General features: G+C 47.2%; 1 protein-coding gene across 1 annotated transcript; it reads right to left on the reverse strand.

The window, feature by feature from the left end:
- Positions 1 to 9359: 9359 nt before the first annotated feature.
- On the reverse strand, positions 9360 to 45135 carry RGMA (repulsive guidance molecule BMP co-receptor a). Its single transcript, XM_048867340.2, has 4 exons — positions 44872 to 45135; positions 35573 to 35688; positions 17865 to 18376; positions 9360 to 13581 (listed from the first exon to the last, which is right to left on the reverse strand). Exons 1-4 carry the CDS (start codon positions 44883 to 44885, stop codon positions 12871 to 12873), a joined length of 1353 nt encoding a protein of 450 aa, XP_048723297.1. The 5' UTR covers positions 44886 to 45135; the 3' UTR covers positions 9360 to 12870.
- Between the last annotated feature and the right edge of the window lie 26954 nt (positions 45136 to 72089).

A 72089-nucleotide genomic window follows, 5' to 3' on the forward strand; every position in this document is an offset into this window, starting at 1 on the left:
GAGCTGGCAAGCATGGCGCTGACTTTTATTTACTTTGAGCGTATTCTGTGACCGGGATTTTTCCTTTTATTGGCGGATAAGGTAGCAAAAGCTCCATTTGCTCAGTAACGTGTTGGGCTCCAGGGTGCCGCAGTGTCGGCCGTGAGCTCCCACCAAAGCAGTTGCTGTCTCTCCTCTTGGAGCCCCCTCGTCCACTAATCAAGACATCAACAATTGGTAGGAAAGGGCTCAAGAGCTCCCCCTGCTGTGCCTGCAGCTGTATATCCACGCCGTTCATGATCGTGGCTGGTGCTGTGATACACAAGCGTCAAACCAAAGCTTCCATTGTAACAAAAAGTAACTGGAGTTCCAGTGATGGGGGAGGGAGGGGACAGAAAATGGGCAGGGGTGTGTGTGTGAGAGAGAGATTTCTTGTACTGCAGTGGGAGAGATAGTAAATTTAAAAGAAAATTTAATGTCACAGAAGATTCTCAACAGTATGTTAACTATCGCACGTCTATTTTAAATGAGGGCATAAAGAAGGGTGATTTTAAATAAGCTGCTCTAGGCTTCAACTTTCCGTCTTGGGTTAAATGAGCAGATTTTCACAGGCTTACAGCAAGAGGAATTATTATTTATGATTTGCTTTGTGGTAAACCCTGGGAGCCCTAATCATGGACCAGGACCCCATTATGCTAAGAGCTGTAAGAACACAGAACAAAGAGGCAGGCCCTGCCCCAAGGACTTTAAGCAAAGATGTTGCTTACACCCAAAGCAAATCTAAGGTGACCCAAAAATACATTGCAGTGTTGCTATCTTATTGCGTGTCTCACTGTATTTGGTTGGGTTTTTTTGTTCAAGCCCCAGCTCCTGGATTCATGTAATTGTGGGAATCTTGACTCGGATTTAAAAAAAAAAAAGGTTTCTTGCCCTCATGGTTGTGGAAAAGAACTTAAAATTTGACCCCAATTCAACTGGACGGCTCAAAAACCAAAAGACAAACCCACAACGTATCAATTTTTAAAATCAAGACTTTCAAGCCAACCTCTGATTTGAGGCCTATCTTATGATTTTGATTATTTTCTTATTACTTTTCATAAAGAAACAATAAAAAAAGAAATGAGTTACAGCTTGTATATGTCACTAAATACTGCACAATTCACAGGCTAGCCAATCAAATTGTGCAATTACCAACTTTACCACTTGTCAAAGCTGTAAGACCAGACCACACGAAATCAGACACTATTACGCAGACAGAACATGTTAGGGTGGGGGTAATAATAAAAAAAAACATACACAAATAGGCAGAAAAGGGAAGGAGGGGACTGGAGGGGAGATGGAAAAAGAGTGGTCAAGAGCCATGGAAGTCTGACATTTGTGTTATCAAGAAATGGGGTCCAAATTTCTTCAAATATATATATTTGCTCGCTGTGGGTAAGCTGCTATTTCTTTGCTGCTACCTGAGACTGGTGTGAATGCTGCTGCTCTGTTCTGGGTTTAATCCTAGTCCCTTTTTGTAAAATCATGCACTTTGTGACCATCAGGAACCAAAGTCGGTGGCGTAGTTAAACCCAGCCTAGTAGGTACATAACTTAGGCTATAATTTTCAGATGAGGCTTGATTATTGAAGCCAAGCCCTATTTGCACTCTTGTATCCACCTGCCTAATACATGGACAGTCCCATAACCTATGGATCAGGGTTCCTTTTTTCTTTATTACAATCCCAACAAATACCAGCGCACAAAGCCCCCGTCTTGCACAATCTCAGTGGCATCCAATACATTTTGAATAGAACCTTCTGCTGTATCAGGGATAACGTGAGAGCCACAGAAGCATCTTTAACATTCCATAATATTGAATCGGTCTTTGGGGCTCTTGTAAGAGCTGGGATAACTCCCCTCCCCGCGCTTTCACAAACTCCAGACCAGCAGAGTTCCTCTTCATTAGTGAAGCATACAGAGTGGACATTTTATCCTCACTAGTTTGTTAAAGTTTCCGTGTACTTTTATACATAGGAATTTACCACGTTTGTTACGGATAAAGCCTGACTCATCATTTTTTATGGTTCAGGGTTGGCCACACTGGTAATGCACGGCTTTCCAGGCTTTCTTTGCCCCGAATGTAGCTTGGGTGGGGGCAGGGCGTGACGAAACCTGGGATGTGGGCCTACTGAAGACCCTACGTGGGGGTTTACCAAACATGTTCACAGTGTGGGTCACATCTTGGATGGTCTCTAGGGAAGACTTTTCTCCCATTGTGACCACACTGACCATCAAAACACTCCCCCCCCCCCCCTTCTTCCCCCCAAATCCCTGTGCAAGTAAAGCCATTGCCCAGAGAGAAAGGTAACACTAGGAAAGCATGTGTTCCAGCTTCTTTCTATGCAGTGTATTGCCCCTTTCCGTAAAGGGTAGTCCTTAAAGGTTGGTCTTCATTTTATCATCGCCCCCTTCCGGTGTCTTGTTCCTCTTTCTTCCTCCCCTTGCTCTTGTCTGCCATCTGATTCCCCCTTGCAATGCTCCTCTGTTAGCTGGTCCTCCCTCCCTGCACACATTTTCCTCCAACCTGTTGCTCCTGTCCTTCCTGGGACAAGCGGACCAGACACTTGGTGGTCTTCCCCCTCTGCTTCCCTGGACATACCACTCAACTGCCTTATTTCTCTTCTGTCTGTGGCTGGCTGCTGCGTTCCTGCTGATGGCGCTTCTCCCGGACAGCTATTCCTGTTTCCTCTCTACCGTATATAGTAGAAGCTCCTTGCTTTTCCAGACATCCATGCTGTCTGCAGTGAACAGCCTGGGCACCTGGCCACAACAGCCAGCATCAAGCAAGACCAGCGAGAGATCTGAGGAGCAGCTTGAGAACCAATGCCCTCGCGAACTGGGTTACATCTGTTTGTGCACGCTTTGAAACTGTGGAGAGCTAAGTACAATTCAGTCCTTTGTGCAGAAGCAAAAGTGGTGACAGGCTGGGGAAAGAGATCAAAGAAGGGGGCAGCCGGCCAGCATCTAAGCAGCAGAGGCTGAACAATATTAAGCTTTGCAGCTGTCTATAGAGACATGTGACAACCTGGTGGTCATCATACAGCAGGTGGGAGAAAAAGCAGACCCTGATCTTATTGTCTGGGAGTGGCAATGAGGGTCCCATTGAGCTGGAGAGAACTTGCAGTGTTCCCAGCACCTGAAGGGAGTTCTCCACGCTATCTGTAAGCTCATGGTCTCCTTCCTTCAGTGCGACTTGGGACATGGGCCCCTCCCTCCCCCATCCAATTAAAATGGGCTCAAGATAATTAACATGCACCTTGAGAACCCATCATCCCCACTGTAATGCACCCCCACAAGCACAGCTGCGTCTAATCCCACAGGATTTTGCACCCTTGCTACAAGAGAACAGGAAGTGATTATGTGCTAGAGCCCCAGTAGAGCAGCCCATGAGCTGCTCCAACTTGGTTCATTTTCAGTAGCTTTTCCCTCCTCCTAGGTCATTTGAGGCACTTGGAGTCCATGCCATAACTCTGGGCCCAGCTAAAATCTAGTGCAGGGGACAAAGCTATTTCTGAGTTGTAAGAGCTCATTATAAAAAGGGCTCTTACTTTTCACACCTGTAGCCACTGGCTTCAGGCTTTTCCACTCGCCGTGCCTCTGAGCTGAGCCAAGTTTCAGCCAGGAGTGAAATTTCACAGCTGAGTTTTATGCCCCTAAAAAATGGATTTTATAATGGAAACACTGACACAGCTGTTAACTGTAGCAATTTGGCAGTGGGGCCAGTCTCAGTTCCAGAGAGGCCCAAAGATGGAGGAGCAGGGGAGTGGGCTGCGCTCAGGCCTGAGGTGTCTTGGCAGAGCTGTGTGTGGAGGGGGGAAAGGAGAGCTTGCACAAAACTGGCTTAGGGCTCTTAATTCCTTACTTTCATGAGTGCTAATTTCACCTCCTTGGGCTCTCCTACACCCTCCTGCCATCTCCATGGGTACGTCTTCCTTGCAAACCTGGGTGATCAGCAGGCTTCTGAGTCAGCCTAGTCCCGCTGTGAGCAGCCCCACTGCACAGTGCTACCTGAATCCTCGGGGCGGTGCTCCCCTGGGTGCGGCTCTTGGAGCTTTGTGCTGCAGCTGTGATTCTTCCCCAGGGAACTGTGGGAAAATGTCTCTTTTGGGGCACACATCAGGAATTGTGGGAAGACTCTGGAGGCTTATCAGCACTTAAGTTATTTAGCTGGTGCCCTCCCTGCAAAATGGGCAAGTTCCCCGCTGGAGTCAAAGCCGCACTCAAGACCAAACACACCCCCTGAGGTGGGCCAGGTAGCCCAGGTTGAAGGCATCATATCACTTGAGTGAGAGGTTTTGTGTGTGGATGGGAGGGGGTTGGGGCAACACCCAGCCCAAGTAAGAGCCTGGGCTAACTGTGCAGTGAAGACAGACTGTCTCTCTTTATATGGCCCTCACCACCCCAGTATCTGAGCAGCTTCCATCTCTTCCCATCTCCCCTCTGTACATCGGTTCCGCCTGTCCCCCTTGCCTAGAAGAGCCTCGCAAGTGCTGGTCCTGACGAGCGCTCTCGCCTCGTTCGGTGAAGCCCCGCCTCACAGAAGAGGGTTCTTGCTTTTGATCCATTGTCCCATCCCCTCTATTTGTATTTGAAAGAGGCTGGACGCTCCCCAGGAAGGAGCCTGAGCCCTGATTCTGCTGTGCTGTGAGGCACAAGGGCTCTCCCCGGGGTGCTCATTCTTAACTGAAAATGAAAATACTGAATATACGTGAGCAATGTGAAGGGCGCCCCCTATGCTGAGTGCACTGAGTCAGCGCTTACTCTGCCCTTCCCTTGCTCCCGGGGAGAACGCGAGGGTGGGTGCTTTGCCTCTGTGCAGAGTGTCTCAGCCAGGGACAGCAGCCACAGTGGGATGGAGTCGGCTAGTGGTTGGAGCACAGGACCGAGAGTCAGGACTTCTGGCTTGGGCCCAGTCACTTCCCTTGTGTCTCAATGTCCCCATCGGTAAAGTGGGGATAATCTTCCCTACTTTGTGGGCTGCTTACCTAGTGCTTTGGGCGGAAGGTGCTGGAGCAGCTAAGAAGAAGAATATATCAACGGTGGGCAGCTACAGGCACTTATTCTTAAAATAAAAGCCCTCCAGGCTGGGCAGGGACACAAGTGCTGTAATCAATGAGTGCTGATTTACAATAGTAATAAGCTCTCCAAGCTGGCTGCAGTGACACCCCTGCCTCTTACTGGAAAGGGAACTGCTTGGTTTGCCAGGCCAAGGTCCCATCATGCCTGGCACCAAACACAGGCCCATCAATTATGGGCAACAGAAGGGCCATTTCTTTGCATTTACATGGAAACTGCACATTTGACTGATCCCAATCTGGAATTCTAACCACTGAGTCCCAAAGGGACATAGCCAAGGTGTTCACCTGGCTCGCTTAGGTGCATGATTCCAGCCGGAACAATGGTGCTCTGTTCCTTTCCATAGCTCTGCTGCACGGGCACCATCTGGTAGCCAGGTGGGCAGCAGCTGATGCCAAGTAAACGCAGGGGTTTGAATACCAAGGGCTGGGTTACTAAACCCACCAGCACGGAGTGAATGCATAGTGCAACTGCTGTGCAATGGGGGTGTGTGATCTGCTCTCCAGATCTGTCCCGCCCCATCACAGGGACCTTGCCCAGCTGCCGTACTGGAAGAGCTGCTGACTCTGTGTTGCCATCAGCGAGGTTATGAAGATAAAAATCTGTGACTTTACAACAAATCCAAGGAGGAAAGGTTCTTTCCTGTGACAACTTTCAGCTCCTAATAGTTCAGCAGATCTGGCCCTTCCTGGTGTGCAGTCAGACACCCAGGGTAAACCACAGGAATTCGATTGTCTCTAAAGCAAGGAGATGAGACATGCAGTGCAGCTCAGCATGCCTCGAGCCTCCTGTTGGAGTTGAAGCAGGTGCTACCATAAAATTAAAGTGGGACCCAAGCCTCTAAGTACCAGAAGAGAGCATGCAATGCCCTACCGCTCTTCCATAAGAATAATCCTTGGTGCTTTCCATCCATCAGTCCCAAGGTGTAATTACCTCCATTTTACACATGGGGAAACTGAGGCACAGGCTCTTTTTAAGTGTCTGGCCTAAGGGCATTCAGTGCCTCAACCTGCACTAGAACCCAGTCTCCCAGCCTCAAAACTGTCTTTGTTATCGGGCTATGCTGCTCCCGATAGAATTCGTTTCTAAATTAAGGGATTGTCCCCTGAGCCTGGGAGGCTCTCGCACATCAGCGGCAGGGCCCCGCCCCAGCGCTGCCTGTTACGCATGGCCCGAATCACAAAGCCATTTACTGATCGGGAACACAGAGCCCCAGGGATTAGCGGCCATGGTAGTTGTGCCATAGCTGGCGCCTCCTTTGAGGGCACTTTCCATAAAGCCGATAAGTGCAAAGAGCCAGTTAGCCGGAGTTTTTGCTCCCTGCAGCAGCAGGAGGGACACCAAGCCCACATGCTGTTCTAGAGACAGCCCTCTAGAGGGCAGCAGATTCTCAAAGAAAAGCCATTTGCAGATGATGCATCTGCTCCAGTTCCAAAGCAGACAGGAGATTGCACATCCAAGAGGCATCTGCATCGTGCACGTCTGCATTCCAGCCAGGCTCTGCATCGACCCCCTGCCGGACAGGTGCAGCTCCCAGTGAAGCCAATGGGTGCTACGTGTGCACAGCCCAGAGTGGAGTTTAACCCATAATGCATGGCTAGGCTCTCCCGTAGCTTCTAATTTAGGCCTTCGAGTGAAAGCTCCTGCCAAGGAGACTGTTCCGGAAGGGGAGCAGGTCACCAGAGCAACTGAGTGGCTTTGGCGTGACCCGTTCCTGGCTGGGACATTGAGAGACCACAATAAAACGGTGCAGAAAGCACATGCTGGCAGGTGCAGAATTCCAGGCTCACGCCTCTGCAAGGCAGAAGCGCCGTATAGTCCTGCGTGCTGCATTGCCCCAGCCAGCTGCAGGGGTGCTGCCATAACCTGGGGAGCAAAGGCTTAATGAGGGCCATGTGGTCACTGATTGGGCAGGGGCCTGGGGTGGGTGCTGATGCTGACAGCCCCCCTAGGAACATCAATCTGTGAATGCAACTAGTGGCAAACAGCTGCCGGCAGTTGTTGCTGCAGGTTTAGGGACCTTGCGGCACCTGTAAACCCCCCCGGCCCCGGTACTTCAGCTTCCTCGTGTGTGTAAAATGAGGCTTAGCAGGTTTACCTGCTCTCAGAGATGTGGCAAGACTCAGCTGAGAGCAGTGACTGGAAGGTGAATGGAAATGCAAAGAACCAGTGCTGCTAGCATAACCCACAGCTTAGCGTGTGGTACTTGTCCCCCCTATGCCCAAGCCACGGGCTGGTACAGCCCCAGCGAGAGAGTTTTAGCCTGTAGCTCAAACCATAGGGACTCATGCTCTAGCTCCGGGAGCCCCCTTTCTGCCAGCCTCTGCCCGAAGCCACCCTGGATTTTACCTGCTGCTGTCTCTTCAGGGGAGTTAGCAGGTTGAGGTAGATGCCACTGCAGTCCTGCTGCAGCACTTCTAGTGTAGACTAGCCCTGAGTCAATCTGAATCCTAAGCGCGCGCCACAAAATCGCCACCGCCGCTGCCTGGTAACGCAGAGGGGTAAGGGCTGCACTGCCGTAGATTGACATGAACCCAGCGCAGCTTTGTGCCTTAATGGGCTGTTAACTGATTAACATGCAGGTGCAGATAAATAAGGTGCATAGCAGGCCTAGGAAAGGCTGAGTAGAAGAGGGTGCTGCAGGGCTCTGAAGTGGCCTTCATTTGGCCTGCATCTCAGGGCCTTCCTGGCAGTTTCAGGAGCTAGGCTCAGGCATTGGCTATGAGGGGCAGGTAGACAAAGGGGAATCTTGGCAAACCACTGACCAATCCTGTGGGTAAACCATGTACTGAGTTCATAGCAGGGCAGGTGGTATTAGTAACAGGCTGCAGTTCCTGTGATTAGTAGGATCTACTCCCCCTCCAATAATCCTAGTTAGCTAGTTCCGGGGAGGGGGGTTTCTTGGGGTGGCATGTCAGGTCTGTCCCAGCTCCCTTTTAGAAATGGTGTGTAGGGAAAAACAATCAGGCAGAGGAGAGGGAGGGTCAGTGGTTTGACCAGCTGTGGTGTCAGGCATGGGTGACGCTGTTTGTATGAAGGCCTTTCAGCAAAGGGCAAACCAGGCCTTCCTTGAGCTCATCTCCCCCGGAGCCACAGTCAGCCACCTTCAGGCCTTGTCTGTTGGGTCAGGAAGGATAGCAGCTAAAAATAACAGTTTAGGGCTCTGGGGCTTTCTTCCTCTAGTACTGGCCTGCTCCTTTTAGCGGGTGAAAGCCTAGGGACTGGGGTAGTCTACTAATTTGCCTTCATTTAATAGCTGGAACATGGGCTACTATTTGAGTCCTAATAGGAGCAGCATTCTGGTTTAGGAGCACTAATCTAGCCTCAGAGGAAATGAAATAAAGGAAAAAATACTCAGTGGTTTATGACAACCCGGGTGGGTATTACTGGGGAAGCACATTGTGGCACTTCCTAGTATTGTGGTCCCTGTGCAGATCTTGCCTGATTGAGTTTGAAATGGTTGCTCTCAGTTCGAGTTTAGGTGGATCTCAACTGAGGTCTGACAAAGTTTGGTTCATGTGCTTTGATGGTAGATTCAAGAAATCTGAATAAGATGCCCATAGGGGAAGTTTCTTTCTCAATCCCAGCAGTCAGTGAATAGCTCATACCCTAAAGCATAAAGCTTTATATCCCATATCAAATGTTCTTCATCCTATCTATAACTGTGAATGTTTTCATAATCCATATTAATGGCTAATTCTTTCCTTCATTCTTACTGTATCCTTGGCCCCAATGGTATCTGGTGGGAGTGAGTTCCACAAGTTAATTATGCATGATGAAAATGCGCAGTTCTGATTCCATCCCGGGCAAAAGCTAACCCCCTGTTGGGCCAACAGCAGGGTTTGAACCTAGGCCCTTCAGCATTAAAAGCGTACACCTTTTAAACCTCTGAGGCAGACCAGCCACTAGAGGAAGACCAAGACCCACTCTCTCCTAATATATTACACACTCTCCTAGTATGTGGATTCTCAACCTGGAAGGCTGCAGTCATCCTAAACTTCCCATGTTGCCCAAATGGGAGGACGATCCCAGCTAGATGGGGGAGGTTGCTGAGGATGGGTCATGGCAAGAGAAAAAAGGGGCTCTGATTTTCCATAGAGTGAGAATATTCCACAAGAAGATAGAAGCTCATCAGGCTGTCCTTAGAGTGTTATCACACTTTCTCACATCTTTCTCATTTTCCTTCCTGATTAGAATCAAACACAACACAAGGCAGAAGGAAAACACTCACTAGGTTGTTGTCCAAAAAAAAAAAAAGAAAAAGAAAGAAAAAAAGAGCACCTTTACTTGCATTTTCATCAATAAATAATTTACAGTATGTACATGCAGTGACACCCATTATGGGTCCAAAACACAAGGAGCAGTCAGGAGATTCTTCCCCCATCCCAAAACCAAAATCTTTTGTTTTTATTCCAACCACATCAGGTCTTCCTTGGCCACACTTCACCTTTAACTAGAATTGGGTCAAACACAACCAAAATAAAGTGCTTAACTGTTTGCTTCTAAAAGAGGGATAGCCCAACCACCATAATATATTCAATCACCACTGGAGCACTGACCTACTAGGGGGGGCCTGGGCTATGGAGAGACAATCAAGATCACGGAGGACTTTCCTCCTCCAGAGAGTAGCTCTGACCCTGGCATAGCATCCTCTCTTATGCTGGCATGACAGGAAGTGGCACCGTTGACAGCAGATGTCACATGGCCATTATGGACTATACTGATTGGCTAACAGCAATGTCACTCTCCGATGTGCTGCCTACACAGGGCAGTACTATTCCTGTAGTGATGGCAGCTCCATGACCCACCCCTCAATATAGTTGGGATTATTTGTGGCATACCCAGGTGTGTCACTGCCCCACCATAAAGCTGATGTGACTTTAAATAGTCACCTCTCCAATTTCTAGGGGCAATAAAGATTCAATTTTTATGTAGTGAAGGAACTAAAGTGATTGAATAACTCTGGCCTTGGCTAGTCGCACTGAAGCCAGAGAACCTGCCGGCTGCTAGCTACCAAACACACGAAGGGAGTGGAGTTCCCCCACTGACACGTATGCACGGGGTCAGCAATGGACAGTTCCTAGGACTTGTGCTCACCCAAGAAGGTTGGAAGCTGTTAAACTCAGCAGAAATAGACCATTGGTCATGCCATATGGCCAGGATAAAACCCAACTCAGAAACAGGCAGTTCATAGCCACTATAGGAGCCTTAAGGGAGGCAATGTGGTCTAGCGGACTGGACTGGGACAAAGGCGACCTGGGCTCTGTTCCTAGCTCTCACACTGCCCAGCTGTGTTACCCTGGGCAAGTAATTTCATTAATTCTGCCTCAGTTTCCCCTTCCTTCCTTAGCTATCTAGATTGTAAATTCCTTGGGGCAGCAACTATCCCTCACTAGGTGCCTTGGGGTCCTGATCTCAGCTGGGGCATCTAGGCTACTCTAATTTAAATACAGATAATTTAGAATGTCTCAATTATTTCTTTTTCGAGCTGCCTCCCCCTCCCCAAGAGCTCTGTGGCCAGCGAGTTGGTAGATTTACCCTCCAGTGGTTGGTCTCCCCAGCTCCCTACATTGTGAGATCCCTATTTTAAAATCGCCCTAAACAGAAACACGGGCCACCAGCGGACAAAGCAAGGAGCGAAGTAGTAAACACATCTTTTTGTTATTTCTTTTCTGTTTTTTGTTAAACACCTAAAAACCAATGACATCTCTTTATCTGTACAGTCACATGAAATCCATGCCAGGGGTCCATAGATTAGAGACAATATAAATTACATCCAATGACACACGTTGCATTTCTCTGCTGCTTTACAAATGGGAGTTCTAGAGCTGGCAGGACACAATGAATAGTTGCTTAGAATATCAGGGTTGGAAGGGACCTCCAAGCAGGACCAATCCCCAATTTTTGCACCAGATCCCTAAATGGCCCCCTCAAGGCTTGAACCCACAACCCTGGGTTTAGCAGGCCAATGCTCAAACCACTGAGCTATCCCTCCCCCCCGCGAGTATTTTACAGGAGGCTGTCATGTGGCGCTAGTTTGTATGCGCTGCAGGGCACGTCACACATCCAGTCCTCTTTGGGCGCCGTCAAGAGACCATCCATGATCGCTGGTTGTCCCAGTGATCTACCTGCACTTCTGGGGAGACCTCTGGGAAATTCGTGCTGTGGGAACGATGGAGCATTCCCCCAGAGCTGTCCCAGCTCCAGGCTGAGGTACAGATGGTCTTGTCATTTACTGAGCAAACCATCAGGCAAATCCCAGAAGAACACAGAGAAGGGGAAGGGGCACTCCATCCTAGTAGAGGAGATTATTGATCGTTTACTGCCAGGGAACAGAGCCTTTGGACACCTGGGATTTCTCAGGGCCTGCCCTGGCTGGATTTTCAAACAGTGCCCTCCTCAGAATCGAGCCAGGAAGAACTAAGGTGCAACCGGTCTGAAATGAGATCACTCGGAGAGGAGCAGGTGCTTAGCAGCAAACAAGCAAAACTCCCCCCCGCACTCCCTGGGCACTGCCTTTCTTAGAGCTTTGCCCCAACCCCACAGCTGCCCTCCTGTGTGATGAAGAGGGACAGGGCTAGAGTGGCGACACTCCAGCCTGTCAGTGAGGGGCTTGAGGAGGTCTGACTGGTCACCCTGAAGTACAAATCTGGGAGATCACTGGCACCTCCCGCCTCGCTTTGCCTGAGCCCCCTGGGAGCTAATGGAATCAAAGGGCCACGTCACAAGGAGCACTTCAAATGCTGGGAGGAGGCCAAAGGCAAATGACAGAAACCACTCGAATACTGGCCAGGTTTCTCCCTTTGCATCTCTGAGGCGAGGAGGCAGGGCAGGGAGGGCCCAAAGGATTCAAAACCTCGTGGCTATGAAGTGAATCAGAGCGTTAATGTGCCAGGATGGGATTTCCCAGATCCTATTAGCTCCCAGATGCCCTGTGAAGCACAGCAAATATAATCAGTGAGTGACTCCCCCACACCCCCCGGAATGGTGCCCATCAGCGAAAGATGTACTGTGCGCCTCAGACACCTGCAGGGAACTGGGTGCTGGGAGAGCAGGGTCTTTAATAAGGGACAGATACCATTCCCGCCAACTGCCCACCCCTGTACCCTCTCTCCGTGTGGGTGTGAGTCCAGCGCCCGGAGGGCACCGTTGTAACTCCTCTGTCTGGTGTTTAGCACCTGCATTTGCACAGGCAGCCGGCTGAGCCCCAGGGGTGAGTGGGCCCCGCTTAGGTGCGTACCACCAGCTGTTTGCATACACAGTCGTGGGGTGGGGTTGGGGGGTGTGAGCCCTTTAGCAGGTGGAGTCATTTGCGTGAGCAAAGCGGGTGTGAAAATCAGAGGCCAGCCTGTCTCTGTGTCCCGTGATGGTCTCTAGGCATGGGCCCATCTCGCCAGCACGCCATCCTGACCAGCTGGGGCGCTCTCCCCTCCTCCCAGGCAGCAGCTGCCAACTCTCCTAACATGAAGTCACTTTCACAAATGCCAACATCACAGTCACCACAACCGTTTGCAGTACCACGAGGGAGCACTAGAAGGAGGCGGGGGCATCCCACCCTCCTCACCTGCATGAAGAGGAGAGGGTGAGCTGGGGAAGGACTATATGAGGTCTGGCTGCTCTCTGGGGCAGGCCCATGGTGTTCCAGGGAGTCTAACTCTGAGGACAGGGGCTGATTCTTTAGCTCCCAGCCGGACCTGCTGTTCAACCTCTCCTCATCCAGCACAGACCGTCATCCCCTCCTGCTGAGCTCTTCCCCCCGCAACCGAGGTCACATCTATAGGAACACTGACCAGCACTGACTCAGACACACCAGCGCCACCCAGAGGGCAGGGAGGGTCCAGGGATGCCCCGAGGGGGCTGTGTTTCCTGGGCTCAGCTCCCGTGTCCTTTCAAAGAGGTGCAGCTTGTCCTTGTTGGAATGAAGCATCTTCACGTCCTCGAAAGCGTAATAAGCTGCCAGAGTGAAGTTGACATCCCCCGTGGTCAGGAGGTCGAAGACGCAGGACTGGAAGTACAGGTCCTCCACGGGGAGCTTCTCCCGGCACTTGGCCATGGCCGTTTCGTAGGTGAAGAACTCAGGGGAGGAGACGAGGCTGGGCCCTTTCCTGCGAGCCCGGCCTTCCGTGCCCTGAGCAGAGCGGAAGGTCTGGAAGTCAATCTGTTGGTTAAGCGGGCAGCCCCGGAGGCAGAGGTAAAGGCCCTGGTTGTCCCTGTCCTCCACGGCGTTCACTACCTCCTCGGGCATGCGCACGGCGAAGGTGAGGTAATGCCCCACCTGCCTCACCACAATGGTGGTACCGATGTACTTGGCTTGGATCTCGATATGCTGGCCAGACACCTTCTCGGTGATCTTCAGGCTGTTGGCGCCATGCTTGTCACCGCCGTTCTTGGAGCCGTCAGCGAAGGCAGCTGGGAGCTCGTCCATCTCCGCCTGGTACACTTTCTGGTCCACACACTCCTGGAAGCTCTTGAAGATGATGGTGAGCTGTGAGGGGATAGGGGGGAGAGAAAGGGGCATTAACCAATGCTGATAACCCATTGAGCTTGGTCACCAGTACATCTCATTAATGAGTACAAGGGGGTTTAGGCCTGACTGGTTCATTCATCAACCACCACCACGTGCCTCCAGAAGCGGTTTGGAACACGGAGAATCAGTCTTTTGGGGCATTTTAAATTCCACAAGCACAGAGTTCCCACTACGAGATTTCCCCCTCTAATGCATAAGGCCACCAGGCTTCAGCCTACAGGCATCAAGGGGCATATCAGCTACACACAGGAAGGAACCAGAGACAGGACTAGAACCCAAAGATCATGCTGCCAAATCCCACAGAAGTTACTTGTTGGAGCTGAGCTGTGACCCTGAGACCTGGGAGCAGAGGGGGAGGGAGAGAAGAGTCCATTGTTTAGCCCCAACTAATATGCATCATGTCCCCAAGCCACTGACCTATTAATTGTTCTTTACACTTAGCGCATGCTTCCCTTCTTCAATTCACTACAGGCCTCTTTGACAAGCCTGTGAGCCAGAGGGGTATCCAGCTCCATGTGGTACGACCACAGAGAGGAAAAGGGACTTGCTCAAGACCATGCAGCAAGATGGCGGTTAGACTCCCAGGTGTTCCTGGCTCCCAGTTCTGTGCTCAGGCTGACCCCCTCTCTCTAGCTGGGATTTCCCTGTCAGGCTACAGCAGGTTTTAATACCTTATGGGAGAGCTTACAGGGAGTTTAGAGCTTATACGGAGTCTGTTTATTAGGGATGTGTCTGAATCAAAGTGCTCTCAAAACCTCAGTGAAGTTCCAATCTGGATCTAAAATACACAGCTGACAACCAGGCTCCTGGATCTGACTCCTGGGACATTTGGATCCATCCTGCTACTTATTTACATTGCTTCTGGAACAAAAGCCAATTTCAAATGGCTCCCAGTGGGGCCCCAGCATTCCCCTTGGCTCTCCCCCTCGGGGGGATCTGCACCAGCCATTCTGCCCCAGATTTCCCATTGCTGCTCCCACCAGTTCAGTCCCACTTAGTACAGCAACGGGGGAGCTGTAGCACAGATCAGCCTCCACCCCTGCTCAGCACAGGTTTACACAACACAGGGCTTAAAATCCCCGCAGCCTCCTGGAGCCAAAGTGGGTACCACTGATGGAGCTGAACTGGTGGTGGGAACAGCGGGGAATTCTAGGTAATACTTCCTAGAACAGCCGAGGCTATCCACAAAATACCAGCCACCCCAGGCCCTGTTTTGGCAGCAGCATAGGGCCCATTTCTTTGCCCCTGCAGAATACTCTCTTAGTCTGAAGGGTTTAAGTGGAGTTAAAAGGTGTGTCCCTGTTTTCCTCGCCAGATATCTCTATTAAAACTTTCAGGTGTTGGCAGGTATGCACCAGGTTACTGGAGGTTGTATCCTCTCGCTGAGAACACCCTGCTCCAGTGAACAGCACCAGAGCGAAAGCCTGGTTGCACACAGACACCATCTGCCTTGGAGCCAACCTGCGGAGCGAGGGCTGCCTGTTCCAACAGCTCTTCCTGCTGGGTAAACTTGCTGAGTTGCCACCCTGAGCAATGACTCATCACTTCTCAGCACCACGGTCTTGACGCAACATGGTGCAGCGCCCCAAATAAGTTCCAGGACCTAAGGGCCCTGCAAGCTGCAGGCCAGCCCTCATTGAAACTGTGATGCTTCCCCCTTTAAACAGGGATGGTGGCAAACCCTCTCCTCAGTCACCCCAGGAGTACTGTGAAAAAGGCCAGACATGGATCGGTGCTCCCCCAAGGCCTGCTAAGCAAGCAGATCCCTTCTCACCAGCCACCCTACCTTCCTCTGGATCAGGGTAACTGAAATGTGTTCCCTTCCAGCTTTAGCACTCATGCAGCAAAGAGGAATTCAGCCACAGTGTCCCTCAGCTCCAGAGCCGTCCTCAAGCAGAAGCCAGATTTAACACTTAAGCCGTGTCACTTTGAGTTCCATTGTGCTACAACTGGGCATTTGCCACTGGATTTACTCTGTGCTGCACCCGGTCCCTGGAGAACATTTATCTTGGCTGCCACAGCGCAGTGAGAACAGACTGCGCCCCACAAAATGCCTCGTCCTGACCACAGACACAATTACTAGCTAAAGCAGCTGGGAAGCCAGCACTAGAAACCCAGCTCTTCAGCTCCAAACCACAGGCTTTCCCATGTCAGCCAACACTCTCTCTTACTCGTCATCGGTCCTACAGCACATCAGGTGACTTATCCTCCCCGGGGGACTAGCCACTGGGGACACCACCACACACAGACAGCCAGAGCGGTATGGAGATGGTGACAAGGGAACATGATCCCTGAGGCTCCCCCACTTCCACCAGGTTTTCTTCTCCTCTGGCATTAAAACCGTGGTTGGTTGTGAGGGGGTGGATGGATGAGAGGGTTTGGAGTCGAGCTGGGGCCGGATGGTTCAGGCAGACTGGGCAGGGAGCCTTTCACCTTATGGTGACTGCTTCAAATCAAATGCTGGTCAGCAGAGAGCATCAGAGGTGACCACCCTACGGCTGTGTGGTGGCACACATGAAACGCATTGTGTGTGTGTGTCCTGTTCCCATCACAGCTGGCACTCACTCGCCCCCTCGATGGCAGAGGCACCAGAGAGGCCAAGTTGAAACCTGGCCTTGGATACTGAGCGACTCGCTCTCCTCTCCAGACGGCGCCTGCCCATCCGGCTTTGAGGCAATACGGAGAGATCTCCCCCTGCTCAGCCTGCTCTGGAAATGAAGAGAGGGCTTCTAGCCTCAGCGCTGTCAGCCTGGCACGACATTCGCTTCAAAATTAAAAGGACACAGCCGAGGAAGCCAGTAACCTACGGGGCTGAATTCCCCCCCACCCGGTGGGGGTCTCTGCAGAGAGACACAAATAGCAGCATCGTTCTTCTGCAACCAACAAACTTCTCGTTATCTGCCCACCCCCCTGCAGCTGAGTGCAGGACCTGGGACAACTAGACAGGACAGGCAATGTGCACAAAGAGCACTGGATCTCTCTCTCTCGCAGTGGGGGCCTTGGCAGGAAGGTGAGTTTTCACCCTGCTCTGCAGGCTCCTTCAGCTGCCATCTCTGCCACTTTGCACAGGCCACAAAATAAACAGGAGGGCGGGTTCAGCGAGTTTTACTTGTTGCCAGCCATCTCTGGCACCTTGTCATCCGCCTCCTGTTCCCACCCCTGAATGGGAGTGTCGCAGTGCCCTGCAAAGGAATCTGGCGGGGGGGTGTTGGGGGGTCTGGAACACAACCGCAGCTGCAATGCCATGGGGAAGGGCAAAAGGGAGAGACGTGTGTTTGTGGTTTGCCCTTCAGGGGCTGCTGCCAGCCTTAGATCCCTGGGCCTGCCCCCTTCATGATCTGTCCCTTTCTTCGCAACCCAGACCTACGCCAGGGATGATACATCTCCTCTGACGATGCTCAGCAATCTGAGGGGGGCCAGATGCGGTGGTGAGAAACCAGAGTCCATCTAAGGGAGGTGGGGAGTGGGGAACCAGGGAGAGGGGCTTGATTTTCTGGCCCGGACTCTGTACTTGTGCTGGGCTCGGACTCTGTCTCAATCCGCTGAATAACCTGGCACTAGTGGATGAGACTCACCAGCTTTTTGTGGGTGGCAGTGGGAGAGAAAGTGATTAAAAGGGTGACCCCAAGGGAACAGTGTCATAGATTCATAGATATTTAGGCCAGAAGGGACCATTATGATCATCTAGTCTGACCTCCTGCACAATGCAGGCCACAGAATTTCACCCACCACTCCTAAAAAAGACCTCACATCTATATCTGTGCTATTGAAGTCCCCAAATTGTAGTTTGAAGACCTCAAGGAGCAGAGAATCCTCCAGCAAGTGACCCGTGCCCCATGCTACAGAGGAAGGCGAAAAACCTCCTGGGCCTTCCAATCTGCCCTGGAGGAAAATTCCTTCCCGACCCCAAATATGGCGATCAGCTAAACCCTGAGCATATGGGCAAGATTCATCAGCCAGATACTACAGAAAATTCCTTCCCGGGTAACTTGGATCTTACCCCATCTAAAAACCCATCACAGGCCATTGGGCCTATTTACCATGAATATTTAATTACCAAAACCATGTTATCCCATCATACCATCTCCTCCATAAACTTATCGAGTTTAATCTTAAAGCAAGATAGATCTTTTGTCCCCACTACTTCCCTCGGAAGGCTATTCCAAAACTTCACTCCTCTGATGGTTAGAAACCTTCGTCACCATCCCCCACGGGGCAGCCAAGCCGTCCCATGCCTTTACCTTGGTCGTTGCAGTCGCTGAGGACCCAGGTAGCACTGGCGTGTTGGTGACCTGGACATTCAGGTAATTATTGTCTATGAGTGGCCAAGCCCCCTGCACTTTGCAGGTCTGGAAGCTGTCTGTGAAAGTCCTGAGGTGGGGGTCCCCAAAGAGCCCGCAGTGGGTGTAGTTTGGGGGGGCTGAGTGCTTCTGAAAGCTCTTCTCATAGTGGCAGATCTCGGGGCTGTCGGAGCGCTCCTGGCTGTCCCCGGGGGGCAGTGTTCGGAGGCGGGGCTGCGAGGTGGGGCCATCTTTGGAGCAGTTGTGTTGGACCATGAGGTCATCTATGCCATGAACGGCAGAGTGGTAGGCCAGGTCCCCTCTACAGGTACGAGCCGTGCGGCGGGTGCAGTGGGCGTAGGTGCGGAGAGCCGTGCAGAACTCTGGTGCCTCCTCTGTGCCCAGGTGGTGAGAGCCAGATGTGGCCGCCCAGAACTCAGAGTTACACTTCAGGATCTTGCACTGAGAGGTCGCTGGGGGACAAAAAACACAGGCGCTGTCAAGATGCCCAATACACGGATCAAATACAGCACACCACCAAAATGCCACCACTGCTGGAAATGTAGGGCTGGAAGGGACGTTCAGAGGTCATCAAGTCCAGCCCCGGGTTCTGAGGCAGGACCAGGTAAACCTTGACCATCCCTGGCCGGTGTTTGTCCAATTTGTTCTTAAAAACCTCCCAAGACAGGGATTCCAGAACCTCCCTTGGAGGCCTATTCCAGAGCTCAGCCACCCTTAGAATTAGAAAGGTTTTCCAATATCTAACCTAAATCTCCCTTGCTGTAGATTAAGCCCATTACTTGTGGTCCTACCTTCAGTGGGCGTGGAGAACAACTGAGCACAATCTCTTTATAACAGCCCTTAACATATCTGAAGACTCTCCATGTTGGCTGGGATGCTGAGAATAGCTTAACATCATTGATTCTGGGGGGGAAATACCATTGGGCTTTTAAAGTCAGGAGGCTTTTAGGGCTTGACATTCAAAAATATGCATGAGCAATTGCGCATCCAAAATGGTGTTACAGTGGTGCCATTGATTTGCATTCGCATTTAGCACAACTGCATGCCCAAAACAGGTGTTTGTGTGCAGTGGGCTAGCTAGATGAATAACTGGTCTCCCCATACAGCTGATTTGTATACAGGGGCATTGGCTGTGAGGCTTGGCACACAGCCCTGGGCCTGTCTGTGGACAGTGGGGTAAAACCAGGGTCTCAGCAGCCGTAAGTGGGGAAGCCCTGGTTTTACACTCCACCCTGCTCTCAGGAAGGGAACTCAGTCAGTTCAGCAGATCCTAGCACGCCTATTTTCTGACTGACAGGTATGGTTCCGAAGACTGGGGATTTTTCACGGATGTAAATGCACTAGTGCAAGACCCTAGTGCAGACACACCACACTAGCATGAATAGTGACTCACACCAGCACAGCACCCCCTTGTGTCAAATTGGGCTCTCTGCATTAGGGCAGCTACAGCAGTGCAACCCCCTCAAGTGCAGACAAGCCCTGAATAAAGCCACACCCCTAACCCAGTAGGTAAAGGCATGGGGCCAAGATTCCTGGCATCGGGTTTGCCTTCTGGGGCCGTTTGTTCACACTCCCGATACCTCCCCACCACTATGTTGTGCTGCTCTAGCATGGTCCCCAATTGCTGGATCCCTCTTGTGAGTCTCCTCTACTGCACTAAAACCTCTGGCAGTGCAAATGCCTGGCTCCTCCAGGGTCAGCAACTCACTCAAACCAGCCAACCCGGCAGCTGTCTGGGGAGTCCGAAAGGCACAGAGCTGAGGAGGAAATACAGTGCAAAGGCGGAACAAACAAAGTACAAAAGAGCCTTCTCAAGCAGCTATCACTCACCTGATCTCCTGTACCTAGCACCTTGACACAATGCACGTTCCAGCGGCTTCACTAATGCTGGGAACAGTGCGCGCCGACCTCTGGCCCACCTGCCCCCGCCTCAGTGCTTTTCTAAAGCTGCAGAGATACGGGTATCAAAGGGAAATGTGTGAAAGGAAACAGGCAAAATCCTAATCAGCTGCTGGCCTTGGTTGTGTAGAGAACAGATAAGCTTCAGCAAGACACTAAAGCAGCCTGCTCCCAGGTCAATGCAGCCAAAGGGGCTGTGCATACTGACGGCCCACTGCCAACCCTGACTTCTGCAGCTGAGCACTCAGAGCTGCGCTCAGGTTCCCAAAGCCTAGGTGCAAGACAGGGAAAGGCAAAGTACAATGGGAGTTTAGATTCAGTTCTTTTGGGGGGACGTATTTTCCGCAGAGGGACATGAAAGTGACAGTGCAAAGGCACTTGGCCTGCATTGCACATTGCACAGACAGTGTGCTGCCAATGGCAATTTGGAACCTCTCATTGCTCACTTTGCTTAAACATTCATGGTGTTTTCCTTTCCCTACTCCTCATCAGTCCCATTTGAGCTTGGAGGGCATGGAAACTGTGCAGGATCAGGCTCAAAATTAATTTCCAGATGCATTCTGGGGGTGTCTTAAAGCCCTACATGTTTATTCCTGTCTTGGGCTTTGTTTAGAGGGGAGTTCACAAGGCAGTTACACATGCACAAATAAAGCTACAAAACCCAGCACCACTTCATACGGAAAACAGTATGTTCAAGTTTTAACTATTCCCTTGCAGTGTTGGAAACACAACAGGTGCTGGAGAAAGAGAAGGGGAACAGAACTACAAATGAAAAGAAACCCAGCATGGAAGCCATCGATCTCATGTCACTTTCCAAGAGGAATGAAATGCAAAAGGAAATGACGGAAAGTTTCTGAGTTTAAAAAATCCAGGTTTAAGAAGCTTAGGTGCTAGTAATAACACAGGGAACATAACAGAACCTCACTCGATTTTATCAGCACCAAGCTTATGAACCATTTTTCCTGACTGGGCGGAGGAGGGGGTAATCAGAGTGAAAATGATGTCAATGAAGAGCAAGTTGACATCCCTTCACATTGCGATCTTTCAATGCATTGGAAATCATTTTGAAGAAGTTGGAAGAACAAGAAGAAAACAATGCAGTGCAGTAGACAGCAACGTATGAACTGGACCTATCGCAATTTGGAGGTGTTAAATTTTATGAACTTTCCATTCCATGAACTCCTTAATCCCCAGTTAGTTTGTAAAATGGGTGTTCCACTGCATAGGATTATTTTTATTTCAACAGCATCCACTTAAAACTGAACATGTAATTTCATCAACACCCCTTTTCAGTGGATTGCATTTTGCTGGAACATAGTGAATCCATGTCACATAAGTGTGGGTTTTTCATCACAGGCCGCTATGTGAGTTGCAGAAAAAGCCTGTTGCTGTGTGTTTCAACCAGATGAGATTTTACTGTTTGATCACATTATCCCAGTGGTACTTACCCCGGGGTCTGGATTTATGACCTCTAACTCTAGGCCCTGAATATTCTACAAAGGCTAAAAGCCACATGTTAAAATTGTCAGGGATTAAACATGGCTGATATAATATTGTCCAACAGGACACATGTGAGGGCATGGTGCATTAGAGACAGAGAGCGAGTCAGAAGTGAAGAGCACTACGGGACGCTGCTATAAACCATCAGATTAGCACGCGACGGGAAACCTCCGCCAGAGTATCAGTCTGTCGTTGTGATGATTCAACCAGACTTTGCTGTCACCTGGAATGCAAACAGGCAGCATTTCAAGGTGAGACATTCAAGGTGTGGGTTGGAATGACAAGTTCAGCGTGGAAGGCTGTCAAGAAGGGAAATTGCAGCTCCCTTTCTTTGGTGACAAGCCACCCAAGCTCAGGGTTTGTGATGCCACTGAGAACCTCACGACGGAAGAACTAAGTAGCTGAAAGGAGCACTGGGGTGATAAAAACAGACCCATGTCCAGAGACCCCCATGGTCACCAGCTAAACCATAAATCCATGGCATCAGGCAACAGGACTTGCAACAGACGACTCAATAAGACTCTCAGCTGTCAGTAACAGTAGCGCTTAGATGCTCATTTGTAGGAGCCCAGCTATTATCAGGAATAGATACTTTGTGCTGGTCTCTCTGGTGCATCTTTAGCTTGGAACAGGAGGTACAAGCCAAGTTCTTTACTGGCATTTGGGCTACGACCCAAAGCTGGCAATGCAGTAACCAGGGTTTTCCGGCTGTATCACAGGTCCCGTCCTCCTTTTGAGACAAGCTCGCCGGGAGGGAGTTAAGGATCCAGTGGCACTCAGAGCAATAGCCTCAGGGCTGCTCTCTCAGCACTGCAGGCTCTCATAGCTATGGCCATAGGCACGTTATCGCTGAGCACAGGAGGGCTGCACATGGCTGGCGTCTAACTCATTACTTTATAAGGTACTCTGGGAAAAAAAGAAAAGAAACAGAAAACGAAAAGCCTGTTCCATTTCTTCCCTTGGCCTGTAGAGGGAGCATTTTTCTTAAAGATCTTATCATTTGGGTTTTGGCAAAATGTTCCGATTTGCTGTTTCGTGCAGGGCCCCATATAAGGCCAGATTTCCAAAGCCAGGTGGCTAAGGAGCAGGACTGCACTGTGTGTGTCTGTGTCTGCATGTAAGTACGAATGCAGCAGAAACACTTTCACATGCAGTTCTCCCATTTACAGGCGATACACCGACTGGGACGGCACCTCCATTATGGAAAAGGCAGCCCATCTCGTTCTGGGTTTGCACCTGGAGCAAGCCAGGGAGGTGGCCCTTCCTTCTTAATCTCTCCTCTGCCAGCAGATAAAGACGGTGGGGTCAATTCCATTTCACAGGGCACTGAATAACCGTGGGTCTCAAGTAGGCTGTTTGGCCTTGTTCTTTTAATCTGTTAGGAAAGCCTCTCTCTCCCCTCCACCCCTCGGTCCGCGCCTCCCTATCCAATCTGTTCAATAGTGTGATTGTCTGACACCTGGAGCTCACATAAACACCTGCGTGACTCACCCCACCCCCCAGCAAGACACGTGTCAGGACCGAGGAATCCTACAGCCCCGAGGAGCGAGGAACCCAGCAAGCAGAACTATGCAGGAAAAAGACAGCGACCCTTCCCGCTCCCCCCCCCATATGCTTCTCCTCACGTCTCCTATTGCAGAAGCTTTGGTATAAAAGCAAAAACTCATTTGAACAGAAGCCAAGAAACTATGTTTATTCAATTTCATATAATCTATTTTCCATCTCCTCACAATGGATCTGTTTTTCAACCGCAGATGACTTAGCATGAAAACAGGCCCCTCTGCTGCTATCGTTCAGCGACGCACGTAGCAAGTCGCCTGAGCACAGGGATTCTGGGCACAGGCCTCGCCCAGGGGGCTTGGACCTAGGTGTCATTTCGCAGCCTGCCCACCCACATGCCCCCACATCCCATGCCCGCGGGCCTGCTCCCTGGCACTGTGATCATGAACGACGGGGGAGGTGGGTCCTGGAGACTCTTTCTCTGTCTCAAGATATGGTCCATGCTATGTAAAGATCTGGGAGCCCGTGGCCTTTGGAAAACTGATGGGTCACTACTGAGCAAAGTGAGACCATCTATCTATATCAGGGGTGACATTCATGGATTCCCCAGGGAATCTGGGCTAGCCCTCCTCAACTGGAACTCTGTAGGGTGCCGAAAAAACAGGCCCCTGAATGTGGGAGTTTAAAATGGAGGCTAATGGATGTGCAAGAGTTCAAGTAGCCAGTCAAAATCTACTGACCTTAAGGCTGGCAGGGATCATTAGATCATCAAATCTGGCCTCCTGTATATCACAGGCCATAGAATTTAACCCAGTTACCCCTGTATTAAATCCAGTAATTTATGTCTGGTTCAAGCATCTATTTCAGAAGGAATGCACCACTTCCACTGGCTGTTTGTTCCAATGGTTAATCACCCCCAGTTAAAAATCTGCACCTTATTTCCAATTGGAATTTGTCAGGCTTCAGCTCCCGGCCCTTGGTTCTTGTTAGGCCTTTCTCTGCTAGATTACAGAGTCCTTTTAGTACCTGCTATTTTCTCCCCAGGAACGTACTTATATTTATACCGTAATTAAGTCAACTCTTAATCTCCTTTTTGATAAGCTAGATAGATTGAGCTCTTTTAAGTCTCTCGCAATAAGGCATTTTCTCCAGCCCTCAGATCATCTTTGTTTGTCTTTTCTGCCCCTCTCCAATTTTTCAACATCCTTTTTAAAATATGGACACCAGCAGTGGATGCAGCATTTTAGTCTTGGTCTTGCCAATGCTGTGTACAGAGGTAAAAGGGCTTCCCTACTTTTACTCATTACTGGGGTAAATTTTTGACCAAAACTTTTTTTTTTTTGGGGGGGGGGGGAGGCAGATTTGGTGACACCAAAACATTTTGTGAATTCGTGGTGATTTTGCTGCATTATTTTGGTAGAAAAAGAAAAATTTGGAATAATTTCATTTTGATATTTTTTAAATGAAACTTTCCAATTTTTTTAATTTGAAATGACTTTTAATTTGAAAAGAATTCAAAATGCTTAAAATCAAAGCAAAATGTTTTGCTCTGGTTTAGATGAAACATTTTGTTTGACCTGAAATAATTTTTTTCTGACTTGCCAAAAATGTCAAAAATGTTATTTTTGGTTCCACTCAAAATGATTTAATTTTTTTTTCAGAATTGCTAGCAAACCAAAAAATTTGTTATCCCTTTATATTTACTCACTGGATCCTTGTGTATAGATCCAAGGATCACACTAGCCCTTTTCGCCACAACATCACCCTGGGACCTCATGTTCAGTTGCTGGTCATATGATCCCAAATCTTTCTGACTCCTTTCCAAGACAGAGTCTCCCATTCTGTCCCTAGAGGTATAACTAACTTTGCATTTGGCTGTATTAAAACATTTTGTTTGACTAGGCTCAGCTTACCAAGAGATCCAGATCGCTCTGCATGACTGCCCTATGCTCATTATTTACCACTTTGTGTCATTCACAAATTTTATCAGAAGTGATTTTATATTTAGTTCCAGATCACTGAGAAGACGTTGAATAATGTCTGGTCTGATAACAATCCCTGCAGAAACCCACCAGAAACATTCTCAATTGATGACAAATCCCCATTGATAACTAATTTGTATGAGCTGTCTGTTAGCCTGTTTTCAGTCCATTTAGCATGTGCTTTATTGATATTGTATAATGCTAATCTTTTAATAATATCATGCGGTACTAAGTCAAACACCTTACAAAAATCTAAGTCTACTACAGCTATGCAATTTTCTTTATCAGTCAAATTTGTAATCTCATCAAACAATAAAATCCGGTTGTTTGACAAGACCTAACTTTTTTTTATAAAACCATGTTGACTGGTGTTAATTCTATTCCTATTCTTTAATTCTTTATCAGCTGAATTCCATATAAGCTTTCCCATTATTTTGCCTGGGACTGATGTCAGGCTAAGCGGCCTATAGTTGTCTGGGCCATCTTGCTTGCCCTTTTTGAATATTGGCACAACATTAACACTCTTCCAGTTTTTTGGAATTTCCCTGGTATTCTACGATGTATTAAAAATTAACATCAGTGGGCCAGACATCTCCTTAGCCAATTCTTTTAAGACTCATGGGTACAAATTATCCAGGCCTGCCAATTTAAAAACGTTTATCACTAGTAGATGTTGTTTAACATCCTGGATGGACTAAAAAGTACTTCATCCTCTTCATGTGATAGGAGTACATCCCCCTGCTTCTTTCCAAATACAGAACAGAAATAGTTACTGAACACTTTCCTGTATCATTAATAACAATTTTACCACCTCCATCTAATAATGAGCCTAGCACTATACTATTGCATAGATTTCTTTTGTTCCTAATATGCTTTAAAAATGCACCTTTATCCATCATAATGAGATCCAAAATAGAGTTGGGTGCAATACCTTTGGTATCAGAAAATCATCATCTACAATTTTTAGAAACTCAAATGATAATTTACTACAGGCTGCATGAGGCCTCCAGCATGACTCCCAAGTCCTCTCATAACAACACAACTTTGCTTTCCACACATTAGAGACAGGTGATTTTAACATTCCAATCATGTGAATCTTCCCACCAGATTTCAGTAATGCCAATTATATCACATTTCTTCTCATCACTGAGAACTTTCAATTCCTCTTGACTTCGGTTACTTTTGAAAATGGGACATAGGCTCCTAAGTCACCGAGGTGCTTTTAAAGCATTTACCCATAAACTAATTGTATATATGCTAGTGTGTAAATATGTCTGTATGTAAGACTCATATTCAGTATGAATTTTTATTGGCGTACGTATCAAAATACTCTATTACCTATGGCCAAACTCCTCAGATCTGAGGACCTAGATTTCAAAGATGCTGTATGCCTGGGATTTTGGGTGCTCAGCACATGTGAAAATCAGGTCACTTAGGTACAGTGCCTAGCTAGCAATTAAGGAACCTAACTTTGGGTTTGAAAAATGTGACCTGTATGTTTTCATATTCCCAGTTCATTCTTCCTATACACAGAGAGAGACACAGGGGAGGGGGTGGACGGAGGGGGAGGAACAACATATAAACTACTATTTGAAAAGTCACAGAGCAAGGTCAATTCCACCGAGACTTCAGGGAATCCAAAGACAAACTGATGAGCCCTGGTCTACAGTTAAAAGCTAGCCACCCATGAGCATCATAGTTAAGCTGACCTAACCCTGGCAGTAGCTGCGGCTAGATTGAGGTTGGAAGTATCTCGCTACAGTGGCATAGCCCAGAGCTGCCATTGTAGTGCCTATACATAACCTTAGTTACAAGTCCCTGCAAGAAACCCTCATCCCAGCACATCGTTCCATACCAAACACCTACCAGTGGCTTTTCCCTGGTTCTCCTTCTGGAAGAAGAAACTGAATGAGAAATGCAGTGGTTGTTGTCTTTTGGTGGGGGCCATAGGATGCATCGAAGGGGCAAGGAATAGCCTGTGTGTGTATGTGTATATGTGCATGAGTAGGAGGAAAAGTTTGGGACTGGAGGATATGGAAACATATATAACACTGCATATTAACACCTACTAGAATATATTCTCATGTTGTGTTTGTGTACCCAAGCAGCCAGCATCTGCACTTTGTGTGAATGCCTGTTTGTGCATCTACTTTGTGTCACGTGCGTGTGTACAGCGAAGGCAGTGTGTGCATAATGTGCACTGGGTATATTATGTGTAATGACTCCGTGTGCATGTATACCTGAGGTCTGTCATGCTGCTGATAGAAATAAACCCATAACTGCCTGTTCTGTGGTGTATGGAGAAAGTTGACAGAGAAAACAAAAACCTCCATCCCACCAGCTTGACTGATTGATGGCATCCCTTGAATAGAATCCCCCTGTTTCAGCAGGAGGAGGGGGAGGAACCATGCAGTGAAGAAGAGCCCAGTGGCAATCTGACCCAGGCTGTGTGAAAGGATTTGTGCATCATGGCAGCATTAGTTTCTTCCAGGGACCTCCTTTGAACTGTTAATCAAGCACAATCTTGCAGAATAATAGCCTGATTATTATTGCCTTGTTTGCATAACAAAGAGGCCCAATAAAACTGATTTGATTGAGCTCAGAGGGGGTGTGAAAGATCTGTCCTGAGAAAGTCCCTGCAGGAATGCAGCAAACTGCTCCCAAGTCTCAACCCAGGAAGAAAGACAATGCAATTTGCCATCAAGAAAAAACCCAATAGACCAATAAATTACCCATGTGCAAAGGGATTAGATCAGGTTTCAGCTGCATTGGCGTGGGGGGTGGGGAGATACTGAAGGGGGAAAATAAACCTGACTCTCTTAAAGTGGCAGTGCTCATTTTTGAAGGAATGGAGGGTGGGGGATCATTTTGAAAGGGGACACTCTGTATTATGGGCTGGATTCTGCCCTCCTTTACACCAGCTTAAATCTGGAGGAAATGCAAGACTTCAAGGCAAATGCACTTTGATGGAGTTGCTCCAAACGTCTGCGGGTGTAACTGAGAGCAATGTTCATCCATGCAATCTCCTTTTTAACCCAGTCATCGTCCTACCTGCACCTGTGCTGGAGAACATGGGAAAGAGATTTCTCAAGGTGTTTACTTATGTTTAAAGAAACTGAAGGGCCAAACAACCTGACTGGGCTATTCCATTTCGAATGTCTGTCATTCAAGTGAATGGACATTGGAGCCCCTGTCCCTCATCCTCCCCCTTTTGTTTCCCACTGGGGAGTTCCTCCTCCCCTCGCATCACAAAATCATGGAGCAAGTAGAGGTGGAAAAATGCAGTCAGGGTCTTCTCTGGCAACAGATGCTACAAGAAGAGCCCTTGATTGTTCTTGTCACTTTGCTTTTTGTGTTCAGAGAATCAGCTGACCATGGATCCAGAATACCTTGCAAGGAAGCAAATGTTTCTCCTCCCCTACAAATGTCCTCCTCAAGTGCAGCAAGGTTTTCTCCTGCAACCAGCAGAAGCTTTCGCCTCTGATCTTTGCATGGAAAGGAAAGAGCCATTAATCAAAGCTGGGGAGCTCTTCACTAGTCCCCACTGCAGCTGGAAGCAAGTTTCCCAACCTGGGTAGGCAGACCGTGCTAACACGTCTGGAGCTAGCATGCTAAAAATAGCAGTGTGGGTCTTGCAGTTCTCAAGCCTACAGAGTCAGGTGGGCTTGAGCCCCGCTGGTGTGAGTCTTGTCTACCCAGGTCTTGTCACTCCCAGCTGCAGGGTAGACATAGCCAACTGAGCCTCCTGTGTGAGAAGCTGCTCCAAGAATTACGGGCAAAACTTGAAAAGGTGAACGTCACAGCTTGGAAATAGGTGTTCCTAAGAAATGAGATTGCTAACCGGGCTGAAAAATGATCGGGGCGTTTACATTTGAAGCCACAAAGAGCCACAGATCCACCCCTCCTTCACTGTTAAACTTCTTGAGACTCAGGATCAGGGTTCAGTGTTTCTCTTGCAACAGATACTGCTAACAGCTAAATGAAGATAGCCTGGTGTCCAAGAGATCACAGGTTCTATTCCTTGGTCCGTCACTGACTCACTGTAGATGAGGCCCCATGCCTCAGTTTCCTCACCTGTAAAATGGTGTTAGGGAAACTTAGATCTATGGGTGAGAAACAGTGGCCAGGAATACTGGTGTGTCATCACAGCAAGCACGAAATCTTGAAAGCCAGGCTTGCTTGGCAGGTAAGAGAAGAAGGGTTGCTTTCACAACACCAACAGGTCATCCAAGATCTCCACTGCTTAATAACGGTGGGTAAAGCACTGTTTATAGGTGAGAAAACTGAGGCCCAGAGCAGTGAAATGACCACCCAAGGCCACTCAGTGACAAAACAGGGAATTCACAACAAAGTTTTCCAACTCCTAGTTCCCTCCTCTAACCAGGAGACTCAGCACCCTCCTCAATACGCCCCGATGGGACTTTGTATCCAGCTCCATCAGAAAGGAGCAGACAAATCCATTCAGGCTCTGCCAGCAGCTTGGATTCTTAGATCATTTGTCCATTGCGGTTCCTTTGCCCTTCACCTTTAAGGTGGGATTCCAGAGTCACTTACAATATCCATTTTCCCACCTCCAAGTTTGATAAGCCATTGGGATGAGCCAGGCGTCAGACCTTTCTCCATGAGGCTCAGGTTCACAGCTGAGCCATGGTTGTTTTCACACCAACAGCGTTTTGCCCAGGCCTTGTTCTGTTCAGACTGTGTTACAGGAAGAACCCCTCACCACAGCTGTATGACTGTTGTCAGGCCTGGTTAGCAGATCCTCTGCCTTTCAATATCTTGTGAGAGGATGGTGCAGACAGTGCCATGAAGGCTGCTGTGGGAAAGCGCTTTGCACGAGAGGTGTGTGTTTTCTCTAGGAATAATCTGCCCCACCACTTTCTTCTGAAATTTCAACCCTTCAACACTTGGCTAAATGAGATGCAAAAATGAGGAGACAGAGAAAAGCCCCAAGCACATAAATCTGAACGAGGCAAATTTACACAATTAAACAGCCTGCCAAGAATTGCGGCATTTCAATTAGAGGCGTTGATTTGAGTGCAGGGTGTGGAGAGTCAGCTGCCTGCCTTTCACAGATGTCAGCTAGAACCTTGCACAACCTAGGGGGAATTCACACAAACACACGTACGGCCCTGTGTCTTGCACTGTAGCCTCTTGCTGTCTCTGGGAGTCTGATGAGGGTGAGGAACAAATCTTTTAAGTAGATCTGTTTACAGGTACGCCGTCTCTCACCTCCCCACCCCGCCCTATACAACCCCATTCGCATACCACCAACCCAGCTGATACTCAACTTGTTCTATCTGACTCATACTGCAATGGAAATGATGCACGAAATCCATAAACCCTCCAAACACTATTGGCCCACCTAGATGTCAGTCCCTGATAGTCACTGGGTGATTTCTAAAAGATGCCCAATGCTGGAGCCGCTGGGCGCAAGTTCTAAATGTCTGAGAAGAAATGAAAAAAATCAAAACCAAATGTATCCCCCTGGCTCTCCACTCCCTGCTCATTCATCCATCCCCGCCCCCGGCAAACGCCTGTGAGGAGAGATGGGTTTTGTGTTGTGCCATAAAGGTCAGCAAACTCAGCTCTGTCAGAGCGCTGTGGGGAGCAAATTCCAGAGTCAGGGGTCCTCCAGCAGGAACACCCTGCCACATGCACCAGCCACAGAACCCCACGGGCATGTAGGGGATTGTCACATGACCTCACAGCCATGGACGGGGTGGGGAAGGAAAGACGGGTTTCTCAGAACCCAGGCCATTTAACTGTAGGGCTTTGGAGACAGAAGCCAACAGCACTCAAAGGAGTCCAGAAAGCCAATATCTAACAGGATGCTTATGCCACAGAGCCCCCTTCCTGGTGGGTTATTCCATAGAACAGTCATGACTCAAGTGAAATGCATTATCTGTCCTACTCTCCACATATCACCACACATTTAGGGCCAAATCTGGCACCCATGAAAATAAATGGCAAAACTGCCATGGGATCAAGGCTGGGCCTTTCAGCTCCTCCAATAACCCAGCTGATGCTCCACCCAGAGGAACTCACTAATCTCGCCTCTGTAGAGACTTGCATTCTCCCTCCCCAAGTGCAGCTCCCTGTAGCCATGTGCAGGACATTAGACAGAGCTGCTCAGTCTGCACTTAGATGGCTACTTGTGCATAGGGAGCCAGCTTGTTCTTTTGCAGTAAAAGCCCTATGACTTCATCGAAGGGATGGCATCTGGTTTTGCAATTGGACATAATTCAATTCTCCCTCCTCACTACAGAAACTTCTGTGGGCGGAGCGGTGATTTTGTGAGCAAGATTGCACTTGAGTGCAAAGAAATCTGTAGGTTACAATTGAAATCCCCGTTATTGTTATTACAGTTAATGCAAAAAAAAAAAATGGCCCAGTTATGGGACTCCTGCTCTTAATTACAATATTTGTCAATTGTAGGTTACAAAGCCTTTTAAAAGCATTTATAAGTGAATTTAGTCTTTATGAAAGAAAGGCACTAGCAGCCCGTAGAGCCAGGCTCAGTGTGGACAGGGCTCTGCCAATGCAACTCAATCCTGACCTGCAGCACCCCATATATTTCAATCCCAAATCCTGTGTCAGTGTCTGTCAGTTCTCACTTGTAGCACTGCCTGCTATTCCAGTCCTGGGCTGCCAACACTGCCAAAACCGCTCAATCCTGACACACACACACCCTGCAAACCCATGGCTGGTATGTCAGTCCTGGGTTCCCCACGCAGCTCCGCTGATGCACCTCAATCCTGACTTGCAGCGCCTTCTGCTAGTCCAGTCCTGGGTCGTTTCCCCACAGCTCTGTCAAACAACAAAGCAAAAAAGAGCAAAACCTGCGGCATCCCCCTGCTCTTCTCGTCCTTGACACTGCCTCGGATCTGCCAATGCACCTCCAGGCTAACCCACAGCAACACCCTGATAATTCGAGTTCTGGGCCTGTGCTGAGATGAGACTGACAATTGTGTGCAACTGTGCCAAAGAGTTTGGTGATTTAAGTGATGTGTCCCTTAGGGATTTGGATGAGAAACCCTAAAACTTTTTGTCATTGTAGCTTGACCCAGCATTTCAGCCCAGGTCTCCAGAGGCAGCAGGTTGGTGTAGAAACCCACTAAGTCCCCGGGTAAAGAAGTTTTTATGACTGCACAGCTCTATGATCACTTTTATGTGCACGTCTGACATGGTGCAGCTGTTCAGGCCACAGAAGAAGAAAACCTCAGCTGCTGCTATTATAAACCCAAAGTTCCCCATAACGTCTCCCGGTTCCTATTAACCAGGGGCTTGGAATTCAAGAGAGGCAATTCCCATGAAAAAAGCCCACACCATCTGCATTTAAAGACAAGGCACCTTCTTTTAGCCCCAATATGATTCTCAGCGGCAGTCATACAAAACTCCCCATTCCAAATAAGAGACCCGCTTCAGCACAGCAAGAAACCTGTGAAGCCAAAATACTTCCAGGTCTACATCTGAGTCCTGTCTCCATGATAACGCCTAACACAAGAACCATCCCTGTGGCCACTCTGCCATATCTCCCCAGGACTGGGAATACTCCAAGCGCTGTCACTTTAAGGGTTTAGAAGGTGTTGTTTTAACAACCTCTAAGCCCCACTTCTCAGTTTCAGCTTAGTGCTGAGATCACATCCCTCACTGCCGCTAAGAGACAAAAGCCATTTATCAACCTATCTGATAAACCTCCAATAGGCTGGATCCTTATCTGGAATAAACCACACTGCCTGGATGGATTGGAGGCATTCATTCCCACTCCTTGGAGAAAGGGGCTTATTACAGTTTGGGGACAGAAAATATCAAGGGGAACTGGATCAGCTTCTCAGCTAGACCCAAAAGCTACAGCAGCTTCCTACAGAGTGTGGTACAGGGGACAAACCCTGGAGTCCTTCCTTAGGCAAAACTCATAGGGCCAGATTTTCAGTACAGTTCAGCTCCCATTTAGGCCCTGAAATACAGGGCTGGATTTTAACAAGAGCTGGGCACAGGGGGTGCTGAGTGCCACATACGTTACCCTAAGGGTCGCAAACGGGAGCTACTGGATACCGAGCACTTTTAGAAACAAGGCCCTTAATAATGAGGGCTGAGCACTTGCAAATTGAGCCTTGAGAAATCTGGCTCCTAGACTCCTCCGTAGGAGATTTGCTTAGGGAACAGGGAATAAAAAAATGTCAGACTTTGGTCAGACTCTCCCGCCGGCTGTTTTGTACCAGTGCAACTCCACAGTGGGGTTACTCCTGAGCCATGCTGGGGTGAGAGGAAAATCCCGCCCCAGGGTGCAAATGAGGAGAAACTCGGGGGTACGCCACGAGGGTCAAAGCACCAGGAGATCTGAATCCAGCCCGATGTTTCATAAAAAGCAAAAAAAAAAAAAAAAATCAAGAAAAAGTGCAGGGCTTGGTGGGGCACTCAGCTCACACACTGAGCGCTCTGTCGGGCCAGGCTGGGAGCAGCGCTTGGCATGGCCCCTCTAACACAGGCTGTAACTTTCAGAAGCAGTTTTAAGACTCCATCAGGGTTATGCCACCCCTTTACCATGTGCTGCTGAGATGTGAATTCGCAGGAGGCAGAGTGGAGAGAAGGGGGGGAGACACCCAGGTGCAGACACCCCTTTTTCTTCCTCCTACCTCGTGGACCCCTATTAAAATGCAGAGCGAGGGACAAGCATAATGAATGAGGAGTATGGTCTAGATTTGTGCCCAAACTCCTCTTAGCAGTTCACAGTGGGTCTTGATTACCCAGTTTTGCCAGTTCCTTGAAATATATTTGGCTGTTGAGGGGAGAATTCAAAACAAAACACAAACACACAGATCTAATATCAAGTTCTTTCTTGTATGGCAAACTCAGCCCCAGCACTTTGACTCAAAGGCTGCAACTTAAGCAACATGTATCAGATCTGATCAAAAACTCCCCACTTCTCTGCGTTCAGTTTTCTCGGGGCTAAAATAGCCCAATGACCAGGGAGATCTAGGTAGACATGTTGATCCTAATATTTCAACGAAGGGGTTTATTTTACTGTACCAGGGAGGTGGATAATTTATTTATTTATTGCATGTGTGAGAGAGACATCTTAGCTTAAGAGATTTAGATAGTGCCAAGGAAATGCACGGGCAATAGAAAAGGGAGAAATGTTATAAAAAATAAAAAAGGGGATTTAACTTTAGGGCTTTTCTTTTTCTTCCCCCCTCCCCCCCCATGAAAAAAAAAGGAGGTAAAGGAACCGGAGAGTTTTGGAAGGAACAAATCTGCCTCTGTGGAGTTGGTTTCCCCTCCCCCAACAAAAACAAGCACTCACCGCTTGAAGGAATTTGCAGCACAGATCTGCCAAAAACATTGTGAAAAACTATGGGGGATTCATTGGAAACAGATGGCGTTTTCAGCTGTAATTCTGAAATTCTCTCCTTTTCTGACACAATACAAACAAACCGGGGTAAGGCGGAGGGTGGCCCTCAAATGTTATCAAACAGAAAGATTAGCAAGAGCTGCAAGTGTATGTTGGTGTGCGGTGCAGGGGGAAGCAGTAATGGGGGTGCCAGGCTTTGGGAAGGGGGATCAGACCCTTGTGGGGCCATCTGACTTGCTTTTACCCTGTGACCGGGGCAAGATCTTCCAACCCAGCTAAGTGAAGTTTTCTAACTGAACAACGGCCCAGCAGAGGAGGCAGGCAGTGCTAAAAACCCAACCAAGGCCAGGAGGGAATGTGTGGTGACCCCTCCATCCCAAAGCTGTTTTGTAGGGTGTAGGAGGACTTGTAGCACCTTAGAGACTAACCAATTTATTTGAGCATAAGCTTTCGTGAGCTACAGCTCACTTCATCGGATGCATACTGTGGAAAATACAGAAGATGTTTTTATACACACAGACCATGAAAAAAATGGGTGTTTATCACTACAAAAGGTTTTCTCTCCCCCCACCCCACTCTCCTGCTGGTATGCATCCGATGAAGTGAGCTGTAGCTCACGAAATCTTATGCTCAAATTAATTGGTTAGTCTCTAAGGTGCCACAAGTACTCCTTTTCTTTTTGCGAATACAGACTAACACGGCTGTTACTCTGAAATCAGTCGGGTGTGTTACTCCAGTTTTATCACAGTGCAATTCCCTTGAAACAAATGAGGTCCAGCTGCCGTGAGGTAGCAGTGGATCAGGACCATTAATGTGTACATCTGTGTGTATTTAAACGTCCCTTCACATGGCCAGAGCTTGAATGAGGGCTAAACCTGACCCCCCCATCCCAAATCACAGCTCAAGATTCAATCCCCAGTCATTGCCTTGCTTTTTAAAAGCCCAAGGAACATTTCAGACTTGAAGCCAACTTCTGTTGCTCCCCACCAGCTGGAGGCATGCAACCAGGCAATGGGCACAATCTGGCATTGAGTATAGATTTCCCTGGTCACATTTTCCTTCTTCCACTGCACACGGCAAACCTAGCCTAGCCTGCATTTGAGAGGGCAGGAGGGGAGATGTTTTCTGCCTCTTCAGAACAATGCTCTGATTGCATTAGCCACTGTGTAGCCACTCTGATCACCTCCCTCCTGGAGGGACAAGGCAGGTTTGGGTAGGCACCAGCGACAGACAGAATCAGAGATCAAGAAAGAAGAAATGTGGGCTGAAACCTCAGCCCCGCTAGCTTTTAAACATGTGGCGAACTGCTGCAAAGAGAGAGAGAGACAGAGAGGCCCCCGGACAGGGGGTAACTGAATCTGCCAGCAAAGGCTTGGTATGAAAAGTCTTCAACCCAAGGGGCTGTTGCTTACCTGCAGGGAAGATGCAGAGAAAGACAGGGAGGATTTGGAAGAATCCCAGGGCTGTGGATCCTGCCCCTCTCCCCATACCCATCCATCCAGCTCGAGCTTTAACCACTATCCTTTCCCTGGAAGAAGAGTTAAAAAAAAAAAGAGAGAGAGAGAGAGAGAAAGAAAGAAAAATAAAGGGAAAAAAATAAATCAATCGAAAGGAAGGAGAGAAACTGAAAAGAATCCCTCAGACCCCCAGCGAGCGAGTCTGTCTAGCTGGGCAGGGCAGGGAGCCCTAGCTGGCAGGCTCCAGTCGCCTCTGCACTGAAATTACACAGACTTTTTTTCTTCTTCTCTCTTTCTTCCCCCGCACCCCTCCCCGCGTACAAAACAGCCAAAACCATCAATCATCCCCGCTGCCTTCCAATGTCTACTGAGCTCTTCCCTTCCTCCAGTCAGGAGCCAGCGTCTCCGCCTCCCAGGCCAGGCCGGCTCCTGTTACAGGCCAGCAGCGCACTGAGGCAGGGGGGTGGGAGAAGGAAAGAGGCGGAGGAATTAATTCATTCCATGCACTAGTCTCGAGTAATAAGAGAGAGAGAGAGAGAGAGAGAGAGAGGCTGGTTACACTAAAGAACTAACCACAGGAACCCCTAACCCCCAGCAGAACACCCCTCTGGAAAGAGAAACACACCCACATACTGGCTAGGCTGGACAGGCTTCCCTCTGCACTTACAGCGGGACTGACTGTACAAGTGACTGTGCTGGGTCCCGGATTTTGCTCCTGGCCATTTCACAGTTTGGTTCGCAAGTCACCAAAAAATTATTATTTTTTTCTAGCCGCCAGCAAGTGCCTGGGATCTGAAAAACCGGCAGGGTTTCCTCGGCTGCCTACCTAGTGAGACAACCTCGCTGAGCACGGACACAGCACTTTGGTTTTCAAAAAGCTGCACAAAGGTTAAGTGGTATAGCCCCCGGAAGGGAAGGGGAAGGATCATTATCTCCCTTGAAGTAAAGGGGAGACTGAGGCATGGAAGTCCAGCTCCTAAATCTCATTGAGGATCTGGGCCTGCGAGCTTACATAACTTAGCCAAGGTCACACACTGAGTCTATGGCAGAGAAAGAGGACATAGGAGTTTCTGGCTCCCAGCCCTGTGCTCAGTCCACTAAAGGATGCTGTCACCCCTTGTCATTGGCAATGAGCATTCTGCCATCAGAAACCAGCTGACAGTTTGCTGTAGGCGTACGTGTTTCACAACAGAATCCAGCTCTTTCTTCCACAGCTGCATTAACAGGAGTGAAGTAAGCCCGTATGACTCAGAAACACACATGGAGCAGATTTCATAGCTTCATGTCATTAGTCTGCTAGATGTTAGAAATGGAAATGCTCTATTAAGTCACTTAGTTGAGCTCCCAACCAATGAAGGATAGATCCCTATCATACATTTACTGGTGTTTTCTCAAGACCAATGTTAACTAGCCAACCAAATACTCTTCCGGAACTTCCATAGGATAACTATACTGCAGCCTAACAGATCTCACTGTCAAGAAGTTGTTGCTGATATTCCACTTGTCCCTATCTATCTGGGAGAGTTTTACCCATTATACTGATATAGTCATATAGGTCTAGTTGTACCAGCGTAACCCCTATATGGATACTCTTATTCCAGTAAGAGTGATTTTCTTCAGTTTAGTTTATGTCGTCACTTGGGAAGGGGTGGCTAAACCAAAGAAAGTCGCTCTTAAGAGTATCTCTGTAGGAGAAACTAGATTTGTTTAAATTCACTCCTTTGCTTACAGCATAAAAACTTTCCTTGAAGCAGGTTCAAACTACATTGAACGAAGGCCACTGTAATTCTGAACGAGAGCATCTGTACAGGGGTTTAATGCACTTTAACTTCACAATTTTAGTTAATTCATCCTAACTTTCCATGCCACTGCAATGCGGATGGGAAGGGTTTTTCCACCGATGCAGGTAATCCACTTCGACCTAGCTGTGTTTACAGTTGGGTTACCTCGACCTAACTACAGCTCACAGAGGGCAACATTTTTCACTGCCCAGAGCGATGTAGCTAGGTTGACCTAAGTTTTAGGTGTAGACCAGGCCTCAGCTTAACAAAAAATCCTGCCTGGGGTGAAGTGTAGAGGCTGCAATAAGATCTCATATTTTGAGAAGCAGATTCATCAAATATCTCCATTTGGCTATTGTGTTAAGTTGTGGGGTTTTGAGTTTCCAGTAATCCAAACAGCTGTGTGGGCTGAAACCATATGTGTAGTTGGTGGTGGTGGTGGTGGGGTGTTACTGCCCCTCGAAACTGCAAGCCTTGGGCAGGCATAGAATTTGCCTCCCTGTGCGCGACCCTGTTGGCTTGACTGCAGCTGCCCCGCAAATACAGAAGTCAAACTACAGATTTTTATCCAGGCTGTACTAGGAATAAAGGTGAAGGTGATTCTGGGTGGAATCAAAAGAGCGCAGCTGTGAGCGAGGGGCCTTGCCCGCTTGACAAAAGGGCTGCAGCCGGCTGTGAGTTTGAACCAGCGCCATTTCCCTCTGTTCTGATCCTAGAGCCTGCACACTTGGATGCGCACAAAAGTCAATGGGAGGTTTGTGTGCAGAAGGGCTTCAGGATCAGCCTGAGCAGGGAAAGAGATTAAAAACAGACCCACATGAAGCTTCGGCCTTCAGGTCAGTGGCAACTGTGCTGCCAGAAAACAAATATCTGGTTCTACTGACTCCAATTTGCAACTTTCCCCTTTTTCCCCCCATGGCCCGTGGACACATTTAGGCTCAGCTGCATTAGGTACTGCACGTTTGACTGCTGTTTGTGCACAACTGAAGGCAGCCGCTTTCATTGGTGAAAACTACACATTGGTCTAAACAGACCCAAAATATGGATGTTTCTGAAATTCCACTCTGGAATTTCCACTCCAGTTCCACATTTTGCAAATGACCTCTACCTTTGTAAAAAGAAAAGGAGTTCTTGTGGCACCTTAGAGACTAACCAATTTATTTGAGCATAAGCTTTCGTGAGCTACAGCTCACTTCATGCATCCGATGAAGTGAGCTGTAGCTCACGAAAGCTTATGCTCAAATAAATTGGTTAGTCTCTAAGGTGCCACAAGTCCTCATTTTCTTTTTGCGAATACAGACTAACACGGCTGTTACTCTGAAACCTCTACCTTTGTAATGAGTTGAACCGAAGACCTGGAACACTAGCATCCCCAAATTGTTTGAAAATTTGGGATCTGAACTTTTTGCCTATGGGAGACAATCTAGGCGTCTAGCCTTTGAAAAAAATTGGGAGGCGATACTGACTGCATTTTCCCTTATTTCTTTTCTTCCTAAAGCCTAAACGCTGTCGCCAACAAGGATCTCATGTTTTAGATTGCACCTTTCATCCTAAAGGATCCCTAAGTTTTTTACAAACAACACTTCATCCACCACAGAAATGCAGCCGCTGTGAGGTAGAACACAATAATGCTGTACAACAGCTTTGTACAGGGAGCAAAGAGGCATCCTCGATCTAGTGGGCTTCTGGGAGTATGTAGGGTAGTAGAATATTGTGATCCGAACTGGAATTAGAACAGGATGCTGGAGCTAAAACACCCTGGCTCCTGAATAAAAGTGTCCATAGGATTTAAATCAGTGCGAGCAGGCAGGATCTCTGGTTTATGTATCTCATGGAAGACAGGAGGACCTGTGAAATACCACTCATCCTGGTGAGACTCCACCCTGTGTAGCCACAGTGGAGTGAGTTATGGACTAAGTGTTGCCTGACCCTCTAAGGGTCAAATGTATCCCTGATGTAACTCCACTGATTTCCATAGGCTCACAACCAGGATGAACTCAGTGCTAACTCTTTGGTTATTAAAGAAGGATCAGCTAATCAGAGGCTCCTACAATACCAAGGACAGGGGCCAAATCTACCCTTGAAGCCAATGACCTGATTCTGCTGCCACTGACACCAATGGAAATAGAACTGGGCCTTATAGGAGCCCAGATTCCCTGTCTTCTCCTAAGTAATCATCCTTCCTATCTACAGAGACCATCCTGTTTCATCTAATTATGTGTGTGTGTACATTACATACACATGCAACTTACAGAGAGGATGGAGAAACCATGGCCAGCTGTACAATCTTAGCCTATGCTGTTCTAAGTTAGACCATGCACTGCCATTGAGTCAATGGGGCTGAGTGGCTGAGTGACTGAATGAACTGAATAATTAGAACCATTAGGTTTAGCACTGATGCCTCCCCTTACAGCCTTTCCTAATGAATTTATTTGATATCTATAATTATACTGCTAAATAGCAAATATGGGCAATTTTGAAGACTTTCTGCTGCCTGTAGCTAGTGGTTAGACTAGGGGAACTATTCCTGGCTCTCACAAAACCTGACTGTGGCCTCTATCCACCAATCTATCTAACCACTATGAATTTATTTGCCATTCAGTTTAGTATCTAGGCACCTTAAGAAAATAACTTCACTGCTCTATGCCTCAGTTACCTCCTCACAGGGGCTGGGAAACTTAATCAACGGATGTTTGCCAAGTGCTTTGGGAGCCTGGGCTGAAAGTTTTCAGAGCACAATTCTGCTCCCACTGAATCCAATGGCAAAACTCTGATTAACTTCAATGAGTGAAGAAAATTGGGCCCCAAAACAGCAAGTATGATATAATCTTTTGTAACAGTGCATGGTATCATTTCAGTTCATGAACCACCATTTAATATCTAGGGCTGTAAAAGCCTGTAGTTTATAAGCCTGGTATCAGATACTCATGTATTATCTACATTATGCATACATGGACATTTAAACAGCTACTGATGAGAGATTTTTGGAACTTTCTTATCACTTTCCCAGTGTTTCCATGAGATTAGGATGAACCCCAAATGTGTAGCTACCCAATGAAGGTGAATGAAGATGAGAGAGATGATGTGTGTATGGGCATGTCTCTAAACACACTGAGTGCTGGAGTATTTAGACTAGTGAACAGTTTTGGTGCCAAATATGAATACCATGAATAGTAAAAAACAACCAAGTTATTCATCAATTTCAAAACTGGTTCGAAGGACCATGCAAAAAACTAGAGGGGACAGCACACAGCTCTGAAACAGACATAATTCTCCCATACCCATTTTGAAGGATCTCCCCATTGGCACAGGTTGACTATAGAGTAGCTCACTGGCTACCCCTTGCTGATTGGCCTTGCTTGTATTGTTGTTACCCCACCTTCCCTGCCTATTTGTTTGGCTGACTTCTTGTGTCTCGTTTTAAATTTAAGCTCTTCGGGACAGGAGCTGCTTTTTACTATATGTTCATATAGAGCCTAACCCAACAGGGCACTGTTCTGGGGGGCCTCTCGGTGCTGCTGCCATACACATAATTCTAATAACAGCCATTGAGCCATGAGGGTTCCCGGGATTACATGTGTTCAGGTTGGCTAGTGTGTTTCACTCATGCTCTGCAGAGAAAGAGCAGCTTTTCCTGACCTTTCCCGCCACAGGAATCTGAATATGAACGGTGCTTCTACATCATGTAGGGTGGCCAGACAGCAAGTGTGAAAAATAAAGGAGGGGTCTAGTTGCGTATATAAGACAAAGTCCCTAATATCAGGAGGTCTGGTCACCCTAACAACATGTATTGGGATTTGGTTTATACAACAGAATTCTGATCAATTCCAAAAGCCAATAGAAAAGGGGAGGGAAAGGGGCATTGACTCTTTGGAGAGAAAAAGGATCAATGAAACTCCGGGAAAGATTGACAAGTGATTTTAAAATGAACGTGCAAATCAAGCCAATGCTTGTGCTTTGGAGGATTCCCTTATTTTTTTAAAAAGCCCAGCAACTCTGTATCTTTCTTGCAGCAAGGATCCAAACCTTTAGAGGTTGCAAAACGGTGATTAGATGCAGAACATTGCAGTATTTTTTAAACAAGAACTGTCTGTACCCTACATTTAATTACCGCTACACTGCAGTCTCTCTCAAAATGTGGATGTGTGCAGTAACTCCCATTGGATTAGCATTTAGACCCTTAGACGTTAGGGAGCAGCTTTATATTACTGTGTGTTGTCCTAAGCTCTTGTGGCTGCTGGATCAGTGTCTCAAAATGCTGCTGTGCTAACATGTTTTCCTGCCCTGAAAAGTCTGTGTATAGCAACTAATAGGGAAGGTATTCTATTGCAGGCTTCATTAGTGCATTGGGCATGGTAGTGACAGTATCTTAATGGGGTAGGTCAGGGGAGATGGTATTTGAAAGAGGCTTTGAAGAGAAGCATGCAGGCTGACTATTGCTTGGCAAAGAGCAAAGAGGATTCTTCGTTTCAACAGCTGAGTTTCTGGTGCTTGGGCAATCTAAATATACATCTGCTTATATGGATCCTGGACTCAGTAGCCTGTCTCTTTAAAGGGACACTGTTAGGTGTCAGTTTTGGATTATTAAGATTTTATAATGCTACCACCAATAAATAAAATACTTTGCTTGTATACAGTACCTTCCATCCAAGAATCTCAAAGCCCTCTACAAATCAATTAAGCTTTTCAAAACCCCATGAGGAGGGTAAAGTTATTTTGGGACAGCTACATGAAGTGATCACCCAAAACAACTAGTGCAAATACAAGGGCTTGTCAATTTCTAATGCAATAATGATCAAGCTAGAGAGGGAGGAGGAATGTTTGAGAAATCCTTCATTCCTACCCGCAAAAGAAAGCAAAATGAGCTGGATATTTTCAATAGAATAAAGCTTGTCACGTCAACTTGTTTGCAGTTGTAACGGTGTCGTATTATAGAGACAAGGTGGGCGAGGTAATATCTTTTATTGGACAAACTTCTCTTGGTGAAAGAGACAAGCTTTCGAGGTTGCACAGAGCTCTTCTTCAGGTCCTGAGTAAGCTCTGTGTAAGCTCAAAAGCTTGTCTCTTTCACCAACAAAAGTTGGTCCAATCAAAGATGTTACTTCAGCCCCAACCCCCACCTCCCCGTGTGACAGGTGACATTCAACTCCTTCCTCCCCCTAATTTGTTTGCAGCATATTGTGGGGCTGGGCTTGACTCTCACACATCACAGAATATAACCTTTCCTTGTTCTGATGTGTTTAGAAGGTTGGCTGGAATTCTTCTTCTGTATATTTAGTTCTCTGCAGGGAGCTCCGCCTTCATCCCCATCTCCTACCGGAGTAAATCCCAAACAACATTCCTATTGCATCTATTTCACATCTGAATGAACCTCTAATAAACAACTGGACTAATAGGTGGTCATGTCTGTGAGCAAGTTTCATGACTGTTGGTGAAATGTGCGTGGCTCAATTGAAAATCTGGGTAACTTCTAACTGCCAAAAAATAAACAGAAGGGATCTTCAACCCCCTTTTGACTTTCTGTCAGAACAGAGAGAAATCAATTTAGTATAACTGGACATTAATGCTGCCCCTTCTTTCCCAGCTGCTTCTAAAATTGACTTTTGTCTCTAGAAATTGCAAGAGTTCCTACAAATATATTTGTCTAATCTGCCTCTTCCCATCTAAACAGGATGTCTAAGGACCTCTCCTAGATCTCGTCATTAAAAGGTAACAGGCCTTTCTGTGGAACAGCTGGGATGGAAATACCAATTTTTCTGTAGGCTAGATTGTCAATATACTGTGGCTGGAGAAAGTAGAAGGAGTTTAGGAGGGGCACAGAAGCAAGGAGGAGCCTGATCTTTAAGGTGCCTTCTGACTTTAGGTGGAAACACTGTACCTCCCACTTGGGTTGTTGAGTGTGGATTCCTGAAGATGATGCCTAGAAATGTGATCTACCACGCCATGCCATTTCTGCTTTCAGTTATGAAATGAAGGACAGTCTAGTAGATGTTGTCACTATGCATTTTTAAAAGCTTTAAAAAACTACCTGAATATCTCCCAGGAAAATAAATCGTTACAAAAAATGAGGCTAGTAAAAATCCCAATGACCCCATCCCTCTGGATTTTCCAAACCCGTTATACTCCCTACAGAGGATGCAGTTGGATGAAGGCTGTATTTTTTGAGCAGGGAATAAGCACATGTGCGCTCTCCCGGGAATAAATAGAACTCGAAGCTCGTTTCTTCCCGCTAGGTGGCGCTGTTTTCCCTAAACAGTTTGCAAAAATAGCCAATTTATGAAATAAATGCAATCCAACGCTGCCTTAAACCACATGACATAACATCAGTTTACAAGCTCCCATTAAAATCTCAATTTGGGGAAACTGATTCTACCTCTGAGCAATGGCAATACAATTATTCCAACAGGCAGCAATCAAGAATCACATCAAAACAACACCAAACTTTCATCTCTCGCCTAAGAACCACCACCACCACCAGCACCTGTCTTGCAAACACGACATGATTTCCTTGAATACATATAACAACGGGCAAGTCCCTGGATGAAAACAACACTTAAAGAGGATGTTTTGCAACCTCGCTGGTGGTTTTAAAATGTCCTAACTCAAGGCTTTATTCTGCCATCCCGACATTGATTAATGCCTTGTTACCCGCTGAAATCAGTGGGACTTTTTGTTGAGTAGGGTGTTACTCAGCACGAGTAACGGTAGCAGAATCTAGCCCTCTGAGATGAACGTAATGTTTGCTTTAGCCTATATAGCTATCCATCTCTCTCGGTACTTATTTGGCTCTCATACGCATGGTATCTGAGTGCCCGGATAGCTGTCGAACTAGCTTGATCTTGAAAACATTCTGTATTTTTAAATCATAGTAGCTGGGGATAGGAAAACGTATCTACATATCGATCCTTCTGTGTTTTGCAATAAGGATGCCAGCTAAGCCCCGGCAGCAAAACCCCTTCTAAAAAAAAAATGTTTCCATTTTGATCAGTGTTTTGCCATTAAGTTCACTTTTTCATTTAGATGGGAATAATTTGGCACAAGGACGCTGCAAGTCCGGGGGCAACCAGAAAATAAAAGAAAGAAAGAAAGAAAGGACTCGCCTCTCTCTATCTCTCTACATGCACAGAGCATGCAATGAAGAAAAAGAACCAAAGCACAGAATAAGCATTTACAAATGGATAGAGAAACTCTACAGAGGATCAGAACGGAACGCCACGGACTCTCAGGCAGAAAGAGCACCTGGTTAAGAAGCAAATCAAGAAGCAATTAGGGAGGGGAAGGGTGGAGGGTGGATATCATGCCGGAAAGAGAGTCCAGGTAGCAACCCCAAAGCAGGCTAAGAAGGAAGCAAGCAAAGGTTCACAGGGATTCCTTGGGAGGGGGTGACCCTTTGTTGCAGGGAACAGACCCCAGGGGTTGGTGCCTTTCCCCTCCAATCCACTTTCCCCCAACCTCACCGGCTCTGGTGCTTACCTTATCGGCTGCATCAGCCCCTCCAGCCCGCTGGGGGGGAGGGTGTTAGCGGTAGGGAGGGGCAGGTGGACGCTGGAAGGACCGGGAGGGGGGAGATGGTGGGATTGTCCGCAACAGGGCAACCCCCCCTCCCTTCCCAAAGAGCCCCCCCCGTTGGGTTAAGAGCTCGCCACTCTCTTCAGCAGCAGGACAGGGAGAGCAGCATCTTCCTCTCCAGCTGCATGTCTGCGAGAGACTGGCTGAGCCAGGGCAGGGTGTGAAAGGAAAGTGATTTCCCAAGCAGATCACTCAGCCTGGGAGATAAAACGAAGCAGACAGACAGCCCCCCCCCCCCCCCGCCCTTTCTGCAAAGCTCTCCGTGTGCTCGTGTGAGAAGGTTAGTTAGCATGCAAAAGGGGGGATGGAAAACAGGCAGCTCAGTGCAAGGCGAGGAGCAGGGGGAGAGAGCTGGTCTGTGGGTGTGCGCCCCAGTGATCCACAGTCACAGGGATGGGAGTGAGGGGTGGTCAGCAGAAGAAAGAAAGTAATTAACAGTGGACAGGAAATTAGGGTGCAGGCAAACAAACGGGGGAAGTGAATGCACAGGACCCTGCCCACCCAGGGCTCATTCCTGTAGGGTTTAGATCTGGCACCTTTCCATTTCTGCCCTGAACTAGTTAGGATTGTCCACCTGCAGCTCAGAGGAGGAACAAAAATCTGACATGGTCCCAGGAAAAAAGAGAGTTGGAAATGGTTATTTCCTGGGGGAAATTATAATCACAGATACAACATACACACATACAGGATGCATGTGTACCTGTGTGGGGAGTACATGCATACACATGCACAAAACACAGTTGTAATCTCTCTATGTGGTGTTTTCTTAACACAGAGAGTGGGAGGGAGTACAGAAAGGATTGTCGAGAGGATAGTTCTGCTAATGTATGCATGCATTGTAGATAATGTATTGGGTAAAGCAAATAAACCCCAACATGCTTGGGCAAGTTGATTTTCTATTTTCACATTTTCCTCACTGGGGAAAGGGAAGCGAACAGTACAAATGAAGGAGTGCAGCCAGGAGAGAAAGGAGAAACCAGTGCATTGTTCAAGATGATAGAACTATACAAATTACATAAAGAGGTAGATCTTTTGTGTCCAGTAGACAGGGGGGAAATAAATAAAAGAGGAGAGAATCCATTCAAAGCTGTAACTAAAATGGAGATTTAATATTCTCTGAGCTGCTGCTGTCAGTCCCACCACTCAGGTGCGGATACATGTGTGTTAAATCAAACTGCACATATTGTACACGTCACACAACTCATTAGGCGACCAAAGCTGTTGCCTATGGAGTCAGTGAGAGTTTTGCCATTGATTTCAATGGGAGCAGTGCGATGAAGAAATTACATACAAACCCAAATATTTAGGAACTTGGTCTAGTCCTGACCTGGATCCCTCATTTATCACAACCAGCAATCAAGGTTGTGATACTGTAGAAAGCCTGACCGACTGAATTCAGAACTAAAGAGAGGCTCCGGCCTACACTGAGCTATTTCCCTATATATTATTATTACTACGGCCTTTACTTTATTTTAATAGAAAGTGAATGAATGCACAGCTCCGAAAGTCTGTGTGCCAGACAGACAACTAATTACTGCAGTCCCAGAGTGGTGAACATGCTAAATATGCAGTTGCCTTTGCAAGTGTGCAGATAGGAGCAGCTCTTTGCAAAGAGTTTTTCAGTGTGGAAGGCAACAAATGCGAATGGCAGCTATCAACTGCTTGATTAAGTCTGCAAAAAAAGAAATGCATCCGAGTTTAACAATATGAGCTGTCATAAATATAAAGGGAAGGGTAAACCCCTTTGAAATCCCTCCTGGCCAGGGGAAAGCTCCTCTCACCTGTAAAGGGTTAAGAAGCTAAAGGTAAGCTCGCTGGCACCTGACCAAAATGACCAATGAGGAGACAAGATACTTTCAAAAGCTGGGAGGAGGGAGAGGGACAAAGGGTCTGGGTCTGTCTGTATGCTGCTCTTGCCAGGGACAGAACAGGAATGGAGTCTTAGAACTTTTAGTAAGTAATCTAGCTAGGTATGTGTTAGATTATGATTTCTTTAAATGGCTGAGAAAAGCATTGTGCTGAATAGAATAACTATTTCTGTCTGTGTATCTTTTTTGTAACTTAAGGTTTTGCCTAGAGGGGTTCTCTATGTTTTTGAATCTAATTACCCTGTAAGATATCTACCATCCTGATTTTACAGGGGGGATTTCTTTATTTCTATTTACTTCTATTTTTTTATTAAAAGTCTTCTTGTAAAAACTGAATGCTTTTTCATTGTTCTCAGATCCAAGGGTTTGGGTCTGTGGTCACCTATGCAAATTGGTGAGGCTTTTTATCCAACATTTCCCAGGAAAGGGGGGGTGCAAGTGTTGGAAGGATTGTTCATTGTTCTTAAGATCCAAGGGTCTGGGTCTGTAGTCACCTAGGCAAATTGGTGAGGCTTTTTACCAAACCTTGTCCAGGAAGTGGGGTGCAAGGTTTTGGGGAAGTATTTTGGGGGGAAAGACGCGTCCAAACAGCTCTTCCCCAGTAACCAGTATTAGTTTGGTGGTGGTAGCGGCCATTCCAAGGATAACGGGTGTAATATTTTGTACCTTGGGGAAGTTTTGACCTAAGCTGGTAAAGATAAGCTTAGGGGGTTTTTTCATGCAGGTCCCCACATCTGTACCCTAGAGTTCAGAGTGGGGGAGGAACCTTGACATGAGCGAAAGTGTATCAGGTGCAAATTAGAAAACGGGCATGCATTAACAATAACAAATATAAACATCCCTGCTGCAAAGCTCCAGTAGAGCAAAGACGTCTTTTTTTAAGCATGAATCTCCCAAGTATACACTACTGAACAAGGACTAGTTTAACCTTGGGTCAGATGTGAACGAGCTAGGGATGGTTTGATGCCTGGCATAAAACCAGTAGCATCTCTCTAATAATAATTAATAGTTTTATCATAGTATCCTGATGCCCCTCCATCAGCGACCCTCATTGTGCTAAACACTGTACAGACACAGTGAAAAACAGAGCCTGCCCTGAAGACATTACAGGCTAATTTAAGACAAGACACAACAAGTGAGCGTAACAAGGGAAAGAGGTGCAGAGTGGAAATGAGAACATGCATTTCCATAGGCCAGCTGTGTGCACAGCAGGGTGGATTCCAGTCAGATAATTAAAAACCATTGTAAAGGTACATATAAACACAGAACTAAAGTCTTCACTGACCCCCTACCTAGCTGTTAACCTTAGGCATCATCAGAGGAGTTGGCACCCATGGGAGTTGCTGTGTGCGGTGCACTATTGAAAATCTGGGCTTTGTTGAGATGCCTGAATGGGCGCTACGCTTTTTCGAAAATCTGACCCTAATCCTGCATTCTGAGGTCTTGGAAATCAGGCCCTGAGCTTCTCTTGGAATATCTGGTCCCTGGTGCTTCATGCAAAATACTGGATTGACATTGCAGGAGTTTGGAGCCTTCTCTCTGCAGAACAATCTCTTCTCTTCTACACTGCACTCACATCAGGCATAGTCATCACCAGTGACTGGTGACGTAGCTATACAAGGAAGTAGTTTGTGGACAATCTGACGTAGCCACTTATTAGAATTCTCTTGTCCTTTCAAGTGGGCATTTCGCTCTTTGGTGAAGAAAAACAATCCATCCTTCTGAACATGGACACGATGGTAGGGCAACACAAGCTGAAAAGGAGATGACAGTTATTCCAGACGAACCAGAGAATTGAGGGAGAAAAGCAGAGGAAATCTTTGCTCTCCATGAGTTAATGGATCCTGTGGTTCGCAGCCTGGTCTAGATTGTGTGGATGCTTTGGGCTCTGGCCTAGCCACCGGTGTAGGGCAGTTGGTGGGATGTGGGAAGCATGTGAATCCAAGGATACCCACATGCCACTCCAAAAACGTCTCCTATCCAGTTAGAATTCCCTTTGGGTAGAATGCACAAATACACGTTAATTCAAAAGAGAAGTGTGGCCCACTGAGGTCTCAATATTACATGGGCTGAGGGCTGCTGTCCAGGAATCCCAGCAGCTTACTGCAGCCCTGGTCCAGGGCTCAGCACTGCAGCGGATGCGGTACCATGGGCATCCCTCTCCTAACAAGCTATGCACAGTGTAACTGCTTGCTTCAAGGTCAGCTTCTCTGCTATGAGTTGGTGAGAATGGGGGACGGAGGCTAGCAATGGTCAAACCAGTTCAAGATTAGATGAGACCCAACCTGAACCTTAGCCCAAGACTGTTTCTGAGGTCCACTAAAAGATGATCAACTGTTAAAAATGCATCTTCCTGCTTTCTATGCAGGGCTGGGACCTGGCTGGGAAACGAAGCAGCTAAATAATATATTTCTACAGGTTTTCTGGCCTGACTGGAATCAGGAACCATTGGAAATATCAAGACCATCTTCTCAGTATGAGTGGGTGTATGGGGTCCCTGGAAGGCAAGGGTGTGATGGGGTGACCCTGTCACCTGCTAGGGAAAGAACTCCCCCACCCCCCTCCCCCCCACCATGAGAGATGTGCTCCTCCTGTGGGGTGATTGACTGATTGCCTCCCAGCCACAGAGGGCGGAACTAGGTGATGAGCCATTAGTCAGCTCAGCCTTATAAGGAGCCTGAGGGAGTCTGGGAAGACAGACTGCAGAGGATGCAGGACTCTTCTGCAGGAGAAGGCTGCCTTTGGCTGGAGAGCTGAGCCACAGGAATAGAGTTAACTCCTGTGGTGGGCTCCTGGGAGAAGGCGCTGGGCAGCCAGGGAGGCAGCCCTGGAGTTGTTGTGCCAGCTGAGGAACAGGGAGCAGGGTAGGCTCCTGTTGGGGAGGAACCCTCAGCTAAGGCCTATAAGGAAAAGGGAACTGAAGAGAAGCCCAGGAAGGCAGAAGACCATTGGGATTTCTGTGGTATCTGGACTCCCAGCAGGACAAAGCCTGGGGAGTCCATGCCCTGGGCAGGGCCGGCTCTAGGCATGAGCAAAACAAGCAGGTGCTTGGGGAGGCACATTTCTAGGGGCTGCCTTCCGGCGCCGGCCACGCCGCCCCTAGAAATGTGCCCCCGCCACCCCAGCTCGCCTCCACTCCACCGCTGCCGCTTCTCCCCACTCCCTCCCTCCCAGGCTTGCCACGCGCCAAACAGCTGTTTCACGCGGCACGCCTGGGAGGGAGGGAGGAGAAGCCGAGCGGCAGCGCGCTGGGGGGAGGCGGTGGTGGTGGAGCAGAGGCGAGCTGGGGGGGGGAGCGGTTCCTCTACCCCCTCCCCGTTACTTCGTGCGCTCCTCACCCCTCTCTCCCCTCCGCCCCGCCTGCTCCCCTGAACGCGCTGCCTCTCCCTCGCCTGAGAGGGAGCGGGGAGAAGCGGAGCGGCAGTGCGTTCAGGAGACCAGGAGGAGCGGAGGTGAGCTAGGGCAGGAGGCTGTGGGGTGGGGGAGCCACAGGAAGCAATAGGGCGGGAAATGCGGTGCACCCGGGGGAGGAGGCAGGGCCGGGGATTTGGGGAAGGGGCAGAGTTGGGACAGAGACGGGGGCGGGGGGCACAAAAAAAAGCAGGGGGGGGCAAAATTTTTTTTTGCTTGGAGTGGCAAAAATCCTAGAGCCGGCCCTGGCTCTGGGAAGAGAAAGAACTATGAGTTGAGCCCGCAAGTGGAAAAGAACCTTTTGTCTATGTCAGCTTGGGACTAGTACTGAAGACTATATTCGTGGTGGGACTTTGAGTACCCTGGAAGCAGATGGAGCCTTTATGTGACTTGGCCAGAGAGCCAGGCCACAGCAGACCCAGAGAGAGAGAGAGAGAGGGAGGGAGGCCATCACAGGGCCAAGGAAGCGGCCACCACAGGGACACTGGAGATGAGGACCTCTGGTAACATCGCTACAAAGGGGTGCTACTTGAGGTGCGGACTACCCTTACAAAGGGGTTAACTTCGACTGGGACCCAGGACTCCTGGGTTCTATTTCCCGCTCTGCTGGATGATGATTTGCTTTACTCTCCTGAGCAAAATGCTTTCCTCCTCTGTGCCTCATTTCCGCCTTATCTCCAAAGTGGGGCTAATAGCTAATATCTCATAATAAGAAAAGGAGTACTTGTGGCACCTTAGAGACTAACCAATTTATTTGAGCATGAGCTTTCGTGAGCTACAGCTCACTTCATCAGATGCATACCGTGGAACCTGCAGCAGACTTTATATACACACAGAGAATATGAAACAATACCTCCTCCCACCCCACTGTCCTGCTGGTAATAGCTTATCTAAAGTGATCAACAGGTGGGCCATTTCCAGCACAAATCCAGGTTTTCTCACCCTCCACCCCCCCACACAAATTCACTCTCCTGCTGGTGCTAGCCCTTCCAAAGTGACAACTCTTTACATAATCAAGTCGGGCTCTCTGTGTGTATATAAAGTCTGCTGCAGTTTCCACGGTATGCATCTGATGAAGTGAGCTGTAGCTCACGAAAGCTCATGCTCAAATAGATTGGTTAGTCTCTAAGGTGCCACAAGTCCTCCTTTTCTTTTTGCGAATACAGACTAACACGGCTGTTCCTCTGAAACCTATCTCATAATACTATCTAGTTCCCTAGGGCAGCGGCGAGGACTCAGTCAAAGGGCCCTGAGAAGCGTGATGGGTTACATCATTAGCCACAGGCGGCTTAGGAAAGAGGTGGCAGCGTCTCTTCCTTCCATAGCCCTGGTCAGAAAGCACAGCACCAGGACTTGGAGGGGAGTTGGGCAGCCCTGAGACCCTCCACTTCCCGGCTCCCAGAGGCCCAGCCTGAAGGAACGAGTTGTGAATGGCTGATGAGCCCCTCCCCCAGCCCTTGAGAGATGATCTTCCTTCTGTGCCCGCGTAGCAGAGTGTCTCATCGCTTCACTCCAGCGCTTTCTCACCCTTAGAATACACTGGACAGGGCTGACGCATGTGGAGGTGTAGAATGTTCAGCTGTGACAACCGGGGCTGGGTATTATACAAACCCAGCCACCAGCACAGCACCTTTTCAAAGGCTTCAGATCCGCTACAAATTGCTTCTGAATGACAATGGGAATTTCTCGCCCTTCACAAAGCCCCACTATTAACATCTTTACTGGAATAAACTAGCTAATTTCTCCAGTCAGAAGGCTTGTCTGGAGAATACCTAATTCCAATTAAGTGGATATTCATCAGCAGCTCTGGCACTTGGAAGGCAGAAGTGGGGGCTGTTGCCTTGCCTGGTGCTTAGCTCGCCACCTGCTGAGGTCCAGATCTCCGGCAAAGACCATGGAAGGGACCCAATCAAATCCAAGTGCAAACATCAAGGCAGGAAACCGCTAACGACCAACCCAGCCACAGGGGACTTGCGTTTCTCAGTTCGGCTTTAACTGTGTCCAATAACTCACAGTAAAAACCAGTGAGATATAGTGTAATGTGTTTGGGGAGGGGAATGTGAAGAGGAGATACTCAGTAAGTTAGCTCTTTGCTCAGCTGGGGTGAATCAACAAATCTGTTAATTTCTGCATGGATCAAGACTATGGGGCATTGGGTGCGGGGGTTTGAGCATTGGCCTACTAAACCCAGCTTTGTGAGTTCAATCCTTGAGGGGGCCGTTTGGGATCTGGGGCAAATATTGGGGATTGGTCCTGCTTTGAGCAGGGGGTTGGACTAGATGACCTCCTGAGGTCCCTTCCAATCCTGATAATCTATGATTCTCTGATCTATGAAATCTGTCCTTGGCCCAGCCAGGCTTCAGCACTCTTTGACTTCAACTGGAGTTGCACTAGGGAGGGATTCTACTTGGTCTCTCTGCCTGTTGTAGGTAATGCTAAGGCACCTATCGCTGTGCTAAATGTTGCTGTTTCTCTTGTAAAAGGTAGAACAGAGTTTCGCAAAGTGTGGTCTGCAGAGCAACAAGGGGCTGTTTGGCAAAAGTGGAAGGAGTTCACAAGGTGCGGGTTCTCTTTGTTTCCACATGCAAAACTGCATTAAAAGACAGCACAAACTACCTTAACCGCATACCCAAAAATCTACAAAGAGATAAAGCCCCTCGCTGTTCTTGCTCTTGAGGATGCATGAGTAAAGCATGTGAGATCTGGGATGAATGTACTTAGATGATAAGCTCCTTGGGGCTTTTTGTGTGCTTGTATGTTTGTACAGCACCTAACACAATGAGGTACTGGTCCTTGGCTGGGGCTCAAATATTACATAAAATACCTCTTGTCACTTTTCCGTGCAATTACTGTGGTAGCCACAGGGATATTCTGAGCTTACCCGTGGGAGGGGAGGTGGTTCGTACGATGGTGAATGGCAGCAAAGGGGATGAGCTGTCCAGGGGATGAGCTGCTAAGATGTCTTTCACACTATGAAGAAGTCTGACAACCCTGGTGTCTACAGTAAATCTGGAGACCGGGCACTGGAGAGGGTGGACCAGTGCCCCGAGGTGGTACAGATGCCTGGCTAGTGTGTCTTGCTCATGTGCCCAGGGTCACACTGATTGCCAGATTTGAGGTTGGGAAGGGCAGACTGGCTGAGACCTTGAGGATTTTTTTGCCTTCCTCTGTAGGATGGGAGGTGGTTCTCCTGCTGGGATCATCTGGGCACATCCCACTGAATCAATACCCCGTCATTGCAGGGGCCTCGAGCATTGGCAGCCCCTCAGTCTCTTGCATTCTCTGCCTGAGGCACACAGCAGGTTAATCTCCTGAGGATGAAATACTCTAGTCTAAATAAAGTCATTGGGCTCATTGTAGAGGTATTCTGGCCACAAACTCTCAACTCTGTGACATACAGGACACGCAATGCAGCCGAGTTAAGGTTGCTGCTGGAACCTTCATTTTTTACAGCACTGGACTATTTCTGATTTTAGTGGTGCAGTATCCACAGTGTAGCCATGTGGTATTTTTGCATAGAACAGGCATGGTTAGGGCCCTCTGATCAGCTGGGCCCTAACCATGACTAATAGTAGTTGATGGCTGCTGTGACTTACATTCTGTCTCTAGTAAGGACACTTTCTCTATACTTTATAGAAAGGACTCAGATGTAACCCATGCAGCCTTCATAGTCAAGAGGTATTTATGCTCTCCAGTCAGTCTCATTTTGGAGATGGATTTTTTAAAATATTTTATTCATTTACAAGGAAAAACTCAATCTGGGAATTTCAGAAGTGTAATTTACATACAGTGACTAAACACATCCCTGGAATGTGGCGCATCCACCCGGTTTTCTGAAGAGGCTTCTCAGATATAAGACTGCTGCAGTGGAAGCCACAGAATAAGACAGGGATCGGCAACCTTTGGCCCGCGGCCCGCCAGGGTAAGCTCCCTGGCGGGCCAGGCTGATTTGTTTACCTGCTGTGTCCGCAGGTTTGGCTGATCACAGCTCTCACTGGACCACGGTTTGCCGTCCCTGGCCAATGGGGGCTGCGGGAAGCGGTGCAGGCCGAGGGATGTGCTGGTCACTGCTTCCTGCAGCCTCCATTGGCCTGAACTGGTGAACCGCGGCCAGTGGGAGCTGCGATCGGCTGAACCTGCAGATGCTGAAGGTAAACACCCTGGCAGGCTGCGGGCCAAAGGTTGCCAATCCCTGGGCTATAGGGAGGGGTGGCGTGAAGCAGGGAGAGAAACTTGCGGTCTCCTTAGATCTGGAAATGGTGGATAAAGTAAACCTCACGCATCCACCCAAACCTTCCTTCAAAACAGAACCAGAATCAAACTTCTTCTGTGCTGTGAAAAACATGTATGTTATCTTTGCACTCCCACCCCATAATTCTGATGCTGCTGCTGAATGCCTGGGTGCCAACTGGGAATAGAAGGGCCCAAAATAGCCCAATTTAGGCTCCACTGTCCCATGTTCAAACCACATTTGTGTGTGGCGTTGTTGACAACCACACATTGCACAAGCCCATCTCAATCCCTTTATGGAGGGAGAGTGGGTGCGTCTCCAGTGGGCTGTAGCACACTGCTGCTCCACCAAGAAGCTTAGCCAACAGGCTGGGTGTAGTGTGGATCCTCTAAACTGGCGTGAGGGGAACGGTCACATCAAAATGGATTTGCTTTGCTTCCTGCTTGGACGGACAGAGCTTATGCAGCACACAAGGGGTCAAATTCTCTGTTGGTGCAGTTCCACTGAAGTCCATGGAGTTACATCAGCAGGGGATTTGGCCCAGGGCAGGCAGCTCCTTTAGTTTTCATCTCCCCCCGGTGCCAGTTGCACACACTGCCTTTATCTACCTCTCCGCTTTGCATGGGGCAATAAGGAAAAGCCAAACGTGTTTACTCTTCCGTGTCACCTTGAGTAGCAAAGCGGTGCTTAGAAAACAGCAGCCACACATCAAGCTTCTGTCTGCACATTCCCCCCCTGCCACTGACTAAGCTCAGCTACCTGCCTTTCTATCCTGGCCTGATGGCACCAAACACCCCGCACAGCAAGCCCGTTCTCACCTCCTTGGAGGGTTAACGGAAACAAGAGATGGGCGACCTAACCTCTAGTAAACAAAGCATGGGTGCCTGGTGGGGTCAAAAGACAAAAATGAGAGCAAGCCCATACACGGACTAGGCTAATGCTGCTGCTGCTCCTTCTGCCACCTGCAATAAGGCCCCTGGATCGAAACTCCTGCTTCAGGATTCTCACTTCATCATGCTATAAATGTCGCCTTTTATCTCGATTGTGGTTATATGATCTAAATAATTAATTGTTCTGTTTGTTAGAGGGGGTTTTGCTTTTTTGCTTTTCTGGACACTTTCTGCTCATGTGCTGTTTTTTATAAAGGCAAAATGATTCTTTAATGCTGACATTAATATTGCATGATATTTAATACACATTATTAAAAAAAAACTGATCAAGCTCAAATCCACAATAGGAAGCCAAAGTTGTCAGTGCTGAGTTCTTTTTCCAACCCGGGTTGTATAAATAGCCCAGTGCAGAGCAGTAAGTGGGAGACTTAGTCATGACCCCCCCGTCTGTTTTCTTATAATCAATTAGTAATTATTAGGATGTACATCTATATAGGGTCTTTCATTCCAAAATGCTTTACAAACTATATACAGGGGTCACTTCACCTACCACTGACATGCAGCCATTGCTGGGGTGGAATGTGGCAGCTGCTCACCACCAGTAATTCTCTCTCTCTATTCTACATAGGTTTTTATAGTGCTCTCATCACCGTAGTATCTGAGCACCCTCCAGTCATGCATTAAGTGGCAGGACTAACATCTGTCATGTGGAGTTTGTTTTCTCATCCCCTCCCCAGGAGGAGACGTGTGTGCAGGGGCGGGTATTGTTTTCGTAGGCTTTGTGCGTGTGTGTGTGGGGCGGGGGATGGTTTTGTAATACATGTTGCTATGTATGTATGTTAGAGAAGGCATGGTCAAAGAAATGCACATTGTGCTTGAAGGTTTGGGGAGGTTTGTGATCCTCAGTTCCTGGGAGGAGTTCATTCCATAGTCTCAGACCAGCCGCTGAGAAAGCTGTGTCTCCCTCTCGGATGAGCTTTACCCTTATTGTAGAGAGCTCCGTTGTGCCCAAGGAGCAGAGTTGTTGACCATGGTCTTCATCCTAGAGCTTCAGGTAGAGTTCAGATCTCCTGGGCCAAGGCCATGGAGCACCTTGACGATAAGAACAGAAACCTTGAACTTGACTCAGTATTCCCTGGGAAGCTAGTGTAGAGAGCAGAGGACAGGTGTGATGTGCTCACGGTAACCTGAACAGCAATACTGCACAATTGTTTAAGGCAGGCAGTGAAGTACAATACCATATCCACTTGAAACAACAGAATTAGAGCATGGCAGCATTTGGGGCTAGGTTTAATGCTCCTCCTCTTGGGAAAGTGCCACGTGATATTCAAATACCACAAAGGAAAAAGGGTACTGGGCACTTTCCACAGTACAGCGCCCCCTGCCATCAGACATGGGCATTGACTCAGTACGGACTCAGTGGAAAGAGGGCCCAAACAGTGCTTCCTGCAGCACCTGGGTTTTCCACCCAAGCTGTGACCTGACCGATGTAACTGGAGCAACCTAACTTTTGAGTGTAGACCTGGCCTAAAGCAGATGTCTGGTAAGCACCTTAAGCACTGAGTGATCACTGGACACCACACTTCTCATTCCAGCGGATCTCTATGTGCTTTACAAACGTTACCAACTATGTGAGGAAAAAAACCACTTTGTCCACCATCAAAGGACAGCTGCCTGACTGGATTGGAACAGCTGCGCACAAAAAAACACAACACAACAGAAGGAACAGAAACTACAGGGTAAAGGGGCGAGATGAGCAGCAGAATGAAATCCTAAAATACACAGATACATAGAGGTGAATGTTAGGGAGAGAAAGTGATCACTCAACTTGGAATTTGGCCAGGACACCATGACCAACACCCCTCTGCTCTTGTGAAAATTGTCATTGGATAATTAATAACCACATGAATATCCCATCCCATCTGAATCCAACAGTTAATAATCAGGACTCTATGACATTTACATTGAGTTCTTCTGTTGATCAGTTTTCCTTTCCATTGCAACTGAAATGTATATGAGAAGTAGGTCACCTGCCTCCTGCACACCTTCTAAAAGCTGCTTAGACATCTGCCGCTCTCTACAGTCGAGTGGTAGAAAACATCAATTTTTCTCACCTTAAAAAGGACATAGGAGTAAAAGTCCATCTATTCCAGACTTGCATTATCTTAAGAGGATTTTAGTGTGTGTGGTTGGTGAGACATAAAGGCCAAATGAAAATAAAATCACACACTCAGGAAATTGCAGAGAATGGGCAGGTTTTTTTTCCTAAACCAGATTTCAGTCTTTGCAGGTTGTGTCCTTTGATTCCTATTCTCCTCAGTATGCCACCTGTCTCAATAGTGTTGTATGCCGGACAATTTTATAACCCAGGGCTGCTGGGGCTATTTGGAGTCAATTCAGTAGCTTCTTGCTGAGCTCATCATTATTATTAATTTTTGTATTAAGCTCCAGCCCAGCTGCTTGTTGTTGCTTTTCACTTGGCATGTGTGCTATGGAAGAGGAATGCTTAGAATTTCCGTTTCCATCCTGTCAGGTCCTCCGGCTTGGGCCTGACCTATCCCCAAGAGCACAGTGGATACAGCTGGAAAAGGGCAGGCCTGGTCTTGTGGCTAAGCTGGGAGACTCCACTGACATTCGCCCTTCTCTGCTGCCTGATCACCAGGCAGCTGGAGGCGGATACTAAGACCTGTCCCCGGATCAACTGCTGCCTGGTTAAAAGGCAATTTAAGATGCAAGGGGGCTTCCTGCTCAGGGTGGGGAAGGAGATTTGGGTCCAGGCTCATGTGATAGAAGAATCTTCTGGATCAGGATGGAGCTGGTCTTCCCTGATCATGCTTTGAACTATCAATCAGCATTTGATTAGTTGACCAGACAAAGAAACCAAAAAACCCTCACGAAGTTTGCTGCCCAGAGCACCACTCTGAACCCTGCAAAGGTCAGAAGTGATTGCACTAGAAGCCTGGACTTTGCTCTTTGCATTAATGGTTGCATGCACTTTGCATGTACTGTATATTAGAAATCAGTGGGGGACTCTGAGCTAAGTCATAATGGGACCAATTCATCCCAGATGTAACTCTGTGGAAGTCATCGGGGAGGAATTTGAATCCATTGTGACAAATTCTCTCATTTATAGCTATGCAACCCCATTAACTTCAGTGACAGGACATCTGCAACTAGAATTTGGCCCAGTTCTTGCAGGTCCAAGGCTAACACTAATACACTGATTTATCTGATGCCTAAATATATCAGGGATCAGTTTGTCTGGGCCAAGAACTCAACAATCACAGCTTCCTTCCCTAAAACAATCACCCCTGCAACAAACAGAGACGTGAATGTGGCCTTTCCATGGGGAGTTCAGGAATAATGGGAGGATGGTTGGACCCCTTTTTGACACAAGCAGCTACTCAAAGCTTGTAGGTTGTTCCATCTGGGTGCGAGTAGAAATTGGTGATGGAGGCCAGTATTTTCTTTGAGGCCATCTTGGTTTTTTACAAGTAATGTGTTCAGAGAAGCAGGACTTTGCTCAAAAGTCCCTGCAAGCTGCATGAAAACTTTTAAAGACACTGTAGTAGAGGCTCAATTTAAATGTACACCCCAAATTAAAAAAACACAGTAAGAGGATGAAAAAAGTGCCACTTGTGGCTAAACAACAAAGTAAAAGAAGCAGTGAGAGGCAAAAAGGCATCCTTTAAAAAGTGGAAGTTAAATCCTATTAAGGAAAATAGAAAGGAGCATAAACTCTGGAAAGTGAAGTGTAAAAGTATAATTAGGAAGGCAAAAAAAGAATAGCTAGCCAAAGACTCAAAAAGTAACAGCAAAAATTTTGTTAAGTACATCAGAAGCAGGAAGCCTGCTAAACAACCAGTGGGGCCACTGGACAATCGAGATGCTAAAGGAGCTATCAAGGAAGATAAGGCCATTGCGGAGAAACTAAATGAATTCTTTGCATCGGTCTTCACGGCTGAGGATGTGAGGGAGATTCCCAGACCTGAACCATTCTTTTTAGGTGACAAATCTGAGGAACTGTCCCAGATTGAAGTGTCATTAGAGAAAATTTTGGAACAAATTGATAAATTAAACCTTAATAAGTCACCAGGACCAGATGGTATTCACCCAAGAGTTCTGAAGGAATTCAAATGCAAAATTGTAGAACTACTAACTGTGGTATGTAACCTATCATTTAAATCAGCATCTGTACCAGATGACTGGAGGATAGCTAATGTGACTCCAATTTTTAAAAAAGGCTCCAGAGGTGATCTTGGCAATTACAGGCCGGTAAACCTAACTTCAATACCAGGCAAATTGGTTGAAACTATAGTAAAGAACAGAATTATCAGACACATAGATGAACACGATTTGTTGGAAAGAGTCAACATGATTTTTGTAAAGGGAAATCATGCATCTCCAATCTACTAGAATTCTTTGAGGGGGTCAACAAGCATGTGGACAAGGGGTATCTAGTGGATATAGTGTACTTAGATTTTCAGAAAGCCTTTGGCAAGGTCCCTTGCCAAAGGCTCTTAAGCAAAGTAAGCTGTCATGGGATAAGATGGAAGATCCTCTCCTGGATCAGTAACTGGTTAAAAGATAGGAAACAAAGGGCAGGAATAAATTGTCAGTTTTCAGAATGGAGAGAGGTAAATAGTGGTGTCCCCCAGGGTGGGACAAGTACTGTTCAACATATTCATAAATGATCTGGAAAAAGGGGTAAACACTAAGGTAGAAAAATTTGCAGATGATACAAAACTATTCAAAATTGTTAAGTCTAAAGCAGACTGCGAAGAGTTACAAAGGGATCTCACAAAACTGAGTGACTGGGCAACAAAATGACAGATGAAATTCAATGTTGATAAATGCAAAGTAATGCACATTGGAAAACATAATCCAAACTCCACATATAAAATGATGGGGTCTAAATTAGCTGTTACCACTCAAGAAAGAGATCTATGAGTCATTGTGGATAGTTCTCTGAAAACATCCACTCAATGTGCAGCGGCAGTCAAAAAAGCAAACAGAATGTTGGGAATCATTAGGAAAGGGATAGATAATAAGACAGAAAATATCATATTGCTTCTATATAAATCCATGGTATGCCCACATCTTGAACACTGTGTGCAGATGTGATTGCCCCATCTTGAAGAAAGATATATTGGAATTGGAAAAATTTCAGAACAGGGCAACAAAAATGATTAGGGGTATGGAACAGCTTCCATATGAGGAGAGATAAATAAGACTGGAAGTTTTCAGCTTGGAAAAGAGATGTCTAAGGGGAGGATATGATAGAGGTCTATAAAATCATGACGGGTGTGGAGAAAGTAAATATGGAAGTGTTATTTACTCCTTCTTATGACACAAGAACTAAGGGTCACCAAATGAAATTAATAGGCAACAGGTTTAAAATGAACAAAAGGAAGTATTTCTTCACACAATGGAAGTTCATGGAGGATAGGTCCATCAATGGGTATTAGCCAGGATGGACAGGAATGCAAAATCTGTCCGAATCACTTGTGCACACAATTTTGGTGCACTATCTGTGTGTGCAAATGGATTTCTTGTGCATGGAAATGCCACCATGTTAGTGTACAGTTGAGAGTGTGCAAAAAGTGCACATGCAAAAATTTCCATGCGCAAATGGGGGCCAATCTCTGAAAATTTGGTGCTCAGGATGTTGTACTGATCAAAATAGTCCTTACTGTCTTATACTACACTGGGATACTGCCTAGGAATGAGGAAGAAGGAGAAGTTTTTAACCATGGAATATCCTTAGTTTGTTAATCACTGGAAAAAAGAGAGGTTTTGATCAAATAGTGTTAGAAAATATTTAAAAGAACTGTAACTATAATTTTCTCTCATTTGAAGCAAGATTCCTTAAAAGTGACCTGTAATAGAGTTTGTTTGTTTGTTTGTTTGTTTTGGTGGTGGTGGGGTGATGATTGGGTGGAATGTTTGTTTCATCACTATGGATGAAAACATGCAAGAACGAACAATGTACCTGTGGATTTATATATTTGGGTGAGGTGTTTCTAGCTATTTTTTTATCCTGCTTGTTTTTTACCTTAGAAATGTTGGGATTGTCAAGTCTTGTCTTCCCTGCTTTTGCTGGAGGACTTCTTGAAGGTCACAAAGAGATGATTATTACTTTAATTGAAACTTGAACAAAGGCCTCTTTTCAACAAAGTGTGCATTTGGCATTGGAATGAAGTGACTGTGAATAAAACCCAAGAGTTTAAAAACAGTCTGATTACAGATTCTTTACCCTCTTAATTGCTCAGCTTTCAATCCCTTATGATGTCTTAGGCCATATCTACACGCTAGAGACCTTACAGTGAAACAGCTGTACACTTGCAGCTGCACCACAGTTAGCCTGCATAGCCGATCTCTTTTACCGCCCAAAGTGCTCGTGTAGACATAGCCATAGTTTCACTAGCTCTGCAATCATCATATAGGCTAGACAAGGATAGACAAGATCTGAATTCCTAATGTAAAAATCAAGCAGGGCTTCTGGACAAAAATCTTTCAGGCCTTCTTTTTCTGTCAGAAAACAGCAAAAAAGGGCATAAGCCCAGGTCCTCCACCCCTTCTTTTCAGGTCATCTTTAAAAAACAAATAGCGCCCCTTCAGGGATTATGCTGGATTGGATTTCGTTTAACCCAAAGCAGTCACCAAATCCCTGCTATTAGGCCAGGAACACGGCTACTCTGGAAACAATTTTCATAATTTGACTACTTTGGTGTCGTCTCTCCCTCACCGTTGCTGTAATGTAAAAGGGTTCAGTTGTCCTTTCCCCAGAGAGATCAGCAGCGTTGTGAGGAACAAGCTCTGTGCTAATGAAACCCTGTCTTTGTTTAATCAAAGAGGGATTTCAGTTATGAAATGATGACCTGGCAACATGTAGCACAGGAGGCAGGCTCACCCTGTAGGACATCCCTGGGCAGATCAGATCTGGCGACTCAAGCACAACTGAGTACGCAGGGGCCTTCATTAACCCCAGCTCCTGACACTGTCCTTGCTTCATTGCGCATAGAAGGGAGGGGGAACCCATGGCTCAGGCCACTTCTTCCCCACCCTGCTTTGGCCTCACATTTTGGCTGGCTACCATTGTGGCTCCTTGCAGCTCTTCCTTATGTGAATAGTGCCACTGAAGTCAACTGAGAATAGCAAGGGCTACGAGAGAGAGGCAGGACAAATCAGTGGTTTGGGTAATGGCCTGGGATTTGGGAGACCCAGGCTGGATTCCCTGTTCATCCACAGGCAGCTGATATGACCTTGGGCAAGTCACTTAGAGCTACATTCACAAAGGGACTTAGCCCCCACTAAGATTCACAAAACCCCCACTCAGCTGCCCCTAACCCTGTAGGCGCCTAAATTTTTGCAGTAAAAGTTCCCTAAGGACCGATGTTGGTCCCTTAGCCAGGAGCTGTAGCAGAGCCATATCATTTGTGAATGAGGCACACAGGGGGATACATAACACATGCTGAAGTTGCACTTGCTTACAAGGTGCACGTGTGGGGGCGTGCCACACAAAGGCTCTCAGCTAGAGGAGCTAAGGCCTGGTGCTGGCACCCCCTATCTTCCACTCTCTCCAGAGACAGCAGGATCATGGTGGGGAAGCCACTGGTTGCCCTGCTGTCCCACATACAAACTCCTTCTCCTTGTGCTTCAAGGCTAGAAAGTGTTAACCAAAGGAGGACTGTCCGCCCCTAACGACCAGGGTTGCTGTTCCATGCAGATTGGTTTTTCTTCTATTGATCGCAATCACTGAGAGCTGTGCCTGTAACACACTGCCTTGAATTATTGCAATAACAATAAGCACACCTTGGTAAATAATACATGAGGCGTATGCAAGTCTATAGTCATTAGAAGGAAGGGGCCCACAGTGCTTGGTAATCAGCCGGGCTTAGTGGGTCTGATTGAGATGTAGCGATCTGGCATGAAGCAGGATTTGTTTTCTTGCAAGCGTTCCATCCATAGAAGAGTAGAGAGAGGCCACTTTTCATGGTCATGAATTTTGCACAAGGTGTCTAAAAATGCCTCCAACATTTCACAGCATAATACAGCTCAGGTGGGAGTGGGTTCCCGGCCAGTCTCCAAATGCTATGATACTAAGGCATCACAACTGATAGTATTTAATATATCCTAATGGCAACAAAACACACCCTGGATAATGCATTGCTCTGTGTTAGAGAGAGAATTATAGCTGAGTTAGTGGACTAGATGTTTTCAAAATGCAAATTAAAAAAAATGCATTGATTTCCATTTGTCTTCTGAAGAGGAGAGGTGCATTAGAATGCAGTGTTTCCTTAATGAAACTACTTCCAAATGGAATGCAGGATGACATATTCATGGTAGACAACCCATAGCTGGGCAGGATTAATTAAGAACTCTCACAGAGCATCACGGGATTATATGTACAGATTGCTAGGTAAATTAGATATGCTATATTTTTGCATGGTGGGTGGGTTTATATTGCTCTGATAAAGTCATAAGAACATGAGAGCTGCCATACTGGGTCAGACTATGGTCCATCTTGCCCAGTAACCTGTCTCCGACAGTAGCCCATACCAGACCTTCAGGGATATTGCACAGAACAGGGTAATTATGGGGTGATCCACCCCTGTCTTTCACTTGGGGATTTAGGGTCACCCAAGTATGGGGTTGCATCCCTGACCAACTTGGATAATAGCCATTGATGGACCTACCCTCCATTAACTTATCCAGTCCTTTTTTGAAGGCAGTTGTACTTTTGACCATCACAACATCCCATGGCAATGAGTTCCACAGGTTGGTTGTGTGTTGTGTGAAAAAGTACTTCCTCTTGTTTATATTAAACTGCTGCCTATTAATTTAATCGAGTGACCCCCTGGGTTTTTTTTTTATTGTGGGAAAGGGTAAATAATACTTCTCTATTAAGTTTGTCCACACCAGTCATGACTTTATAGACTTCTATCGTATCCTCCTTTTAGTCATCTCTTTTCTAAACTGTACAGCCCCATTCTGTTTAGTCTCTCAGCATATGGAAATGACTACATACCCTGAACCATCCTTTTCTGAACCTTTTCTAGTTCCACTATATCCTTTTTGAAATAGGGCGACCAGAACTGGACACAGTATTCCAGGTGTGGAAACACCATGGATTTATATAGCGGCATCATGTTATTTTCTGTCTTATTTTTCTACCGTTTCCTAATAGTTCCTAACATACTATTAGCCTTTTAAACCACTGCTGTGCATTGAACACAAATTTTCAGAGTACTATCCATGGTGACTCCAAGTCTCTTTCTTGGGTGGTAACAGCTAATGGAAACCCCATCACTGTATATGTATAATCAAAATTATTTTTTACAATGTGCATTACTTTGCACTGATCAGCGCTGAAGTTTGGCTGCCATTTTGTTGCTCAGTCACCCAGTTTTGTGAGATCCTTCTGTAACTCTTCACAGTCAGCTTGGGACCGAACTATCTTGAATAATGTTGTCTCATTTGCAAACTTTGTCACTTCACTGTTCATTCCCTTTTCCAGATCGTTAATGAACATGTTGAACAGCAGAGGTGTCAGAACAGATCCTTGGAGGACCCTTCTGTTCACCTCGCTCCTACCCTTTGTTTCCCATCTTTCAACTAGTTAATGATCCATGAGAGGACCTTCTGTCTTATCCCACGAGTACTTAGTTTCCTTAAGAGCCTTTGATGAAGAATGGTGTCAAAGGCTTTCTGAAAATCCAAGTACACTACATCACCCTTATCCACATGCTTGTTGGCACTCTCAAAGAATGCTAATAGATTGGTGAGGCATGCCTTTCCTTCACAAAAGCAGTTTTGAATTTTCCCAAACAAATTGTGTTTATCTATGTGTCTGATCATTCTGTTCTTTTCTATAGTTTCTACCTGTTTGCCCCGTACTGAAGTTAGACTCACTGACCAGGATTGCCTCTGGACCCCTTTTTAAAAATTGATGTTACATTAGCTACCTTCTAGTCGTCTGGTACAGAGCCTGATTTCAGTGATAGGTTACACAGTACAGTCAAGCTAGATTTTACAAAGAGTAGAAAAGGAAGCACTCGCAGAAGAGTTCCTCATTATAGCAGGCAGCTGAAGATGGAAATGAGTCATTTCACTCTATTATGGTTTCTAGCTGATGAGTATTAAAGAGTGTACATGGGCATCTTTTCCCACCTCTGACTTCATCCTGCAGTCTAAACACAGAGTTGTTTCTCACCAGGTGCCAGGGTGTCTTCTATTTCGTTTTCTTTTTTTAGATGAAAAAAAGTGCAGTTAGTGCCAGTGAAAGTATCAAATTGGCAGCGTGGGAGATTGAAGCTTGCCATTTAGGCATAGGACAATCACAGAATGGGCAGTGGCAGGTCCCCATACAAATGCCACTCATGTCCCTCAATTTTGACCTGGAGGAACCCATTTCTAGGAGTCAGAGGAAAGTTTATTCCCTGTAGCGTATTTCCTCCTTGGCATAATTGCTGTGATCTGAGTTGTCGTGCACACCTTCCATGAAACTCAAATGGAAACTTTTTCCCCCCCTTTAAGTTAGAATAGAAAATGCCAAAGTCCCTTGAGAGCAGCTGTTCTCCCAGCATGTTCAGACTGACCAGGAGTGAGAATGAAGGAGATAGTTCTCATGGATTTCCAGCCCAGTTTTACAGACTGAAAAGGGCTGTGTAGTTTGGAGAAGCATCTCAATGTTTGCATGTTCATTCAGACCAAACCAAAACAAATCACTGGAGATTTGTGGCCTTTAACAATTAACACTGGCTACTATAATTTACTAAATTTGGTGCAGAATACACCAAATGCCTGCCATGTTGGGGTATAGTTAAATACATGGGAGAAATACTTGTGACACTCTGTACCTCAAAATAGCATCTTGGAACGCCCATATTCACCACCGTCATATAATTATGAAACGTTTTGTACAAAGTGTGCCTTGTGAGGTATCATTTTAAAAGTCTTGATCTGTTGAACATTAACATCCTGTTGGATTGTATGTGCTATCATTACAAGTTATGTGTTACTGAAATGTGTTGTGAGGATGGGAAAACCCACAACCAACTTTTCAGTAGCCATTACCAGCCAGACGGTTGTTCATGGCTCATCAACACCCAATCCACTATCCCAGAGACTACTCGGAAAGGCACGTACACAATGGAGACTGCTTGACCAATGGGGAATGATGGACTCCCAGGTCACAGCAAGGATCTCTCTAGCAGCTGGAGGAAGGTATAAAAAGAGAGACTGTGACATCATCACTTGGCCTCTCCCCCCCACATCTTAACACCTGGAGGAATGTCTGAAGGAAAAAGACTTTGAACTGGGGAAGAGTGGTCCCAGGCTGGAAAAGGAGTCCAGTCTGTGCATTGAGGAACTGTAAACCTCCTTGTGTCATCTGTTAGGGTGAGACATTAGTTGATTCAAATCTTATTTACTCTAAAAGTTTAGGATTTAGAATGCGTGTTTACTTTTTATTTTCTTAAGGTAACTATTTCTGACCTTTATGCCTACCACTTATAATCACTTAAAATCTATCTTTCTGCAGCTAACAAACTTATTTTAATATTTTATTCTTAGCAGTGAGTTTGTCTAAAGTGCTTGGGAAATCTGCTCAGGTTACAAAGGCTGGTGCTTGTCCACTTTCCATTGACCCAGTAGCGAATTAGGTAACAAACTTACACTGGCTAGGCTTCTGATCAGTGCAAGACAGTACAGTTCTGGGGTGTAAGACTGGGGAGCTGGGGGGAATTGGCTGCAGCCTCCTTACTGATGGTTCATGAGTGGCTGGGAGATTTTTCATGCAACTCAGTTGGGTGTGTCCCTGCCTGTGGATGTCTGTGTAAGTGCAGTGCTTGTCAGAGGCTTGTAGCTTGACATCAGCATCACAATGTGAGAGGCAGCCCAAGCTGGTGCATTTGAAGGGCTCAGCAGTCCTACAGTCCTTGGGAACCCCATCACAATGCTATAAAACCACTTTTCTCTCTAGAAATATAAAAACGAGCTTTGTGCCAAACTCGGCGTTATCACCTGGAACATTCAGAACCTCTGAGGATGATTTTAAGGTGCTGGGTTTTCTCCAGTATCAGTTCTCTTGCTTTCCTCTAGTGTAATTAACAAAATAAATCTGCAGCTGCCTGCTATCACACAGAGCAGAACTCCTACCTAAAAAATGATGATCCCTGTGATTTTGTGCTATTGCTAAACCTGTATTTTTCTGTACTGTGCACTGCATCATCTGCCCCAGAAAAAACAGAAGGAAAGAGAGAGAAACTAAATCTCAGTCTGATCCATGTAGGCTAGAGAAGAAAGTGAGGAGAGGAGAAGAAAGACCCACTGACCATGAAGAATATAGACTATGAGAGATGAGGAAACAACATTCTCTGAACTGCTTTGATCCAAGCACTGTTCAGATCCCAGTGCAGATCCCAGCTCAGACCTCCCACTCCCAGAGGACTTAGCCAATTGGCATAGGCCAAACTACCAACCTTGCCAGTGTCCCCTTTGAAGTGGAGTATTACGCTGCTATCGATAATGCTCATGCTTAGTTGGTGAATAGAATATGTGCTTTCATGGAAGGTGCAGTGGTGGCAAAGGTGGAGTATGGGGGGCATACACCAGGAAAAATGCATGTAGGCCACTGGCTTCAATCCAGTTCAAGTCAGTGTCTGATGACTGTTTAATGGCCTGTGTGAAATGAGCTGGTGGTCTCAGTCCAGTTCCTAGTGCCCCAGTGCACACGATGTAAAAAACACCCCCTCTGCTGTTCCAGTCCATCTCTCCCCCCAACCTCTGCCAATGTACATGAGTCTTGAACTCCCCCAGAGATATTCTAATTCCTTCCCACCCCCAAGCCAACCTTGACCTAGAGCACCCACTACTGCAGTCATGGTCCCACACACAGCTCCACTGATGCATCTCAACCCTGACCTTCACAGCTTCTAGTTATTGCCATCCTGACCATAGCTTTGCCAATACATCTCAGTCCTAACCACATCACCCCCTGCAATTCATTCCTGGGCTTTCCTTGAGTAGTGCCTGCCAGCCAGGCCCAGTTATGTCAAGTGGCACTGTTGTTTTGTGAATGCTGCCAATTGTTTGCTATAAGGATGATGATTAGAGACCATCAGACTCATTGTTCTTGGTAACTGGAGCCAGGATTTGAACCGAGGCCTCCAAAGGCGAAAGGCTAATACACTTGCCTCCCTCGGTGACACTGAGACCCCTTGACTTTGTTAGGGCGACGTATGAGGGTTGTGAAATCTCGACTACAAGCCGTAAATGATGCATGAAATGAGAAATCCCTGCTTACTGCACAGAGAGAATGCAGGCAGGCTGATCACTGCTGGGCTATTTGCTCTATAATATGCAACTAACACATTGTGAGAAAAGCTCAGCGAAGTCCTAGACAAAAGAAGAGGAGAATCCTAAACAACCTCCAAAGCGTCCTAAATTCAATTATGACCTGGAATTAAATTCTAATGGATTTTGGACCCCCCTTCCCCCCCAGCCATTTTCACCCCAGGCAAAATCCCTCTCTTAAGGAGGTTTCTCTGAAGGCTCAGGACAACATGTAGTGGTGTTAGCCACATACAATGTTTTTGATTCACAGAAAGCCCTGCAGATACTGTTGACTCTTGTACAGATTTACTTCTGGGTGAAATCATAATGCTGGAAGTGAGAGAGGTTCTGATGTTTATGAGGCTCAGAAATCCAGGCTGCAAAGGAGGGAGGTAAAGCCCATAAATAGTTATGAAATAATAAAATAGAAGGTGAGGAGTGGGGGAGAGATGTTTCCCTTTCAAGAGGATGAGATCAAAGCCCCTTCCTGCATATTTCCTGCTCATAAAAACAAGTCTGGGTTTCTAGGTAACAAAAAAGGAGACACCAAGGATAAGATGTTTCCAAGGGTTTTGTGTGGAGGGAGGGATTTGAAATAATAGAAATGCGATCAGCCTTATCTTATTCTGAACCCCGCACTCGTAATCCAAACTCCAGTGAAGCCCATTATAATGTGAACCAAACTGGAAAGCTGAAAATCCTTTGCATCTGGAGTCCTTCTGTAAGTTGCAACCCATTGGTTATTTGTGAATCCTCTTCTAGCTTTCTATGGATACTTGTCCCATCACTAAGCCAACATTCTGTCTGGCAGTTAGCAGGCAAGGGAGGGCCAAATCTGGAGTAGCAGCGAATGTTGCAGGCATGGCTGGAGGTGCACTGGGAGAGCTGTGTGTGGTCCCATAACTGGAGTAGCAGAAGGTTTGCAGATCAGGAGAGAGCTGTGCATGGGAAGTTCACCCAGCTCCATGCTCTACTGATAATGCCCTGCCTTCAGGAGCACTAAATTCATTCACCCACAAAAAGAGCACAAAACATGACTCATCCCTTGTTATATCCAGCTCTCAAAGCCTCCTCCTTGAGTTGGGGGCGCCCAAAGTTGCCCTCGCCTTGAGGATGGGTAACACCATTGTGCAGTTCATAATATCAGGGATGCTCTACTGTTTAGTATAAAGTAAGTTAACTTGCAGGACTACCAGATAGTGCAATGGCAGAAAGCACCCAAAGCCTCAGCCAGTGAAGGAGAGAAGTTACTCTCTCAGCCATTGATTGTGCTCTGTATTTTTGAAAGGGGTTGTGGGGGGTGCTGATCATTGTAGAAGGGGAGATACGTCTTCAGGTTTTGATCTGTTTTTCTGGCAGGATCTGGTGCCCCTTTGAGTTGGCGTGTCCTGGTCTGTAGGGAGCTTGTGTCTGATGATGAGCTTGGAGGGGTTAGGGGGTTGTTTGAAGGCCAGAAAAGGGGGTTCAGGAAAGATTTCTTTCAGGATGGGGTCCCCGTCAAGTATGGGTTGTAGTTGTTTGATGATACCCCATGTGGGTTCCAGTGTGGGGTGGTAGGTGACAACTAGGGGTGTGCGGTCAGAGTGAGTTTTATTTCTCTATTGAAGCAGGTTCTCTCGGGTACATGGGTGGCCCATTCTATGATGCTTCAGGGTGGCAGTCATGGGCAAATGCCTGTCCAGAGGCTGCTGGGAGAAATGAAAACAACCTCCACCCCCTGCCCTCTCTTCCTTAATGAACAGTGTCAGTCTTCCTGCTGGCAGCAGGCTGGGCCTCAGCTTCATTAGGGGAAGGGGATGGATTTGAATTTCAATGAGTGGCAGGGCATTTGTCAGCTAATTTAAGGCAGGCAAGGTGCTAAAGCCACAAGCTCATTAACAATTAATTGCTTGCGAGGTGGGACAAGCACATTAATGAATGGTCACCTTTGGAGGAGGAACTGGGATTGCCCCAGTCGTTATGGGGATATCAATGCTCCAAAATCAAGAACAGAGGTGCTTATTATAGCAGGCAGTTTGCACTGTCCATAGTCAGTAGGAGGACATGGCAGGGAATCTGCCTGGAGATGCAGTACACTGTCTGAGCTACTGCCTAGCCTGCCAGGCTGCGGAACCATTTCAGTGCTCAGCCCTAACGATAAACACTTGGTGCAGGCCGGGGAAGCTGCCCCCCTCTGCCGGGCCTGGGCAGTTAGAGTTGTTGCTCAATGAGGAAGGCCATCATGGCAATTTAGAGCATGACATAATGGATTTAGCCCACTGGTCCTGGAGGTGAGGAAAGAAGGGGCTGGAAGGGAGAGCGGAAGAGAGAGAAAATGAGAGCAAGGCTGGGAGGCTAACAAGAGGGGTGACTAGCACTTTCAGACTGATGCTGGCTTGCAAACTCCACCTCCCACAACATTGTTGCAGGACGGTGGCCTAGCTGGCCATTGAAAAATCTGGTCACTCCTTCTCATGAAGTGCAGAGGAAGAGAAACACCCAGAATGTATAACACAGAAGGGCGCAGAATTGTCTCTATTTCCCAACCTATTTCCAGAAGAGCCAAGGGCTCTTTAAACTGCCTGGTTGACGGGTGTACTATTGGTCCCACCTACGTCCTTTACACCAAAGACCTGGGAAGGACCTTGAATACCACTCTTCTGCCGGGCTGACCTCGTGTGTCTATCTACATGTGTCCATCCATTTCTAATGTGCCTGTCACCCAAGTATCTAGGCACCAGTGTAGTCATTTAGGGCTAAATTTCCATCCAGTCTCAAGCTGACTTCCATGACCTGCTTTTTTTTTTTTTTAAATATACATCAGACCCTCGCTAGAACGTGCCTCCATATAGCGCGAATTTGCATATAATGCGGTCGCGGCCATGGATCCCAAATTTAATTACTTTAATTGCAATTCATTTTCACGCAGTCCCCGCTATAACGCGGTACCGCGCACGGATCCCAAATCCCGCGTTCTAGCGAGGGTCTGGTGTAGTTTAGTTCTGAGCAGATCTGGTAAATTGTTACACCAACACTTTGCAGCACTAATTTTACAGTTCCACAAAGCACAGCTTTGGCGTACCCGCACGTTCTGTTATATAAGCCTTCCGAAGTCTGTAAAGCTAGAGGGATGACCAGCTAGTAAAGGAATAGTACAATGGGTTCCCCAACGCTTGGTAGTCAAAAAATGTTCATTTGTTTGGCCGGTCGTGCCCACAAATCCCAGCCTGCATACACTTTGACCAAGCAATCGGGACCAGCTTGTGTGCACAAATGGCTGCTTGCACATGACAAATGAGTGCACGCTTATGTGCATACGCTTTCAGCGGCGCTTCGAAGTGCACACATAAAAAATAGTCCAGGCCTGGGAGTGGGACTCTTCATTCCTCTGAGTTCATTTTATGT

This window comes from Caretta caretta, chromosome 10 (assembly GCF_965140235.1).
Source record: "Caretta caretta isolate rCarCar2 chromosome 10, rCarCar1.hap1, whole genome shotgun sequence".
Taxonomy (NCBI): domain Eukaryota; kingdom Metazoa; phylum Chordata; order Testudines; family Cheloniidae; genus Caretta; species Caretta caretta.

Coding starts and splice junctions, on each gene's coding strand:
- RGMA (XM_048867340.2), bottom strand. Junction 18,377..35,572: donor TCTCTGCATCTTCCCTGCAG/GTAAGCAACAGC, acceptor TTTGTCCCCCAG/CGACCTCTCAGTGCAAGATC. Junction 13,582..17,864: donor CAGCGACTGCAACGACCAAG/GTAAAGGCATGG, acceptor ATCCCCTCACAG/CTCACCATCATCTTCAAGAG.